Genomic DNA, 69,982 nt, shown 5'->3' on the forward strand with positions numbered 1-69,982 from the left:
AATCCTGCCCCAGCCCTTGGCCATCACCCATCCAGCTGCTGTGTGAGATTGGCCTCCTCTGCACATTTCACTTACATGGAGTCCTACAGTGTATGGTCTTTTCGACTGGCTTCTTTCACTTACTGTAATGTTTCCAAGGTTCTTACATGTTGTAGCATGTGTTAGTACTTCATTTCCTTTTATTGCCAAATAATGTTGCATTGTATAGATATGCTGTGTCTTATTTGCCCGTTCATCAGTTGATAGACTTGTGGGTGTCTCCACCTGTTGGCCACTATGATATGAATAATGCAGCTGAAAATGTTCACATGCGTGCTTTTGTGGGGACACATGTTTTCATCTCTCATATCCTTTTAAAGGCATTTTCACTTAACCTCTGGCACACCACTGTCTAAAGATCAGCTCCTGGCATTATGTTATGTTACGTTATGTTACGTTACATTATGTTATATTACTTATTTTTAAGATTTATTTATTTGAGAGAGAGTCTGTGCACGAGTGGGAGAGGCAGAGGAAGAGGAACAGAGAAACTCAAGCAGACTCCGTGCTGAGCGTGGAGCCAATGCAGGGCTCAATCTCACAACCCTGAGATCATGACCTGAGCTGAAACCATGAGTCAGACTCTCAATTAACCATGCCCCCCAGGTGCCCCTCAACTCCTGGTATTTTAAAATTGATTGCTTGCTCTTCTGAGAAGAGGACTAGGTCTGGGCTTTTAAGCTCTGGGAAGGATCTTGTTCTTTTCAAAATCAATGTTGGAATTTTGGTTTAAAAATATGTTAATTTGGGGGCACCTGGGTGGCTCAGTGGGTTAGGCCTCTGCCTTTGGCTCAGGTCATGATCTTGGGGTCCTAGGATCGAGCCCTACATCGGGCTCTCTGCTAAGCAGGGAGCCTGCTTCCCACTCTCTCTCTGCCTGCCTCTCTGCCTACTTGTGATCACTCTCTCTCTCTGTCAAATAAATAAATAAAACCTTTAAAAAATATGTTAATTTTGTGTTTCCCTGATAAAGGAGTATCCTTTTAACTGATCTACTAAGGAAATGAGTTTTAAGAACTTAGCACGTGCTTTTCTGAGAGGAACATGGCCAAGTTGCTTGGCCATTTCTTAGCCTCTTAGTTCATGGGACTGCAAATCAAGTGGTCGAATTTCACTTTAAATGAGCTGATAAGACAAATTGAAGGCTTTAAAATCCTTACCAGAACTTTTAAAGATGTGAAAGGTTGGTAGAGGTGAACTCAAAAAGTTCTGTATACTTTTGAATTTTGGACAATTTAAAACACATAGGAATATACTGAAAGTTTTCTGTGGAAAGCTGTATTGTGATCTTTTTTATAAAGGATCTTAGTCCCTCATTTGGCTGCTTGAGAAGTGAATTTTACCTTGTTGTTTTAGGTTTTTGTTTTGCTTCAGTATTGTTTGCTGAAAGTGGGGTATTTTAAGCAGCTCTTTGTATTTTCCGTTCTTCAGTGAATTGTGTCATGAAGCTATATGTTTAAGTAAAGTTCACAGTTTAAAGAGTATAGTGGGCTGAATGATGTCCTCCAGTAGGATGGCCCATGTTCCCCTCTGGAACCTGTGAAGGTGACCTTATTTGGAGAAGAGTTTACAGGTGTCATTAAGTGGAGGGTCTCAGGATAGGATCCTCCTGGATTATTCAGATGGTTTCTAAATCCGGTGATGAGTATTCTTCTAAGAGACCAAAGGGGAGAAGGAGGGGCAGGTCACATGCAGATGGAGGCAGAGATTGGAATCTTGTAGCCATAAGCAAAGGAGGCCTGGAGCCACCAGAAGCTGAAGGAGAGAAGGAAGGATTCTGTCCTAGAGCCTAGGGAAGGGCATGGCCATGCCAACACCTTGATTTCAGACTTCCAGCCTCCAGAACTGGGAGAGAATGAATTCCTCTTGTTGTAAGCCTCCAAATTTTAAGCCTTCCATTAATTTGTCACGGGCAGTACTAGGAACCTAATTAGAAAGAGGATGCTGATTCATGGTTTTGTAAAGGGAACACTTCTTGAGTGGCTGAGGGAGAAATGCTTTTGTTCTGTGAATTGCTTGAGGCCCCTGTTACTCCCCCACCCCAGCTGCTCTGCCCCCACTTCATTTCCCTCCGTCCCCTTGCCTCAGCTTCTTGGTTCTGCTCCTTCCAAGCTCTGCCCAGAAGTTCCTCGTTACTTCCTGTTAGAATATTTCCAATTTTCTGGACAATCTCTTCTTTTAGTGGGACTGTGGGTTTTGATTTCCATTGACATGGTACTTAACCTCTTTAGATGGCCAGGACAGGGGTCCCAAATTCAAAATGTACAAGCATTCTGGATGTATGAAAATCAAAACCAAAACCAACCATAATGATGCAAGAACAAAGCTGAATGTCTGGAAAGAGGTTTGACTGGTGACCAAATGCTGTGCCTCAAGGGGCTGTTTCTACTTAGCTCCAGGAAATTATTGCCACAATGTATTGAGGAACTAGTGTTGACAGATTTGATTTTTTAAAAGAAGCTGGAAATCTGGATTTTTCTGTAAATCCCCTGATTTTTAGATAAGGTAACTATTCATAGTAAGAAACAAAACCAAACCTCAAAACAGTTAGCAAAAAAAAAAAAAAAAAAAAAGTGCATGTGTGTGCAATTTTGTATGTGTGTACCAAACAAAAATATATCTCTAAGGTCCTACTGGCCCATATATTCCATTTTGCAAGGGGACCCTCTGTCTTAGGATGTAGAGGTGGTGGGTAGGATCATTGCATATATTTCTTGCATCTTTGGGGGCTTTTTAAAAATCTCCATCTCCAAAATGCTAAGCAACAGAAGTGTCCTCAAAGGTTTTATAGGTCGCTATCGCTTTCCTGAGCCTGCCTTGCCGAAATTAACAACACGGGGACACTTGAACATGTTAAATATTTTATTCACATTGTTTACAAACTATATCCACCTGGAAAACACATGAGTCCAAAAATAGATTATTTTACAGTAATTCACATTTTTTTAAAAACAAATTGCTACGAAGTGAAGCTCTAAGCACGGAGGTCCTCAGCCTGTCTCGTGGTTCAGTGCCTGGTTGCACAGAGCCCCCCAGCTCTACTGGGGTAGCAGTCCTCAGGGCAGACAGCCTCATTGCACGTCACCAGTGGCTTCCCTACCAGTGAGCGATGAGGAGATGTCAGTGCACACTTTAACCCGTGAACATTTACTGATAGCAATTCACCGTTCCTTCTTTTGTCAAGGAACTAGTTTTAGAGCTTGAGTACATGCCAGGAAGACAAAACAAAGGAGACTTTTCACGTAATCAGCCATTACAGAGTTATCAGGACCTGGCCCGTTCTATAAAGGTTGAACGTCTGGGCTGCAGACAGAATGAACCAGCTACAGTTTTGTGGTGTTGACGGCTTGGATCAGAAACAGTAGTGATTTGGAAATTGGTGCGAGGATCTGTGGACTAACTCAGCTACCCTCCCTTCCCACCACCACCAGGAGAAGAGGGGAAACAAACTCAGTAGGAATTAATAATGTGCCTAATTTTAAGTGTGTGGCCCTAGAAAGATAGCCGTGGGAGTTGGCTGAATGCCCCCAAAGATACCGTGGTTCAGAAGCTTATTATTTCCCTATGCTAAATCCAATCATGCCCTCCAGAATGGGGTCCAAAAAAAAAAAACAAAATCAAAATCAACAAAGCATGTCCCCTTTTCTTTTATTAATTAAGAAACTTTTCTATGGCATTTGGCTTTAATGATTTAAAATCTACAGTAGGTCTGTCTTACCCATATCTCACTCCCTCCTACCAAACTAACTACCAGAGAGTCACTTTTCCTGTTTTTCCTTTGCGAGCTGCCACAGTTAAATATGAGAAAACTTTTGAGCCTTTGGAAGGGGAGGCCCTGGTTGAGTTTCAAATGGCAGAAGTGGGTCCTTTTTCTCAGAGTAGCACCAACAGCACAGGCTATCGTGTTTCTGCAACTCTCGATTAGGGAAGGAATGTTTGATCAGGGAACCACAAAAGACGTTCCTTCCTTCCCTTGGATAAGAAAACACAGAATTCCTTAAAGGGTGGCTTCACCATGGGAGCAGACAACAATAACTCTGAATCCGAATGAAAGCTGAGAGGTGGAGAAATGTTAGCACATTTGCAGGTTAACACAACGACACAACAACAACAAACAACAACAACGAGACTTTCAAATGTCTATTGCGATGCGATTGTTTGAGAAGACAAGAAATCCGTAGAAGGAGCTCGATGATGGAGCAGATCATAGCTTGTCTTCCTGCCACCCGTGTGCATTTTTTCCAAACTTGTACACTAGCCTTCGGTCGACCCGTTCCAAAATTCCCGTTTTGTAGTAGTACCTGAGAAAGTCAGCAGAAGAGAAATGTGGGGAGACACGCACCCCGGGAAGACAACAGAACAGAAACACTCTCCTCATTCCTCTCGGGTGACCAGGCTGGTTTTTGGTAACCCTGGTATTTCCACACCCTGTTATCAGCTTACACTTAAACCTTTCCCAGACACCTTGAAGGCTAAGCCTCACCACACTCAGATCAAAACGCATTTTGTGTGTGTATGTGTGGGACGGCCGGCATTCAGAGTGATCCCCAGGGCCACTGCCAAGAATGAGAAGGATGGCGTGTCCGTTTACAAACTATAATCCCACCTGTAACTAAGAACCAGAGTGTTGTCTCATGACCTTTCGATTATCAAGGAAAAAGCTGCAAAAACAGTTTAATTTTCTATGGCTGGCAGTTTTGTATAACTCTGCCCGAAGGCTCGTGGTGTTTCACGCTATTAACTCACCTCAGAGCTCGGCTCAACTTTTCATACGTCATTCTGTCATTTTTCTTCCTTTGTCCCCACATCTTTGCCAGGGCTTCTGACTTTACTACCCGAAAAATACCTTGTTCCCTATCTTCCCATTCCAGAATACCGCAGTTTTCTTCAGGAGAGAGAAGCAGGTCTCGCACAAATTCCCATAGATGAGAACTTTGGAGGCCTTTTGAGAAAGAAAATAAGTTACTTAACAGTTCAAAAAAAAATTCTAAGAGTTGTACCATTTCTCCTTAACTCCGAGAATTGCTACTTTTTAAATGGGGATATTTTCCATATTATGACCAGGTGCTCTACTTGGACCTGCATTGGGCTATGAAATGTTTCTCTTCTATGAAAGCAATTGTAAGGGACACCTGGCTGGCTCAGTCAGTTAAGTGTCAGCCTTCAGCTCAGGTTATGATCCCAGGGTCCTGGGATGGAACCCCGCATTGGGCTCCCTGTTCAATGGAGAGTCTGCTTTCCTTTCTATTTCTACCGTCTCTCTCTCTCTCAAATAAATAGAATCTTTAAAAAAGTAAAGCAATCATAAAACACACATACAGGGACAGCAAATTTATACCAACTAGAAATACCATGGCTCCCAGCCTGTCCTTGCTCTGTGGAACTATGGAATAATTCTTAGGAATTAATAAAATGACAGTCATATGATCTTTCTGACAGACAGTATGATGGTACTAATATCCCACAGCCATGCCAGTCTGGCAGACTGATCCTACAATGAATTTTTTCATGAGAAGCTGGTGTTTCTCTTGGTCCATTAGAGTTGTCATTAAGACCGGTTCTAGTGTCCAACCACCTGGGTTTGGGGCCTGAATCCACTTCTTTGTAGCTCTGTAATCGTAATCTCTCCAGTTATCTGTAAAATGGGACCCGAGGGTTACCTACCTCATGGGAGAAGTTGGAGGATTATGGTTTAACAATAAAGTGACTGGCACCAAGTGGGGCAGACTTGATTCGGCCCTGGGTAGGTCTGTCTTAGGGCCAGGAAAGGCTATGAGAATTGCCAACACACGACATTTACTATCGTCCCTGAGGACTTAAGAGAGAAGGACCCTTGGGGCGCCTGGGTGGCTCAATGGGTTAAGCCTCTGCTTCGGCTCAGGTCATGATCTCAGGGTCATGGGATCGGCCCCGCATGGGGCTCTCTGCTCAAAACGGAGCCTGCTTCCCCCTCTCTCTGCCTGCCTCTCTGCCTACTCGTGATCTCTGTCTGTCAAATAAATAAATAGAGAGAGAAGGACCCTTAGCAGACCGGGAGAAATAAACCCTTATTCAGAAATTCACCATGGTTAGACAATTTCTTCGCTTCGCCATTTTAATTCTCACAACACCATGTCCAAGTGAAAAGAAATGTAATTCTGATAACAGTTTATCTGCTGTTTTCTTTGGGGAACCCCTGGTCCCCTTCAAATGTTCAGTGTCCAAACTTATTAGAGTGCTTTGTCTCCTGAACGGTTTTAGGAAATTAGAAATGAGGAAGGGCATCGCTACACTTACTTGTTCTACTATGACTGTGACAGTCTTGACTTTTGATGCCACTTGTTTTCAAGCAGTTAGAATCAGCATCTGCAATAGAATGAGTTACAGCAGTAGAACGAGTTCCGACCTCCAATCACACCAGAATGAGCCACTATGAACTGGACACCTTTGTGGTAGGAGATCCCACAGGAGGCGCTTTGGGGGTCATTAGGAAGTCGGAGGGGTTTGCCTTTGAAAGGGGCGTCATTTGCATTCAAATACAAGGGACCTGCCTGGTGCCAGGTTCTGGGCTCTGTGCTGGGAAAAAGCGAGAACGAGACAGTTCTGGTCCCCATGCACTTGGAATTCAAGGACTCGTGGGCAAGGTACAATACAAGTCAATCAAGTCACCCATAGTGAGTGTTATGAAAGCAGCAAGACATGGGGTAGAGAATGAAGGGTTGGTGGGGGCTGCCCGCTTAGAGTGTCCAAGGAGGGCCTCATGTGCAGGAGGCATCTACGCTGATGTGAGAGGGTGGGAGAGGCATCCAGAGGGAAGGAGCAGCACAGAGAACCAGTGAGGCATGTGATGTTCCCAGGGGTGGGGGGCAAGTGGTTAGATGATGGTGCTGGGGAAGCCAGCTGCCCAGAGAGCCCACGGGGCCTTCCTTGCCAGCCCACAGTAAGCACTTGGGATTTTGTTCAAAGAATAAAGTGAAGACTTGGGAGTTTGACAAGATACACATTTTAAGAGAACTCCTCTGACTAGTGTGTGGGGAACACACAAAAGGGACATGAGTAAAAGCAAAGAGACCAGAGCTTAGGAATAGCAGGAAGCAAGGCATCAACTCAATACAGAACTCCGTCTAAGTAACAATCTGAGACATGTGCACAGCATTATTTCAAAGGAGTATATGATTCCAAAAAAAAAAAAAAAAAAAAAGAGGTAGTGCCCAATCTCCCCAGCCTTGCCGCTCCCCTGGCTCACTTTGCTCTGGCCAACTGACCTCCTGCCTCTTTCTGAGACTCCCCCTCACCTTCTACCCCAGGGTCTTTGCACATGCCCTCCCTCTGCCCTAAGGCCCCTTTCTTTGGATATCCATGGGTTAGGCCCTCCTCTCAATCTTCACTCCAAGTCACCTTCTCAGTGGAATCACACACACTTACTCCTACCCAGCATTCTGTGTCTACTTCCCTTATTATTTTTTTGGCCACAATACTTATCATCATCGAACATAGGATATTGTGTGTTTATTTATTTAGTTCACTCTCTGTTCCCATCAGAAGTCAGGGATTGATGTTTCCAGAGGTATCCCCCAAACACGTAGCCCTGAGCACAGCACATAGTAGGTGCTCAGTAACATCCTGGGCAGCCGCTAGACCAGATGCTAGTCTATAGCAACCATATACATGGTATAGTCTAGTAGGTATATTATGTCATAATCTGGATGAAAGAATAAGTATGTTGTCAAGGAAGGGAATGGTGTCTCATGTACCACACTGCTGCCCAGGGCAATCTCAGTGCCACTGGCTCATGTCATTCCCTGGCTTACCGTCCTGCGGTTACTTCCCCATTGTCTCCCAGATGAAGGCCGCCATACTTGTTAGGACTTTCACAGACTGCTCCCCTTCTCTGCTGCTGCTGCCCAACTTCTTCCCTTCTGTTGGTTTAGAGGGTCCCAGTGCTGCTTGGCTTTCTCCTGCCTCAGGGCCTTTGCATGGCTCCCTGCTCCCTAGTTCCACTGAGCTAACTTGTACTCTCCGGACCTCTTCAGAAAGTCTTCTCTGAACTTTCCATCTGGGTTAGATTCCCCTCTCTGTTCCACACACTAGTGTGTTCCTTAGTATCACAGCACTAGTCCACACCAATAAGGACAGACCTCATCTCTTCTCTACTATAGAGCACTTTCTAAATGCCACGTGCCTGTAAAGTGCTTCACATACATTATCTGTTTCAGTCCCTGCAGCCACCCTATATGGGACTAGAACTACTTCTATTTTATGGAGGAGGAAATTGAAGCCCAGAGAGTCTAAGAATTTTATCCAGAGTCGTGGAGGCAGGGCTTGAACCAGAGCAGGTCTGTTCTCAGAATTACTACTCTATCTTGTCTTTCATAGTAGGTGTTCAGTGCATACTTGGTGAATAATTATTAGCCGTGTTTGGTGAGTGTTTAGCATCGCCAGGCACTCAATTTCACCTGTCCTTGTGATGAACTTCTATTTCTGTGCCCATTTTACAGAGAAGTAAATGAATGCACAGTGAGGCTCACCGCAGCTCATGCACTCATTCGCTTATCCATTCATGAGCGTTGAGCCACAGTGTGCTCACTGGTGCCGAGGCACAGGCCAAAGCAAGTCACTCTTCTTAGGGACTTACATGCAAGTGGGTACAAACATCTAATGAACAAGCAGTAACTGTGGAGAATACTGAAGCAGGGTTAGGGTAGGGAGACCTCGGGGGTAGGAGAAGGGGGGTAAGCAACCTTGCACTCTTAATTAGAGCCAGTGGACAAGATTCCTAACCAGGAGTGGGCAAGCAGCGAGCCCCGGGGAAGTTTGCAGGACACAGTTCTGGTCACGTGCCTGGCCAGGTGCAGAGCCTAACTTTGCACTCAGGCCCGCTGGCCTTAAGCCCTCGGCTCTAGTAGCCTCGGCGCAAGTCCGGTGGAACGAACAATGACAGGAACGCGGGCCTTCAGCTTTCAAGGTGCCCTCTGCACCTTTCACGGGCTATGGGCTGATAGCGCATCGATGGGGAACACCAGGTCCATGCACCCAGGCAGGGATGTGCAAAGCCCAAATGGAGGCCCCGGCGGAGTCCGCCGGGCGGAGGGGGTGCGAGCGCTTGCGCAGGGCCGGAGGGGGTGCAAGCACGTGGGCAGGGCCGGCAGGGCCGTGACCGGAAGCGAGCGGGCGGCCCTTCTGTCCGCGGAGCGCCGTGCTGCCTGGCGCCACCTGCAGGGCGCACCGAGCGCTGCTTCACCTTCGTCTTGGAAGAGCAGAGAACGCCAACAGAGGCACGGGATAAACCCAGGTGAATTCTGAAGCAGTGAAGAAGACCGAAAGCTTGCCCTCAAATGCCAAAATGGCAAGAAGAGGGAGGGAAACCTCGTCCTTTTCATGTGTGGGATTTCTCCTGTGTGCCGCGGATGAGGGATCTTTGGCTTGGCTGGCGAAGCCCAGGATAGGTAAGTGTGACGCGGAGTTGTGTGGCCCGTGGAGGGTTTCTCCTTGTGGGTCTTGTCAGAGATGTCCCTATGTTGTCGGCTCCCAGTTCCCAGTGGTGGCTTTGATGCTACTCCCGGGTCCAGCTCACTCTCCTGGGGGTGGCCGTGGGGGCAAAGGCATAGTAGCCGTCACCGGCACAGCAGGGCTGAGAGGGGTCACCAAGTCACAACCTCCATGGCAGCCCAGGGTCCCCACTGAACTCCCCTGCAGATGTCCCCTGCGCACTGGCGACAGTCCCCCTGACTCTGAACTATCTTCCTGTCAGAGGGGTCCCCGCAGCTGGGCGGTGCCTGGTGTGGGGCAACATAGCCTGGGCTCTCTGCTGTCTGTGTGACTTGGAGAGGTTCGGTGCCTTGAGACTGGAGACTGTTGAAAAGTGGCCACAGGATATATTCTTGGTCATTGACTGAAGTCCCGAAGCAGAGACGGGGGCTGGAGGGTCAGTTTCCAAAGCCAGCTCTTGATGTCCCCCAGGCCATGAGGGCAGCAAGAGAGCCCCCGCTCCGTGCCAGGAGGAGAAGACCTAAGCCTCAGAACAGAAGGCTCCTGGGGCAACCCGAGGCCTGCAGGCTTGGTTTTCTGGCATTTCGGCAGAGGGGGTGGGAAAAGGGTCCAGGGTTGGGGGGGAGCAGAGACAAGTGGCAAGTGGCTGGGGGTTATCACTTGGGCCAGCCTGATGGCTTCAGAGCTTGTCGGGGCTGGGCCCTTACCACAGGTACTGAGTTAAAAATCATCTTGTTCTCTGGGTCACTGCAGACCTGGGCGCAGACCCAGAAGAGTCTGGAGCCTTGGATCTCAGCTGAGGTGGGCAGTGGAATGACGGGAAGGGTTTGGAGGCATGTGCACCTGTGTGTGCGTATGTATGTGTGTACATATGTACATGTCTATGTGTCCATAAGTGCATATGTGTGTGCATGTGTACATGGGAGTGCATACGTGTGTGCATGTGTGTGCATATGGTGAATGGCCCAATGTATAGAAGCACAGACTTCGAGAAAATGAGTTGGAATCTCATCTGTACACTTCTTTGCAAGTTCCCGCTCTTCTGGTTTCCTCAGATGTAAATGGGGGCAAGCATCCTACCTCAAGGAGTTAGAATGAGGATTCAGTGAGTTAGAGCAGGTAAAACCCTCTGCCGGGCGGTACCCGGGGCACAGGGCTCCATAGGTGGTCAGGGTAGATGTTCATCTTTGTTGCAGACTGATGGGAACGCTGCTGCAGCCCTAGGATGTCAGCTGTCCGTGTTGGCCCGGCCTTGGCCTCTGGCCAGCACATCTCCTTTCTGCGTTGGGGGTGACCGAGATCACGAAACAACAGCCGGGCCATAGGCATCGTGATCATACATCCTGGATTTTCTAGAACAGGCTCATTGGATAATCTGTCAGTCCGTTGTCTTCATTCTTATTAGACCACATGTTGGGGGCTCTGCTTTGGGAGAGCTGTTGGGGAGCCAGAGATGGGCCTCAGGGGCCCCATGGGAAGACCACGGTTTCCTGGCTGTGGCAGTGGAGGCCACGATTTGGCAGAGCTGTGGTGCTGCTTTTTGGTGTGCTCACGGACCACTTAGCCCTGAATTTGGTCTAGAAAAGGTGCCTCTCTCCTTAATAAGCCTGGCAGGGCCTACGTGGGGCAGAGCCTGAGGCTCTGAAGGGTTTGTCTCCATAGAGATGCCAGTTCAGAGCCTGTGTCTTATCACCACCTTTATCTCCAGAAAATTCTCTCTGTCTCTCCCATCACCTGGTCTGGGCCTCCACCATCACTCTGCCTCTTGGATAGCAGCCTCCTGGCTGGGCTCCTTCCTGACCAGATACAGCAATCTGGAGGGAACCTCTTAAAATACAGATAAGGTTTTATTGTTTTCATGTTTCACTGGCTTCCAAGTCTGCTCAGAATGAAATCCAAACTCAAAAGCTGTATGTGACCTGCTCCTGCCCTGCTCTTGGCCTCAGCTTCCATCCTTCCTCCTCTTGTTATTGCTGGTGATCTACAGGGTGCTATCCAAGAGAACCATGAAGCTGGAAATCTGAGCAGTCCCAAATGGTAGCCACTAGCTGCCTGTGCTATTGAGCACTTGGAATGTGACTCAGCAGCTGAATTTTCACTTTATTTAATTTTAATTAAACGTCATGGCCGCCTGTGGCTACTGCTTACTGCATCGAGCCTCCTGGTATGAGTTTTTTGATTCTTCCTCAAGGACTCCAAACCCGTTCTTGCCTCAGGGCCTTTGCACTTGCTGCTCATACCCTGTACTCTTTTCTTCCCTCTTCCTGGCTAACTTTTGCTCATCCTTTAGGCTTAATTTAAATAGCTCTTCCTCCAGTTCTTCCCTTGTCCCCAGTTGAAATGTAATCTGTCCCCCATCACACAACACGTCACCCTGTCCTTTTCTTTTGTAGTATCATCATACTTGGCCATTGCAAACTTACGACAGGGATTATTTGTTTGATGTCTTTCTCTCTCTCTGCTTGCTTTATGAGGGAAAGACCAAGGTTGCACTCATTGGTGTGGTCGTGGCAGGTGCCTGGGCCTGGCTCGTGGTAAGTGTATACTACATGTTTGCTGAATGAATGAAAAGGGAAAGGCAGGGATGTATGAGGGGAAGAAGTGCTTCGGATTTAGCCTCACCTGGGTTATTGGTCACCTTCCTAACCTTGTCACCTTTAATCTCTAAGCCTTAGTTGCTCTGTGGTACAAGGACTTGTCTTACAGGGTTATGAGAAAGATTACCTGAACTTTACCAAGATTCTAGCATGGGGCCTGGCTCATTAGAAGCACTTGGTGAATGCTAGCTGCCATCATTATTATTACTGTTATATTATTTATTATTATTATTATTATTGCCATGACTCTAGTTGGGGTTAGGTCTATACTCAGGTAACAGCTTTTAAAGAACTTATGGGACACACTATCTCTGCAGAGCTGTGAGGGAGGCAGGCTGGCAAAAAGACACCCATTTATAGGCAGAGACACTGGTCAAACTCTCCGCTGCTCAGGAGTACGGCAGGTGCCTGCCCTGGGCTCGAGCCCCTAGACAGAATCAGTGATGGCCCCTGGGTCTCAGTGGGCTCCTTTCTTTCTGGGGGGGCTTTGCCTGGACTGGGCTGGGTAGTTCAGCAGGGTTTGTACGCCACAGACCACTGTGGATGGATGGGAAGGGGTTCCAGGCCGGGCCAGGAAACTCCATGGGAGCTTTGCTTACAGGCAGGAGGAGAGGCTCTGCCCTCTGGCCTGAGAGTGGGGAAACCTCACGTTGAAGGCAGAGCTGCTCCTGGGAGGGCTGTGAGGGTCTGTGGGGCATGGCGGGCCTCTCTAAGTCTGCAGCGTGGGCTTGATGGACCTAACTATTCCTGTGCTAAAACTCTGAATGAGATAACCTGCTTTAACCAGATAACCTGAATCCTCAGTTGATTGCTTGGGACTCTCAGGACAGGAAAAATAAGTCATAAGAAACCATCCTTCCATGTTGGTCCCTCTGAGGCCTCGGGAGTCCCCCCCCCACCCCAATACTCTGTCCTCCCTCTGCCGTTAAAGGGACTGAAGTCCACAGAGGGAAGGGGCCTGCCCAGGACCCACGTCTCCCAGTGACCCCGAGGCCAGGGCCATCGTGTGGCACTCAGGAACCAAAAGCAACAACATCATCCTGTTTAAAACAATGAAAGCCTAAACCTCCACCTGCAAAAGCGAGACAGTTTTAATTCTCAGAATCAACAGGCTGCTGGAGGGCCTCCATCACCTTAGAATTAAAAAGCTTGGTGAGCTCGTATGGAGACATTGTCCACTGCAGAGCCCCCTGGGGTTAGTCATTATGGTAATTGTTGTTCACAGAGAGCTGTACTTGGAGCGTCTGGGTCACGGACACTTCATATGTACTGTTTCTCTAACTCACCACAACCGGGGAGGGTCGCTCCGTTTTACAGACGGGAAACAGTCTAGGGGAGGACGAGGAATCCGTACACCCAGACCCCACGCTCTGCCCTCCACATTTCCCCTGCTGTCTTCTCCTGGTCTGTGACTGTTTTAGGTCATCAACTTCTTGGTTGTGGTCAAAAAAGAACCGTCAAGCCCATGCGCCCACCGGCGGCCTTGGGCACCGCCTTGGGCCGCGTGAACCTAGTTACTTACAGTCTTTGATGGCAGCCTTGGTCTCTTCAGTGTCAGTAAAGAAGGAGTAACCTGGGAAGGAAAAAGAAGTCCACAAACTGTACCAGACAATCCTGGTTTCCCTGCCTGGAGAGGGGCTGCCTGGGAGAAGGGGAACACTTAACTATCCCCTCTGCTGGGTAGTTTTATTTCAGAAAGAACCTTCGAGAACACCTGGCTCTTACTAGGTCATGTTGAAGGCACCTTTGAGAGAGGACAATCTCCTAGTTTTTAAAGGGCTCCCGCAGCAGGGCCCGGGGCCAGGCAATCCAGCAGGGGGACCTGGGCCCTGCTGAAGTGGGCTGTGTCACTGTCCGCAGTGTGACCTCACTCAGTCTCCGGGCAGCATGTGACAAGACTCCCACTGAGTGAGTTCCCCTTCCGCTTCAGCTCACAGGGTCTGTGGTCTTCGATGGGGCTTCCGATCCCTTGGGGGTTTGAATGCCATTATTATCCGTCAGAGGGGCAGACGGACATAGGAGGCTTAAAGGTGTGCAAGAATCACTGAGAGGCTATAATAAGAATTTGGGAGATTATGTTGGGGCCTTGGTTTGCTCCTCTGAAGAATGGGGTGGGTTGGGTGGGGGGATTAAGAGTCTCACATCAAGTTACCACAAGGAGGCACAGGCCAAGGGACACGTCTTTTAGCTTGGTATCCAATAGGAGTAACTTCCACTGACTGAGGAAATATATATATATATATACTGTTTTATTCAGAAAATGTGCCATTTTCTGATGGGTTCTGGTCAGCCAGGGCTCCTGGGTGCACTCTGCCTGGAGGGCTGCCCAAGAACAGGTTGGAGGACTGACTGATGAGGGACCCATTCCACTCCCACTGTGGAAGCCACCCACGGTCCCCTGTGCTCCCTGCTGGCCTCACCCTCCAGTGACCAGTGTCCCCTCGTTTCTGGGCCCTCGAATTCTATTGAGATGCCTCCTGAGCCAGATATCACACTGGGCCCTACCCCCGTGTAACTCCTTCTGCTGTCTGAACTGCTGGAGTCCTAATCCAGGTAGTAAAAAAAGGCCTAGGTAATAATCAGATTACCATCTAATTTATTGTACAAATGCAGATGCTTTTGAGAATGAAGCGCTGGTAATAATTAGTCTGTGGTAACAGGTGAGACAGCGTGTCCCAGGAACACTGAGATGCTGTAAACTCTGGTCTCAACACATGTATTATGATCGCGATACACAGTGTACATTCCTGCTTGAGGAACATTGAAGGAGGAATTTCCGCGTGGAGCGGAGTGGTGTGTAGGCAGATCTACTCCACACGGTAAGGACCCTGGCCTGAAATTCCTCCCCTGGAGTTGGCCTAGTGACCCCAGGGATGCCTCAGAATAAGAAGAGGCAAAATACGGCCTGTTGGAAAAACAATTGTGTTTGGCTTATTTTGTGTGGGTCCTGAGGTGACGGTGCCCAGAATAGGGATTCGGGCATGTAACAGTGTCAGGGAAGGGAGGCGCCCAGGCTGAGAGACCCCAGCACAGGGGCTGCAGGGGTCTGGAGACAAACTTGTTTGGCAAAGGCTGGCGATGCCAAGCTGCATCCCCTTTCAAGATAGAACACGTCCCTCTCTGTGGCCCGGGGATTCTCCGGCAAAGCGGTTCCTTCAGAAGGTTCTGAGTGGAGCCCCTCCCTGAGCTGCTGTGATTTATTCAGACTTTCTCCTTTTTGCGGAGGGCCCACTCTATGCTCTGGGCCACTGCTCCTGGCAGGGCACTGTCACTGGCTGTAACAAAGCCAAGACTGGACAACGATGGACAGCAGGTCTGTTGGTCCCTTCCTCACCCCTGGTGGGTCATGGTTCCCAGGTCAGAAGCTGAGAAGTAAGTGGCCCAGGGCCAACATCTATAGCTTTCCTGCCCTTGGGCACCCGTGATGGGGGAGAGCAAAGGGAAAGCAAAGAATTTTAGAGTTGGAAGATTCTCTGTGCTTTTCTGGCCAAACAGGAATCCCTGCCTCAGCATGCCATCAATCGGGGCTATTAGTCTGCTTGATTATCTCTAGTGATGGGGAGCTTCTTATCTTTAGTATCTTCCTGAAGCAATCTTTAAAAAAAAAAAAAAAAAAGAGGCTAACTTTTAGAAAAGTCTTTCTTAAAATTGAACTGAGATGTATTTCCTTTATTTTTTAAAATATCTTTCCCCTTGGTTATATTCATAATGACAAAAACAGCTGCCATTTACTACATTTGCATCTTTATGTGCTGCTTCGGGTCCTGTTTGACAGAGTCCTGTCACCTGTGAAGGTGTGTGTCATTATCCCACTGTCCAGACGAGACAGAGGACCTGTGACTTCAGAGAGCTGGAGTCAGGGTTACAACCCAGATCCTTCCAAACTGAAAGCCCTTCCTTTGTGTTGACTTTCCATAAAGCAGCTGTGTGTGCTGTGTGACCTTGAAGAAGTCACCTGATCGCCTGGGGCCTTAGTTCCTTTATCTGTGACATGGGGACACAGAATTACATGTTCTCAAAGAAACCCTTCCAGTCTGAAAACACCTGTTCATCCACATTCTGGTCTTGTGGGGCCTGATGAAATATTAACTAATCCCAGTGGCGCCACCTTCCGGCCATTTGATCCTTGACCATTAGGCAAGCGCCGATGAAATGTCAATTAATGGTCTCTTCTGGAAACGGAAAGAGAAAGGGTCTAGTTCATTTTCTTCTCCTCCTGCCTAATGAAAAGTCAAGCAGGAACCCCCTGTCCCCCCATGTCTTCTGGTGGCAAATCTTAACAGAATACATTTTTTTGTTGTATCTGCCTGGTTCCTGAATGTCTCTTTAGGTTTTCTTTTCTTGCTAAGAAAGTACTCAACTTGCTTCCTTGTAACTTGCTCCCTCTGACCTACAGTCTCTAATTCTAGCAAACAAGCACTCCAGGGATTGAGAGATGTGGGTTGAGGGGCTTTCCAGTTCCTGAGATCCCCGGTGTGAGTGTCAAGGTGGGGAAGGGCCTCCTGCGATCACGTGGCCCCACCCCCACCCCTCTCCCCCCGAGACCCAGTCCCCGGTCCCCGGACACTGACCTTGCGAGCGGATGTTCTGGAGGATGAAGTAGAGGTACTCCCCGCAGACGCCGGCTGCCTCGATGAACTCGTCCTGTGTCATGCTGCACAGCTGCGGGCCACTGACGTTGAAGTGGCAAAAGGAGATGCAGTTGGCATCCAGCTTGTACTGGTCGCAGCAGAACTGGAGCCATTCCCAGACATGGCGCTTGGTCCAGTACTCGGGGTGGACGGACGTCCAGTAGGAGTCACAGGCTATGGCAGGAAAGAGAGACAAGTGAGGGATTGCGGTCCCCAGGAAAGTGTCCGGGGGCCCCCTGAAGGAGGCTCCCGTTAGGTTACCATCCACATCCTTGCCTGTGAGTTAAAAGGGCCTCTGGCTTCGGGGTGTTCTTCGGGGGCCCAGGTTTATCTACTCTACTGCAAAACCCAGAAGAGTCTGGATCTTCTGGGTGCGCCTTGGGCCAGTAGAGAGACGGACCCGTGAGAAAACCTGTCATGGCTTGGGAGTGCTGGGGCCTAGTTTTGGTACTTGGAAAGGGGGACTAGAGGAGAAAGGGAAGAACGAGGCCCTTCAGTGTGGTTGGGTTTCAAACAAGCCTGGGTTCCAACCCAAGCTGGGCTGCTTTTGATCTGGGCAAGGCCATAGACAGTCAAGCCTCAGTTTCCTCATCTGTGCAATGGGTATAATATGCCCAACTCACAGGGCTGTTACACAGTTTGGAGTGGACGTGTGTAGGCTGTGTAGTGCCCAGAAAACGATCAACCAGTTTGAGAGTTACTAAATGCCTACTGTGTGCCAGGCACAATTTGAAGCCGATTTGATTCCCTCGGCTCTTAGGCACAGTTGCCAACACCAGCTGCCGGTTTGTGCACTGCCTCTGGTCCTCTTGGGCCGAGGGCCTCAAGCTGGTGAGACGTTGCCCAGAGGCCCAGGGAGCTGTGGTTGTATCATTGCTTTTGTGGTTTTGATGATGTTTTGAGGAATTTCCATCCCAAAGCTGAGACACTTTACTCCTTCAAGGGAGCCCCATACAAACCCAAACAGAGGTGGGCACCATTTTGTCTGGGAGGCTGAGAAGTGGCCATGGGCCTGGCTTGGAACAGAGATTGGGTGTACCACGGTTCTGTCCCAATGCAAGGAGAAACAGAAAGGGTGGCATACAAGGGGTGTGGAGGAAGTGAGATACCAGGCACTTGGTTAGGCCCTTTGACACACAAGTCTTGTGGCTGCCATGGTGCTCATTCCTTTATTCATTCATTCGTTCATTCAATAAATGAGCTTTAGTCTCCTCATTGGCAAGATGGGATAATGATAGCACCTATGTCATAGAGTTGTTCTGTGGATTAAATGAGCTACTATATGCGGAAGTATTTAGAACAGAGCATGGAATATTCTAATGCTATTACTAAGATTGTCACTGAACACCTGTTACGTGTGAAGCAACAAATTGTGAGCTAAAGATTCATGGTAAGAAGTTTGGTCCTTGTCCCCTGGAAGATAACAGATTATGAACCTGAGTGTCACAGAGGACTTGCCCTAAAACCCACAGCTAGTGTGTGGCAGAGCTGGGATTTAAACCCTAGTCAGAACTTGAAAGCCATCGCTCTTCCCATTCTGTCATTACTGGTCCTCAGAGCATCAGGGCAGAGAAGAGATAAAACATGGAGAGGCAGGGGCAGACAGAGAACTAGAGAGAGTGAGAAGGCATGAGGAGAATGGTGGAGAGGAGAGTGTGGCTCAGGCTATGTGAATGACAGAAAAGGTCACTCATGAGCTAGACACCACAGCAAATATCAACCAGGCTATTCTGATTCTCCCATAATGTTGCACGTACTGCCACTGTCCCCAGTGAGTCTGTGGCACTTCCAGTCCCAGGGAAGAGAGATGTTCTCTGCTCTGTTCTCACCTCTTTCCTTTGAAGCTCACTCTGTCAGGGGTATTGCTCCCTTGGGAGCAACTCCTGTGTGTCAGCTGCTTAAGTTCCTGAAATCCTCCCAAACAGGTATGATTTCACAAAGGAGGAAACTGAGGCTCGCCCTAAAACTCAGAGCCCTCCTGGAAATCTCCTTTCCCACCGTGGAGTGGATTGAGGGGTTATCAACTTAAACAACAGATTTGTTTTAATTTATCTTACTTTCTAATCAGAATTTTATATGCATGTGAGTAAAGATTTGGTACTCTGCCAGGATGGTTGAGGTCAATGTTGTTCCCTGTCCCTGGTGGGTAAGAAAATTAGGCGGCTGGCTCTCTCTTTACTTGCTGGTTGCTGCCTAGCGCTGGCCTAGTAGCCTGCGGGGGGCCCCTTGCGGCCAATAGGGTCTCCTGAGAAAATAGGGCAGCCATTCTCCAGTCTGGTCTGCACTTTCATCTACTGATTTCTGGCTTGAGTAAACCTAGGGGGCCTTTGACATTCCTGGTATTCTGATGAGGGATGTTTATGAGCCTTGAAATTCTACCGTCCTCGGTCCTGAGCTGAGCCCCCAACAGAGATGGCTATCGGTGTGCAGCACTTGGAGGACACACTTTATTTCTTTTCATGGAAAGATTTCGCCAAGTCTCCATTTCCTCCTCTCTCTACTTCCACCCTCTTGTTATTTTCTTTGGCACGTGAAGAGGGCCATGTTGTTTCTGGAAGCCAATGGGCCTAGAGGATTCGGAGAAACGCCCGGGTGGGGGTGGGCACTGCCATGAGGAGGTGTTGCTGGCAGGCTCACCTTCCCTTCAGCTCTTTCCTTTGAAGCTCACCCACAGAGCAGGCTTTGTGTGTGGCTCCTTCTGGAAGAAAGCCAGAGCCAGAGCCAAGCATGGCGGGCTCTCCTCACCAGGAAAGGCCTTCCACCAGCCTTGGGAGCTGAGAGGAAAATGGTTGTTCTCACTACATGGAGGGGAAAGAGAGCCAGCATCATGGGGTGCTTTCTGGTTGTGGTGTGTTTCTATGGTCCTGTCCTCACTAGAGGGGTGCAGAGGTGAGACCAACAGAGGTGAGCAAAGCCTGCTTCATCTGGCCTCTGCTTCATCTGGCCCCATCATTCCCTCAGGATTGCTCCTGGCCCAGAACAAGGGCTCCATCTACCTTCTCCTAACTGGTTCCTACTCATCCTCAAGACCACAGCTCACGCCTCCATCTCAGAGAGACCTCCCATGCCCACACAGCCTCCTCAGGTGTCCTTCTCAGAAGGATTCATGTCTCACCGCCCCCGTACCCACCCCCCACCCCCCTGCCAGCCATGAACTCCACACAGCTGGCCAGATCTGCTTTGCTCACCCTGAGTCAGCAATGCTTGGGGACGGGTCTGCCCTGCTGTGGGTGCCCAGTGAGTGTAACTGACTGGCCGAATGACAAAGGCTCATTATCCCCACTTTATAGGTGAGGAAGAGGAGGTTCTGGGGGATTATGTGACTCGACGAGGGCCATATGGCTAGTCAGAAAGGAAGTTAGGTCTAACACAATTCTTATCTCTTTAAATGTGAGAATTTTGTGTCATATCATGGCCTCACTATTCTTGGTTGAGGAGGACCAAGTTGGACATACATCTCCAAGAATGACTAAAAAAGATTTGGACAAGGCATATGTACACATTACATATATATATTAATATATATGTAAATTAATATATATGTAACATATATGTATATATATTACACATTACATATATATATAATAAATATATATAAATGTAGAAGAGATATATATATATATATCTTTTACATATATATAAATTTAGGTTACAAGAGGTTTAAAAAATCAGAAAAAGGATGAGACACTGATAATGACAAGGTTTGCAACCTCTGTGGTGATATGAAGACCCTATTGCCACTTGGAAGAGATAAACTCAGGGTAAATAAAAGAAGCGTTATGCGCCCACAGGATATGTTATCTTTAACGAATTGTGTTGTCTGGAAATACAAAGTGTTTTTCTCAGTGCATCTAGCATTTATAAAATAACCAAAACCCTTTGGAGAAGCTGAGCATTGAAACCTTTCTGCCTGTGTGGACGGGGTTGGGGATGAACCACTTCCCCTACCTGGTGCCCTTAATCTAAATGTCCACAGGCCACTATTAAGCATGGTCTCAGTCAGCTCCTTTGAAGCTGGAAGTAGGTCAGGACATTTGTTCAAGGGCCAGCTACACTGGGAGGAAGAACTGAGCCGCTAAGGGGGTTTTCAGCAATTCCGGGGGAGGGGGTGGAATTCTCACAAGTGATGCTATAACTTGGGATGTGTTTAAATTCAGAGGGAGCACTTAAGCCGGTAGAGCATGCGAGGCACACCCAAATGCCCACACAGTCAGCAGGGAATGTCCCCAGAAGGTGCTTAGAACAGAGGCAGGCATGTAGTAAGTGCTCATTAAATACCATTCATGTATGCTTGTTAATATTGGGGCTAGCCATATAACTACTTTATACTTTCTCAAATACTTCTAATATGTTGTGTGTGTGTGTGTGTGTGTGTGTGTGTGTGTGTGTCTGTGTAGGTCAGCCACTTTGTTCCTTTCTAGAGATTTGGGTTTATTTTCTTTACAAAAACTGAGGAAGTTATATTATAAACGAAGCTAATTTGTCCTTGAATGGCCAGCGTGAGTGAGGTGGCCAATGCTGCTCAAAATGTGGGGATACTGGCCAGTCTGTGTGATTGTGTAAAATGCTTGATGCTCAGGTCACACATGAGACCCATGCTTCTGACACTGGGGTGAAGGGGCAGGGGCTAATTCCCATCCCCCTCACCTACAGTGGACAGAGGGTGACAAGGGTAACTGTACCCACATGATTAATGCCTGTGCATCTCCCGTGGAAATGCCAGAGAGTAGGTCCAGTAATCCACGACTTTCATTCTTTGTTACAGACACCTGTGGTCTTCTGAAAGTGCTCTTAAAAAAATTCTAGATCAGTCCCTTTGCCATCTCTTCCAAATGGATTGCTGCCCCTGAGCCCTTTCTACATTGACCAGCACTGTTCATTTTGGGGGAGCCTCCCTTGAAGCAAAAATGTGGGGGAGAGTTTGACTTTTCTTCTTACAACAAAATAGATATGCAGCAGAATGCAAAATCGGTGGGACTGGAGATTGTGAGAGTTGTTTGAGCTTAGAGCTCTGAGTTAGGTCCCCAGACCTTCTGCAGGAGAACTCGGTTTTTCTCCTCTGCTGATCGGGGAGCCTCAGTGAGAAGCTCTGTGAAGCCCAATGAACTTGCCAGCTCCCGGAATTCAATCAGATTCTCATTCCCATCCTCCATTCCATGGTTCCATCAGATGACCTGAAGAGGAAGGGACCCAGGGAGGAGCCTGGAAGAGAGCTGAGGATTGTGTGGATTAAACTGAGTGTGGGCTGGAGGCTGGACCTCCCTGATTTGCAGTTCTGCCTCCTCCTCATATTAGCTGTGAAATCCTAAAGGAGTTTCTTAACCTCCCTGGACCTCAGCTTCCATCTACAAGACAAGAACAGTAGTGCATACCTTGTAGGAAGTTTGTTGTGAAAAGGAAAAGAAATGGTACATGTGAAGAACATAGCCCAGTTATCTGGAGGACAGTAAGCCTTCAATACAAGTCACCTGTAATTCATTACTATTTTGGGACTGCGTTTGTTCTCCAGGGAAATGAGGCCTTCCTCCCTCTGAAGCCTTGGTCTAGCTGAGGGACAAGCAGAACAAAGCAAGCCCAGGGCTCGGCGTGGGGAGGCAGACAGTCTGGGTCAGAGGAGGCCCGAGTTAGACAGCCTGGACCATAATTAGTATGATTTATTAGCATAGGGAGTTGGGAAAGTTTTCTGCCTGGGGCCGCACTGGAGAGAGCCAGCGAGTGGACTGGGTAGCACGGGACATCATCAATTGTGGCTTTGTCACCGAAAGGAAGGAATTTATGGGCAAGGGGAGCCTGAAATGAAAAATTGCTTCCAGGTTTCCTCCCAGAGATGGTTGAGCTCCATCCAATAGCCTTCTTGGCATTCATTCCAAGCCTGTGGAATGATTTAGACCATGAGATGGTGGAATGGGAGGGAAGTCCAGAGTAGCTTAAGGAACTGGATGGAGAAGAGACTAGAAGGGCAGGTGGGGGTCAGCACAGAGCTATGGCCTGGGGCATGTGGGGTTCGGAAGGCACAGGGGTTGGGAAGAGCACCACGCCCTGGGTGGTCCCGAAGCCCCAGCTGCCCAGAAGGCTCAGGCGTGTGGAGGGTGGGTTGCTGGTGGCGAGTGCTGAGGTCTTTCTCGGGGGCTGCTCCCAGGACAGGATCATGACCATGGGCCCACCTCACGTTCTTCAGTGATTTTGTTGATTGTCTGGTTTTGATTTAGAAATTCTTAGACTCTTGCATGAGCTTTCGGACTTCTATACCCAGCACATGAATCTTGCTGAGAAAAGCCCATGTAGCACCCAAATGCCTTGTCCCCTGATCTTCTGGATGTTAATACCCGGAAGGCTTTGCACCTTTTCAAATAAAATTCCTTCTTTAAATAAAATTTCCCAAGGTATAGCAACAGCTGACACATTTTTCGAGCACCTAGGATGCAGCAGTTAGCATGCTGTCCTCTGTGCTCATGTGAACCCTACCCCCCACATGCCACCAAGTCCTCTGAGGAAGTGGCAGGGCCGGAAGTAGGTCATGTAAGTGTTCTCCAGCTCCTGCTGCTGGAACTTAGTGCCTTTGAGGTGCAAGAGCTTTGCTTGACGGCGGGGATGGAGAGCGGGAGCTAGAGCCCGGCCTCCTGAACCATCACCCAGGGCCCTGAGGGACCTCTCAGGAACCCCTGGAATGGCCCTAATCTAGAAAGTTCTGCTACAGACAAAGTGGAAACCAGAATCCAAAGCAGAGGGGCACCGCATGTCGGCGTGGTCACCTCAGCAAACAGGGGAAGGGTGGGTGGGTGTGTGGAGGTTCACGGCGGAGAGCCAGACACGAGGTGTGAGGCCAGGGTACCCCATGACTTGTCAGAACTTCAGCGGAGAAATCATCTTTAAAAAGTATCATACGCTTGTCAAGGTCAGACAGCCGGCCCTGCACACTTCGATCAACTTTTCCTGTATCACTAGTTCTTTATTTTAAGAGAGCAGAAGGGAAGCCCCGAGGGCGTTAATGAAATTCTAGAGTATTTTGCAATCTGTGATGGTCCACTCCAGGGTCTTGCAGGGAGGCCAGGCAGAAGGCCTGCTTCAAAGAGCAGGTCTGATCCTTTGTGGTTAGCGCATGGCAGGCCCGGAATCGGCTGCTGTCTGCTAAAGCCATTGGAAAGGTTGTGAAGACATCTGGTTTTCCGGACTAAGCTGATTATTCCTCCCTGTCCTCCTGTAGACATTGTTCTTCTAGTGGACACATCATTCCGTTCTCCCTTTCTTTTCCCTTTGGTCTCGAAGTACCTAAGCTGTCACATCCTGAATTGGAAAAGATGAGACCGGGCCCTTTGCTACTTTGGTTCAGTAGGAAAAATGAAGATGGGAGAGAGACCCAGCTGTTTTTCCACTAGCGGGGGGAGTCGTGAGATGTTCCTGGCAATGGTGGGCACCTACTGAGTGCCTGGCATGTCATGAAACACTTCATCTGTGACATAGCAGGCCTCACAGCCCAAGGCGGCCGATGTTTTTCCAGTTGGGAAAGTATATCTCCAAGTCATTAGGAAAAACCTGCCAAGGTCATGGCGTCAGTGGTTCGTGGCCTTGTCGGCCTGGGGAGCCTGGACGTGGACAGAAAGCTGCCAAGGGGACAACTGTGAATTCAAGATGGGATCTCCTATGGGGCTGGGGGATGTCTCACTGGCCACAGACCATGGGGAGTTTGCAGAGCAGTGTACAGAGGCGAGTCTGCTGTCCCCTGCTGCCTCCCTCTCAGAGAGGACTCGGACGGAGGGGTCATCTCTCTCGGAAGGAAAACACAGAGGCCAGACCAGATATTCTTTCCCATGGGGCGTGTTGGCTCTGAGGACAGCCACGGCCTACAGGGCCCACCCAGTGTCCAGGCAGCTCTCAACTATCCTGTCACATCCAACTTCTCTCCAACTTTAGGAGGTCAGAGACAGTCAGCTCCTTCGGGAATCCAGAGAGCCATATGGCCATTCAAAAGCTGGGTCCCCCCCCGCCCCCAGGGAGGGTGACTCCTGCGGGATATTCATGCCTTGGTGGGACTTAGTCTTCTCTCAATGGGTGGTGGGAGAAGAGGGCTACAGCTGTGATGCAGGAATCAGAGAAGCTTCTGGAAGGGGTCTTAGCAATGACCAAGTTCAACTTCTCATTAGACTGTTGGAAATGCAGAGGCCTCACACAGGAGAAGGCTGTGTCTTTATGTCTGAGACTGTCAGGTATCAGCTCCATTGGCAAGCCTACTGGTGATCACTTCTGTTAACCCTTCATTTTTGTTGTTGTTGTTTTACTGTGGTAAAATAGATCTAGAACTTACCATTTTAACTCTTTTTTAAGTGTAGAGTTTGGTGGCATTAAATCAATTCACAAGATTGGGCCAACCATCACCTCTGTCTGTCTCCGTGACCTTTTCATCTTCCCAAACTGAAACGAGTCCTTCATTTTTAAACGCCCGTGTGTGCTTGTCCTACACCTGACTGTGGCCCAAACACCTCCCACATATTAACAAACACCCTGGTAACAATTCTATGAGGTAGGCGTTCTTGCTGTCTCCTTTCACAGATGAGAAAACGAAGGCACGAGAAGCTGCGGTGCTACAGTTAACAAATCTCAAAGCCAGACTTTGCCTTTAGGCGGCCCGGCTCCGAAGTCTGAGCTCTGGATGACTATAGAAACTGCTCCAAGGCCTGGAACTCCTCCCTGGGGCAGGCAGTCCACCCCCTCCCGCCACCTCTCCAGCTGGCAGAATGGGCAGGAAGAGAGGGCCCCCGGGATGGCAAGTCCCTGCTATGCACGTGTGGACAGAAGGACCTTCTCCCTGGACCCCGCCATCATGGGACCCAGGGGAGACAATGGGGACACAAAAGCTTTCGTTTTCCTCCTTCAAACTTAGCCTCAGCCCAATATTGAGGGTCAGAAATAGAAGACATTCTTCATTATCTTTCTGGGGATCAAAGAGTTTCTTAGGCCTAAAGGAGATTTGGACTGTGTATCTGGCTGACTCAGAACCCTTCAGAGAGGGTGAGAGACACACTGTGCGTGTGCGTGCCCCTGCATTGGTGGTGTGAGCAGGAGTGGGGCTGGATTATGGAGGGAAGCACCCCAAGTGTGTCTGTGATGCCCTAGCCTCTGGTCGGAGGCAGGGGCTTCCTTCTGATGGGGGCCTTTGCACAGCATCCTCAGAGGCTTGGTCTCTCCTGGACCCAACTGCCTCCTGCCCCCGAGTGTGGGCCATGCTGAGCCAGAATGCCCAGGGTTAAGTCCTGGGAGGACTGACAACTCAGTGAGGACTTACCTCACAAACCTTGGGCCATGCACCTGCCAGGTTTGCTGGGTTGTGCAGTCACCTGAGCACCGGGGGACAGAGGCCCTCAGGGAGATGCTGGGGCCAAGTCAGCAGGCCCTCCTCTGGCACGGGATCTGCACAAGGCCCCATGCTTCCTTTGTAGGCGGAGGAGACCCGCCAAGAGAAGAGGAAAGGTGGGAAGGCAGGCCTGGTGGACGGCATGGGGATTCATGTCTACCGAGCGCATGCTTTGGGCCGAGCCGTATATTTTACGCAGTTAGGCTCCCTTACTTCTCACAGTGATTCTCGTCATCCCTGCTTGAGGGATAAGGAAACAGAAGCTCCGAGAAAAACTGTCATATTCATATCAATAGCCGCAGGGTAACGTGGTTAGAAGATGATTTAGAAGATGACTGTGTAGGATAGTTGAGAGTCCAGGTACTCAAGTCAACTTACATGAAACCTAAAGAGCTGTAACACCTTGGATACGTCATTGACCTCTCTGTGCCTCCGTGTCTTCACTCATAAAATGGAAATAATAACCGTTCATTTCTCATAGGGCTGCGGTAAGGATGAGATGGGTGCTTGGCACAGGGCCTGAACCACAGCTACTGTTCTGCAAATGTTAGCTAAATCCATGATATCAAGAAATCACAGTGTACTTGGCTCTAGGCTAAGGTTTTTGCTTAAATATAAGAACTCCAAGAAATTGATTCAAAAGCGCTTGTAGAGTCCCCCAAAGGCCACAGAGCTGGGAAGAGGTTGGAGGATTCTGGTGCTTTTCTCCCTGCAGAAGCTTCCTCTCCTGCTGCCCACATCTCTTCCAGTCCTCTGCCCTGAACACCGGTGAGAGCTGGCACGTTCCAGCCCCCAGCATGGCCTTGCCACCTCCTAGAGGTCAGTGTCACCTCCCGCCCCGGGTCTTCCCAGCTCAGATGGGCTTCTCTGGGTTTACGCACCTGTCTGATGCTCAAAGGCCGGGTAGTACTCTTCATTGCTGAACAGATCAGTCCACGACATCAGAGGGTCGCAGAAGGACGTGTTGGGCAGGAAGGTACTGTGTGTCACCGAGTCCAACATCACCCTACAAAGGCAGGAGAGGGCTGAGAGGAGGCAGACAAGGGCTGCACAAGAACCCCCCCCCCCCGCCTTGGTTTTTATTAACAAACATGCAGCCATCTAGGAACCGGGCAGCCCTTTAAGTGCTTGCCACAACGACGTTACTCAATCCTTGCCCCATCCTGTGAGGTTTGTACATCTGCCCCCATCTTATATACAAGAAAATCTAGATAGTGGGGTTGCAGCAGTTGCCCACGTAACATGGCCCGTAAATGGTTAAGTTCAGGGTTTGACATGGAGATTCTTAGGACGCAATGCTGCCTCTTTCTTTACTTTTCCTATTGGCTCACATGTGACCCCTGAACGCCGGGTTATAAGGTTCAGCCATATGCTTCTGAAGGCTGGGCAAGTGTGGCTATATGTTAATACACCCCAAAACCCTTACCCCCAATTCTGAAATCCACAAGCTCTGAAAAGGAAAGTATGTGTGTGTGTGTTTACAGACTCATTTCCCACAAAACACAAAACAAAACGAAAACCAGTCCTAAATTAGTTATTTAGTTTTATATACTGTTACATATATATTACATCCATAAATCTATTAGTACACACACACACACACACACACGTATATGTATATAAGCAACATATTGTAACTGTGTACATTATACATATGCGATATAGTTTTGTAATTGTAGTTATAATTTTGTTTATTCTACTAGATGAATATTCATAAGATACATAAAATACATATGCTTCCTGGAAGGAATACCCTGACAAGAGGATTCTGTATCCTGCAGCATATACATACTGTATAACCTTCCTAGTACCTGAGGAATCCTAAACTCTGCAGCACATCTAGTCCCAGGGTTTGGGTTCAGAGAGCAAGAACCTGTGATAGTTGGAATATACACTTACTACGCTTTGGGCTCTGTTCTGAGCACTTTACATCTGTGTATTGATGACTCATGGTCTCCTCGGAACACACTCTGAGACAGGTTCTTTCTCGGTGATGAGGACAGATGCGCTAAGATTTTAGGTCATATACCGCAAACCATCCAGTGGGCATATGGTAGAGTTTGGGTAACAACTCAGGTTTATCCACTTAAGAAGTCCCTCCTTTTTTTTTTTTAAAGATTTTATTTATTTATTTGACAGAGATCACAAGTAGGCAGAGAGGCAGGCAGAGAGAGGGAAAAGACTCCCTGCTGAGCAGAGAGCCTGATACGGGGCTCAATCCCAGGACCCTGAGATCATGACCTGAGCCAACAGCAGAGGCTTTAACCCATGAGCCACCCAGGCGCCCCAAAAAGTCACTCTCTTTATCGTAGGGCTCTCCCACCTGCATACACTGGCGAGGAGGAAGATTTGGGAGAAGGTGTCTGGTTGAGGCTGAAAAGATGGCAGAATGGAATGGCCAAGGCTGCTTTCATCTTTCAAGTTTGCTTTTTCCCATATTCTCACAATTCAGGGAAAAAAATGAATTCATATTTGGTAGATTAGAAAAATTGGTTTGCCCAAATTCTCTCTTCTGATCATCACAATCATGTTGATGAGATAGGGTGTTTCTACCCCCATTTTGCGAAGGGGAGCCTACAGCTCAAGGTCACACAGCTGGTAGGTTAAATGTCAGAACAAAGATTGGATTCTGGATCTTGAGATATTAAGCATAAAGAATTTTCAGATGGCCGGGGTCTTAGTAATCACCTAGTTCAGTGTTTTGCAAACTTGATAATCATTTGCCTACCATCCCGATAATTTACTTAACATGCTAAAAAAAAAAAAAAAATCCACTTTTTTTTTTTTAAACACAACTACATTTATTTAAAAGGAAGACTTTTTATCACCACTATAGATGGAAAGTCTGTCTCCTTTCAACATGCAGAAAAATAAAGACGGGATTTAAATAAAAACTGTTGGTCCATGCATCACCTAAATCAGAGGTTAGCAGACTACAACTCACAGGCCCAATCCAGCCCACCACCTATGTTTGAAATGGGCCGCAACTGAAAATGATTTTACATTCGTAAATAGTTACATAGGAAATGGTTATATATGTACCCACTTACTATAATCAGTTTTGCTTTTTGGTCTGTATATCCTAAAATACTAACTACCTGGCCCTTGAAATAAAAGTTTGCCTACCCTTGACCTGATCTATTTCCTGTATCACACGAGTGGTGTGAGTGCCACGTGTTGGTGTGAGTGCCAGAGTTAGTCCAGTCTTTCCCTTCACTCCATTGTTGTATAGCTGAGACAAGTAAGGCCCAGAGACTTTGTGCAACTCACTCAAGGTCACACAGCCAATGGATGTCAACATTATGTTGTAGCAAGTTCTTAAGGTTTCTGAATTTTGGATCATCTGCATCCTTTTCTAGAAACACTCACAGTCACTGGGTGTGGTGCAAAAACAATGAATACTGTTACGCTGAAAATAAATTTAAAAATTAAAAAAAAAAAAAACCACTCACAGTCACATCTGCCTACAGACTTTTCCCTAACACACTTACATATTAAATGGAACCCCAGTACTGAGAAAGGCAGGGGTTGTGTGATTCCAGAATCAAAGGGCAATTTTTTGAGGGTGCTTATAAATCTACCATCATTAGCTTCCTCAACTGTGCATGAGAACTGCTCTCCTGTGATAGAGAAATAACCAAGTTCAGATTCTCATACTCTGGTACCCTTTCTGGGCCGTCACTGGAGAGTCACCAGACTTACTGGGAAGCCTCCTTTCTGGTGCCCAGAGAGGGTTAACCAGCCCAGTGGATTATCATGTTCATGGATCTCCCCCTGGGAGCCGTATCAAACAGAAGTCAAGGCTGCCTGAGTTTAGACTCTGATTTTCCCACGGATTGGCTGGTTTTATATCCTGAGCGGGAGGTAGGATGAAGAGGAATGGGGGTGGGAGTTTTTGAGGGAGGGAAGGGCCCCTGGAGCCCAAAGCCCCTCTTCTGCATTTTGGACTTGACCTCAGAAAAGCTCCCGTAAGTGAGGGCTAAAGGTAAAATCTCAGAAAACTGAGGGAGAAGAGGTCTGAACTCTGACATGACCTTCCTGGGGGTGTTTGGAGAAAGGAGGGGTGTAGTCCACATGGAAGGAAACAGAACTGTTTCCAGGTCTTCCCCTTCATTTAGAAATCCTCCAGGTAAAAAAACACTATAGTAGGAGTGGGCACTTTCTTGCTTAACACCTGACATGAATAGTTCTCAAAAGTCATTTGGTAACTTGAATTTGATCACCAAACATTAGGAGTATTTCTGATCAATAGACTGTTTACCTCTTTTAAGGATTTCTCTTCCTCTTTACACCAACCTGCTCACTTGACCTGCAAGCTCCCTACTGCTGTACACAGCGTCCGATCTGATTCCCCTTGGTAATCTCTTCTATGAGGAATTATATCCATTGAGTTTTTTTAAAGGACTCTCTCAGGTGTACCAAGGGCTATTTTTTTTCCCCTGTAATTATTTCTTGCTTCTTGGAAGAAATTTTTTTAATAAAAGCTGCAGATTTCTTTTTTATTTTATGCTGTTACAGTAGGAGAGCGTATTATTAACTCTGGGCTTTCCACAAAAGCCCTTGGCCACTTAGCCAGCATGCGCTAGGTGTGAGTTCAGGAATAATGGCTGCTTTGTCTTCACTTAGCTTCCTGGGCCCTTGAAAGTCCTTGCAATAATTGAACATTTTAGCTCTTAAGAGTTCCTTAATGTAGGTGGAACAGGGTGAGGGTGATGGGGGGAGGGGGGGAAGAACCAGCTGTTTGGGGCCCATTTCTCAGCTAGTACATTGAGGTCCAGGAATATGTAGACCCAGGCTCAAAGTTTGACTGGCATTCCCAGGTAGGTGACGTGGACCTTAGAGGGGAAAAAATTGGTTCTTGGGAGTCAAAATATCTTAGCCATTATTATGTCTCAAGACCCTCTAAAGGGCCACCGTGCATAAATGGTAGGGGGTAGTGACTATGATAAAGTTATTTAAAAAGCCTCCTTAGTTGGGAACGACAATGAAAAAATGGTTGAGAAGCACTGGATTAGACCTAGAGTCAGCAGCAGGACAAGAAGGGAGATTCGGCGTGTGTGTGTGTGTGTGTGTGTGTGTGTGTCCCAGGCCTGCTATCCTAGGCCTATGTTTTGGGGTTTTGAGGGGCACCTGGTTTGTCATCCTATAAAGAGCACTGGCTGGGAGTTATGATTCTGCCTCATGTGCCTCTGCTCTTGACCACACTGGTGAGGGGGACTCTGAGACATGCCCTGGCTCCATGATTTTCTCCAGACGTCCACCTGAATGGCCCAGCACATCCAAACACGGGCGCGCACTCATACGCATATATGTCGGTTATACTGGATATTGTGGTCGAGCAAGCTATCTAAATTGGAGTCAAATCCAGCCACTACAAACGGAGATTTAACTTTAGTTCTCCAAAGTCCCCTGATTTCCTCTTCCCCTTTCCCTCCCATGTCCACTACTTGCAGCAGTGGGCCCCGGGCATTCTTTGCCTGGGCTAGCCCGGTCTCTTAGGTGCTTCAAACCCTCACTCACCCCCTGCCCATCCACACACCCACCGCTGTTAGAATCAGTTTCCCCCAAACACCACCATAGCTGCTTAGTGAGCAGGGAAGTTTCAAGCACAATCCACACAAGGGAAAGGAAGCCGGTGGGTTCCGTTCCACGTGCAAGAAAGCCTGACTGCAGGGACCTGTTGGAATGAGACAGTGATGGTGGAGAAGCTTGGGTCCCCCATGGCTCCACTGGCTTCCTAACCCCTCTGGGAGCCGGCTCACTCACCAGGTGTGCACAGGGAAGCGTCCACACAGTCAGAGGGACAGGCCTGTGGGCTTCTTGTCCCTACACGAGTCAGAGGCAGCAATCACAGGTGTGGTGCCCATGGCCTGATTAACCAGGCACCTCTGCTCAGCCTTCCAGAGAGAGGGGAAGGAGCAAACCAGCCAGGCTTGGCCAGTTTGCCAGAGAAGGAAAATTCCTTCCTGACCCTGGCAGAGATCATCAGCTTCACTCTGGGCATGTGACCAAAAATCCACCCAATTAAGCATCTACACATTGGCTGTTTATGCACTAAAACATCACCAGACAGAACAAGGCCATGAGGGTAGAAACCATGGAATGGGAGGCTAAGAAGGGCCTTTCCTGATCCCGCCATCTGGGCAGTCCCATGGGGAAGAAGTTTTTCCTCTTCCAAAGCCTCAGCGAAATCTAAGTGTCCACAGGGTCCTGATTCCTGGGAGCAAAGCAGGGTCAATTTCCTACGCTTTGGACCTCCCGAAGGAAGGACACATGGGGGGAAGTCTCGGTGGGTTATTTTGACACTTGCAGTTAAAGAATTGGGGTGCTTGCATATTTGTTCTTCTGAGAGAAAGCAGAACAGCTGCGAGAATGGACTTGCTCTTGTCTTACTGAGGGGACTCCTCATCTTCCTCTAGCTTGTGTAGGGAGCTTGCTAGTTTGTCCTTAGTTGTTTCTCCAAAGGTGTGGCAAAGATCCACAGAAGGTAAGCCACACGGTTTACCGGGGGTTCTGATGCAGAGCTCATCAGCTTTGGATGAAATCCTTGAGGGGTTAAATCTTACCTCTGCCACCCACCCACAAGGGCAAGGGACATGGGAACATCTAGATGTTTTATTAGTCAGCCTGTCAGAATTCTTTATTTTTGTTTCACACAAGGGGCGATCTATAAAAACCCATGCTCTTCTCTGAGCTCATCTTTAAAATGGGATTTTAACATGCCATCCTCAGGATGTCCTGCGGATTTATTAAAATCAGATCATATATGCAAGAGGGTGTAATATCTTGATGTCTGAGCCAAGGCAGGGGAGAATCAACTGTCATCAGTATATCAAAAAGGTTCTTATTCTGGTGACTTCTGAGAAAGAAAGACAACCAAACTCTGAAAGTGCCTGCCTAGAACACCTTGAGTCACGAAAACCATTCTCAGTGACAACATGAGGACAAAGAATTACATCTTCACTCAGAGGAACAAACGATCCCTCTCCCAGGATCTTTAAACTAGACTAAAACACAAAGCTGTCTCCCTAAATCACTTGACCTTAATGACCTCTGACATCCTTTCTTGTTTGTAAAAGTTTTAGTCCATCCCTGGGTCCCCTTCTATCAGGTGGAGAAGGGGGCATGTGCTACCGGTGGCGGCCAGCAGGGGGCAGGTGCCCACAAACCCCACGTCCTGCAGAGTCTTTGAGAAGATCTGAGAATACAGTGGAAAAACCCTAACCATTGCTTTTCTGGAAGCCGTCTACACTGAGGTGGTGTAGGAGGGCAAAAAAAAAAAAAAAAAAAAAGGTTTCTTTTAAGCTATTATGTATGGACAAATTCCTGAAAAAGGCCCCAAACTGTAACAAGGCAGCTCTCTTCTCTGTATCAAGGGGGAGCCGTGGGCAGGGCCAACGGCAGAAGTGGGAGTTTCAGCCAGGGGGCTGGTGGGCTTTCCTTGAAGCTGACTATTTTGGGTGCAAAATCGAGCTCCCCTTCCTACAGACAGGTTTAGGAACGGGTAGAGAATTGAGTACCTGTACATATTCTCTGCGAGTTGCCCTTGGTTTAGCGCATGGGGGTTCCGGGGAAGGGGTGGCTAGACAGCCTGAGGAGGAAAAATGACTGTCCCAGGCGAGCACTTAAATCCCCGTCAAAGAGCTCCCAGGAGGCGTTGTGACTGATGAAACTGGCATTTGGGGGGGTGGGTGGTGATCTGGAGGTGCAGACCAGATGAACAGACCCAGGCCCCAGCCCGGGGCTCTAAGCCCTGACGCCCCCTACAATTCATCGAAAAGAGCAAAGAAAAGGTGCTTACTTGAGGACAGCGGTGGGTGACTAGGTCCAAAGAGGAGGCTCTCAAGGCAAGAGAAGGCGGGCGCTCCCAGCACCAGCGTACGGTGGAAATAAAGGCACCTGTAGCTTTGTGATATAAGTAACACCTACAGACAGGTCCGTTTGGTTTTTCAGGTTTACGCACAGCCCCTTTGATGACGGTGTCATACAGTGTGACAGGGCTCCTTGGAGGGGGGGAATGGTTCTCACATGCAGAAAGTTTACCTTTATCCTGTTTTTGTACCCAGCTCACCCTCCCTGCCCCCCGCCCCCCCACCTCCGTCGGCCCCCGCCCACCCTCCCCCACTTTCCAGTGGACTCAGTAAACAAGATGAGAATTCTTGCCTCTGGGAGCTTTGCTGGAAATGCCCTGCGTTTGCTGGGAACTCTCGTTGGTGCAAGCTGGAGAGGAAAGCAATCCAGCCCTGTTGCCTGTCTCTGCCGCCTCCCTCCTGGGCTGGCGGAGTCCTGCGGTTGTGGAAATCATGTCATTCTCTCAGTTTCCCCTCCGCGAGGCAAAGAGCAGGGGCAGGCTGGGGCAGGGGTTAAGCACACAGGCTCGGCTGCTAGGTGGTTGGTTTGGGATTCAAATTCTAGGTCTGTCATTTTCTAACTTGTCACCTTGAATAACTTAACCAGCTAGCTAATAACTTAACCAGCTCTAATGCCAACAAGAGTGCCTACCCACTGGGCTGCTGCGGGTGGGGGGGTCACATGAGTTCATACGAGGGCAGCCCCTTGTGAGCTGTTTTCCTCGAGGGAGCACATCAATAAGAAACCCCCTTCTCTACCACTCCTCCAGCCTGTGCCTTGCTACTTGATGAAGGTGACAGCCAGCTTGTAGGGACAATGTGGGGCCTTTCTTCTCCTTTGTCTCTCAAAGCCATCATTTACCTGTTTAACTTCTAACATTAACTTGTTTAACTTCTAGCATCTTCAGATGCAATGAGCCACGGGAAGGCTTTCTCCCTTCCCCTCCCTATGGATGGAGACACAGAAAAGTTTAGTGGCCCAGGCAGGTGTCTGCAGCCACGAGGCTGGGGGCCTGACTTGCTGTGAACTACCTGCTTTGTAGTATCCACGCGCCCCCCTCCTGCCCCAGAGCAGAAACTCAACCTAATTTAGGCTGTGAAATGCAGTGTCCCCGGTTGCCTGCGGACAGCTGTTTATAGCACTGTGCCTCTTCGCAATGTGCTTCCAGCTCTCTTGAGCAGCCAAGACACTGTGTCCAAATGGCAGACTCCAAGCTTTAAAGTGAGAGCAGGGACTTGTTTGTTGGGTTTTCTTGGGAACTCTGGGCACAGCTACAAACACACAAATACAAACCACATGGTCTGCAGAAACAAAAGGCAGTTCATTGGAGGACTCGGGGTGTCATGGAAAAGTTGCTGAAGGAAGATAAGGCCACCCTAACTTGCTGTGTAACCTCAGGCAAGTCCAGCAGCCTCTCTGGGTGTATTTCCTCTCCGGTTGAAAGGTGGAGTTTGGATTAGAAGCACGATCTTCAAATTCACAGGGACAAATCCTGGAAAACTCCAGGGGGTTCTGGGAGTCCCCAGGGGGCATGCTGGGGATGGAAGGCCAGGAGCCCAGGAGGTCAAGCTCTAGACCTTTCCTCCCTCATTCAATAAGATCACCTCAGCTTTTATATAAATCTCCAGGGTAGGATTTCCTTGGAACAAAAGAATCTGCGATGAAAGGGAGTCTGCACAGAACTGGATTAGATGGTCTTTGCGATCCTTTAAGCTCTAAAATTCTGTGGTTTGCCTCTTGCTCCTTGGTGTCTAGGGAACCAACCCGGTTCTATACATCACATCCCCTGTGCTGGGCACTTCCCATCTTGTCACTGGTTTCTAAAATGATTCTTATGTTTGGATCTGCACATACGCTCCTCTTGGTAGAGAGGTTTGTGAGGAAAGCATCGTATTCTGCTATTGTATTTGGAAAACAGTCTTGGAGAGATGACACCTTTTCCCCCTTATGCTGTCTCAGCCCAACTACTTCAGAGTGAAAACTTTTCTGGCAGTCAGTGCGTGTGACAACAAACTCTGTTTGTCTCCTGGTCCTGAATGCATAATATGGCATCTCTGAGGGCCTATGCGGGAAATTACAGGCTTCTGGACCGGTGGATAAAAGGGGTGATTAAGATAAAACCAAAATAAAAGAGGAATTTGACTCTAATTAAGTCTAACTATCACATTGAACCTAAATTTGATTGGAGTGGAGATCTTCGACAACATCAAACACTTAGTTTATAATGACCATATTATGAATGTTGATAGGAGGCAAGAGATGGGGTGGGGGATGGGGGAGAGGAAGGCCGAAGAAGGTAGGGAGCATTTTAGAATTTCCAGCCTGTCCTCCTGATGTCTCAACTGCACAGTAATAACAGGCAACGCTTAATTAGGCTCATCAGAGCAACGTAGTGACTAAGACTAGATTCTGGAAGGATCTGGTCTCCTGTTCGAATCCCTACTTGGCCACCTGCCAGCAAGGTGAGCCTGGGAAGCTTATTGGACGTCCTTACCTCCTAGTTCCCTCATCTGTAAAGTGGGGAAGAAGGGTACATCTCTTACGGGGTTGTGGGGGGAACTAAATGGAGTAAAACATGGAGGGAGTGAGGGGAGCGCTACGTAAGTGGGAAGCGTGAGCTCTGTTACCCACGTGCTGTTAGATTCGTCTTTACACGAGGAGGCCACTAGACTTTGGTCGCTTTAATGTCTTGGGAGCCTGCACACACAAGCCACAACCCAGGCCAGACTCCATCATGAATGCATTGATATTTCAAAAAATGAAATTTAAAAGCCACAATCACGAACTGCCAAGTAGCCTTTCCCAAATAAGGCAAGAGCCTAAGCTCTAGCCTATCAAATAATTCCCTTACTTTGCTTCTGTGCTTCCATTCTGCTCTGTAAAAGGCCTTCCCTTAGCTCTTGTCAGTGGAGGGCCACTAACCCCTTTCAGTCTGGCGACGCCCAGCTGGGGATGATGTTTGCTCAAATAAACACTTAAAAATCTTTACAAATGCCTCAGCTTATCTTTTAATATATTTGTGCTATTAAATTCTCACAACTCTTTGATGAGGGAGTTACTTATTATCTCTGTTTTACAGATAAAGGAACTGAGGCACAGAGAGGTTAGGTAACTTGCCCATGGTCACACAGCTCATAAATGGGAGAACAAGGGTGTTAGTCCAGGCTGCCTGCCTCCAGAGCCTGTCCTCTTAACTACCATGATAACCAATCTGTGATTGCTCCTGGGGTCGTTGTGTGTGGTCAGCGAAGAAACAATCGTATACACACGGGGCGTCTACCATGTACCAAGCATTGTGCTAGAATGCTCTTCTGGCTCACCTTGGTTATTTTTCACAATAACCCTGGGAATTAGCTATCACTACCTTCTTTTTTGCTTGAAGAAACAGAGGCTCCAGTCCTGTTGGGTGTCACCCAACTGGGTGGTGGCCAAACCTGGGCTCAAGTCAGGCCTGCCTAGTGTTAACAACACTGCAGACACAGGAGCTCAGGTTGCCCCGAGCCTCTGTCCTTTGGCTCTGGCCTCAGCACTGCCTTCTGAGGGGATCCTTCCCTCTCTTGGTTCAAGATCTCTAGGTCTTATCGTTATTGAAGGCATAGTCTGTCTCTCACTGTGGAGTGGAAATTCTGGTACCTCATTGATCCCCAGTCTCCAGGGTGTCCCATGGTTCTTGGGACAAAGAAGACACTCAACACATATATGTACCATAGAGTACCCTGCCCTCTTTAACCTGGGCCAATGTTTCTGGAGTCATATCTTCTCCCCTTCTATGTGCCACTCTCACCACCAGCCCAACCAGCAGCAGAGGCTGAAAACACAAGGAGGTTAAAAAACCACATTTAGGTAAATTCACAGATGATGTCATTAGCATCAGGGTGATGGTGGAATGCATGAGTTTGGGATCAGGATCCCTGTCTGTATTATCTTGATGCCATTTTTAGAAAAGAATCTGCTGGAGAAATTCTACTTTTTAATGCTCTCTTGGCTCCAACATTGAAGAATGAAAAGTATTTGGGGCGCCTGGGTGGCTCAGTGGGTTAAAGCCTCTGCCTTCGGCTCAGGTCATGATCCCAGGGTCCTGGGATTGAGCCCCACATCGGGCTCTGTGCTTGGCAGGGAGCCTGCTTTCTCCTCTCTCTCTCTGCCCGCCTCTCTGCCTACTTGTGGTCTCTGTCTGTCAAATAAATAAATAAAATCTTAAAAAAAAAAAATGAAAAGTGTTCTGTCAGTGAGTGTGTATGACAATGAACTCCGGGGATCTGCCACCTTGAGAACATTCAGTGAGGCACAAACTTTTCGTTCCTCAGTGAGACCTCATTGAGGCCTCGGGTTCCTCATCTGGAAGTACTTACTGTGATTTCTGGAACATAGTCAGTTCTCGCCAAATGGCGGCCATTGTGGTCTCTGGAGAGAAGTGCGGATGGTGGTCGAGATTGCTGACCTTTGAGCATTACCATACAGAGAAGGATACTGTTGCCCTTCTGCAGTGAATAATGGTAATCACTTCTATTTCTCAGCCCTTAACTAGGTGCCAGGAAGTGTCTAGGCATGCTACAGGTATTAAACCATTGGATTCGTACATCATTCTTCCAACACAGGTGCCATTATTATTATTATCCAAACATTTCTAATGAGGAGACAGGATTTGGTACCTTTGGAGGAGGCAGAATCGAAGTTGAAGAGATACCAGTTTTCTTAGGCATCCTGTTTTGCTGGAAGGATTCTTGAAAGGAAGGACAAGAATTGTAAACCCATTGTCCCCTAAAACACCCAGCATGGACTTAACCACAAGAAGGTGCTCAAGAAGTTCTGGTTGGTTGATTATGTATTTGCTTTACTTCCTCTTGAAGTATCTTTCCCCAGCCCCTTATATCCATCTCATCCTTCAGCTCTTCATGCTGGCCTGACCAGGAGCTGGTCAGTAGATGGAAACAGTGAGGTAGCTCCCCTGACAGTCCCTCCTTGGCTATGAGCCTCATGAAGGCAACGGATCTTTGTGTGATTTCTAGCACTGAAGGCATTAGGGAGGTTAAACAGTGGCAAAGTCAATGGTTGGCAGATGCGTAATGAAAATGAAGATAAGAATACTGATTTTGGAGCAGCTCTTTCTGCCCACGGGTCCCATACCTATGCTTTAATAAACTACCATTTGCACCAAAAAAAAAAAAAAAAAAAAAAAAAAAAAAAAAAGAAAGAAAAGAAAAGAAAAAAATACTGATTTTGTTTTCATTAGGTTGAATTATTATGATAATTTTTATGAAACAGCTATCACACCTGCATGACTGTATTTCTAGTCTCCCTTTGTGCTAGAAGGACACTAGATAGTCAAACTAATCAAAATTGCCATGTTTTGGGTCAGCTTGAATATATCTGAGGCAATAACAACTTTTTAAGGCTCAGATCTGAGAGGTCCAGCCAGGGGAAGCCTTCTCAAAGGCAGGGCTCATAAAGACAGACTTTTCTTTCATTGTCTTCCTACCAAACATCAGTTCCCTGGTAGGTAGGATGGCTTGATTTCTGAAAGAGTTATTGAGGGTGACAATTTGAGAAATGGCTTCATCCATTTCTCAAATTGTTCTCCATGCTGTTGCTTGGAGGACATAGTGCTGATGGTACTGCCATTGAAATCTTGGCAGAATGGACCAGTGCCTCCAGCAATGGCTAAATAGTTTGGTTAATCCAGGCACCCCATTAATGAAGTTCAACTTTCAGTAGAAAATCAAGCAGTTCCATCTTTAAGGACTTACTCTTCCCACAGTGAGCTGACAGCAGATTTCCCGGATAAAGTTAACTATTTGAACCTCAGTTTCCTTGCCTGTTAAGTGGGAGTGATCACACATGTAGTTTGATAACGTGTGGGACCACGCTGTCTTGCATGTCTCCAGACTGAACTCCCTCATGCCGGTTGTCATCCAAAGGCATGTCTTTGGTCAAGGAATGGGGGCTGGAAAGGGTGTGAGGATGGAGAGTGGAGGGTAAGGAGCGTTGCTAGGGGAAATCTGTGGCCAGACTCATGCTGATCTATCCTCATCAATCAGCCGAGTCTTACTTCTAAGACACTGTTGATTATAGTGTACATCATTGATTTAGATCATCATCTTGGGGAAAAAAGCATTGTGTTAAAGGTGCAGATAGATTCTAAAGCCTATCCTGATTTCAGAAATATTAAAATGTGAATGTGATAAACATAGTAATTAAATGTATATGTATTTATATTTATTCAATATCTATTCAAAAATATATATTTGTGTATTTAATATATATACTTATAAATATATATAAAAATACTCTATTTACTCTCTCTCTCTATATATATATATATTTATTTGTTTTAAATGGGCTAGTATGCTGAGGATTATTAAAAAGAAACTAAGACCCAGTTGTGTCACTAACAGAGAATTCATGAGGAAACACTTAGAGGAAGTACATAATTCCAAGCCAAACTTTGAATTTGGGACTGTAGGATTTCAGAGAGAGTGTGGTCAGCAAGGGCTGCCGCCATCAGAAAAGGCTTCCTGTGGGTTGTGACATTTGAGTTGGGCCATGAAAATTGGAATGACTAGCTAAAAATGGTTGCTTATTATGTGCCAAGCACAACAACTGAAGGAGTAGGGCTGTTATTATCCTCATTTTTACAGAACGGCAAACTGAGGCTCAAAGATCTTCAGTAATTTGCCCAAGGTCATAGAGCTAACAAGTAGCAGAGCCAGGATTCAATCCTTGCATGGCCTGGCCACTGGGGTCTGGGATGTGTGGGATGACCAGAAGGAGAGGGTCTTTCTGATAAGAGGAAGCCTGCAGGTGAGTAGGAAGAGAGCACGAGGCAGGGATCCCCCAACACTGCTCGTGCAAGGTTGGCCCGGATTTTGAATCCTGGCTATGAATGAGGGGAGTCTCTGGCCAGTTGCTGAGGACTTTGAATTTGAGGAGGCTCCCCAGATCCTGACTGCTCTTCTGGGGCAATTTTGTGCAGGTCGGCAATGAGACCTTGTCAAAAGCCTTGATTTTTCTCCTGCTCATTGTCCATGTATTTTTTCTAGGATTACACTGTTATTTCTTAAAGGATTCTGTTGCTGGGTTTTCTCCTTCCATCAAATGTGAACTAATATTGTTTCCACATAGCTGTTTCCTTGCAATCCTTTACAACTTTCTACAGTTCAATTTGCCATTAAAAAGTACAGTGGTCTGAATTATACTGATATTTCCTGAGTTTGGTTTTTTCCAGGAGCTCATTTAGAGATACAGTCTCAGTTATAAACAGAGAATGTATAAGAATTTTGGCATTATGCTTTTTCTAAAATTTCAGTCTATCAATCGTATAAATTTTCCTGATTTATCCCTTTATCAGAATATGTCATCATACCGTAACAGAAATCCAGTGATTCTCAGTACCTATAAATTGGAGGGGAGAGCCCTCAAATTTAAGAAGACGCCCAGGCTCACCAAGAGGCTCATATCAGCACTAACTCCCCTGAACCTTGACCTTGTAAATCTGGGGAGGTTCCAATTGGAAACTTGTCGTTCCCCAGGGCGCACATCCGGGAAGCACATTACTGGGGAGGAAATGAAGAAGGGTTTCTTCTTTGGTTCTTACCCACATCTCTTTTCATGAAACAATGTTTCTATTTCTTTTCCATGTGTGGGAAGACCCCACAGGTAGGATTCAGTTTCATTTTGAGTCAACAGTTGTCCCTTTTGTTCTAAAGAGCCAGTGAGATATGGCACACGGCTGAACATTTTCAGGTGATATAGCAACTAAATGTGGTGTTGCTTGAAGCAAAAACCAAATGAGAAAGCAGCAAAGGAAAAACCAGCACTAGAAGAAGTGGGTAGATGTGGGTTGAAATCTCAGAGCTACCACTTGGTAGCCAGTAACATATCTCCTTGAGCCACGATTTCCTTATCTAAAAGCCTGGGTGAATAAACTGTTACTTTCTAGAGTTTGGGTGAGGAATAAATGATATAATGTAAGTAATACTTCTCTCAATGTCTGGCATATATTAAATAATAACTTACGGCTATACTACTACTACTATAGATTATTATTACTTTTACTATTAAACTTATCAAAGCCTCAGTTTCCTGATCAGCCAAATGAGAATAATATTAGCTACTCACTAGATTAATTGAAATAATACGGGTGGGTGCATCTGGCTCACAGCAGATATTCATCCATCCATCCATTTTCAGTCCTTTATCTGGTATCCATCAAAAGTTTATGGGGCACCTGGGTGGCTCAGTGGGTTAAAGCCTCTGCCTTCAGCTCAGGTCATGATCCCACGGTCCTGGGATTGAGCCCCACATCGGGCTCTCTGCTCAGCAGTGAGCCTGCTTCCCTTCCTCTCTCTCTGCCTGCCTCTCTGCCTACTTGTGATCTCTGTCTTCAAATAAATAAATAAAATCTTTAAAAAAGAAAAAAAAAGTTTATCAACCTTGGGAGTTAGGAGAAGGCTACGGTATTTGGCAAGAGTTCTTAATTATCTTAAATACTGCAGTACTTTTTAGAAGATGTTTATTTCCTCATCCAAACCTTGTTTCCTGAGCTCCAATAGGCCTCTCTGGGTCTCTAATGCTGCAAACAGAGTGGAGCGAAGGGTGGAGAGGGCCAGGTTGGCCCTCTGTGGTCAGTGGCTCTCCCTCGTAGACGGGGAACCAGGCCTGGGAGTGTTACCTGACACACTCCTGGCTGCTGACTGTTTAACCAAGTTTAAACCAGAACGGAGACTGTATGCGGCACCAAGGAGGTCATTTCTCCCGCCCTGAGGTGGGTGGAGTTGACTTCAGGTCAGGCCAAGCAATATTCAGGAGGAGCCCGGCTCTTTGGGGATCTTTTGCAATTGACAAACTGGTTTGAGGTAATGGACATTAAAGGCATGCCAAGATAGGTCTGGAGATAAGATTTGAAAACGGCTGACAATTAGGAGCTAAAGAGGGCACGTGCCGGTGGAATCTCATTGGGGGAACTCTATAGACAAGTGCAAATAAGGAAAAGCCTGTTTTTTGGGGAGAACGGAGTTCTGGCCAATGCAAGGTATAGTAGAGGAACAGACACAATTTCAAGTCCAGTTGTGTGAACCTGAGCAAACACGGAAACACGCAGACACACACACACACACAGGCCATTAATCCTACCACATGTACTCCCATCCTTCATGTAGAGAGCACACATAACACTGAGATGCCACTTCTAGCCACACGCCCCAAATCCACCATGCCTCCCCGACATCCTGTCCTCCCCATAGACCAACCCCACGCAGCACAGAACACCCCCCAAAGCCATGCACACATTACACACACAGCCATCAGATAAACATAGTCTCCTTAGGAAGCTGATTAATAAAACTATGTTATCTTTAATTACACTTGACTGATAATAATGTCCTCAGAGCTGCACGGTTAGATTGGCTCAGATCGTAACATCCAGATTAGGGCTGAACTCCCTTTGAACTCTCGCCACTCTGCTGGGCTCTCTACCTCAGAGATTATAAATGGCTTCAGCTGGATTCGCCCCATGGCACTAGGAGGGTAAGTAGAATTCCAGCTCTCCTTGGTTCTCTTTTCTTTCCGACACTGGACAGATGATATCTCTAAAAAAAACCCCACATGGCCAAGACTGGGAGGAAGGCCCAATTCAAATGGCCGCCTCCTGTTCACCACTGTGAGACCTGGTGGGTCTACTTTCAAATCCAAGTCCGTCTTCCCCAGAAGAATTCACTGTGAATGCTGTCTTGAGGACTGACACTTGAAAGCAAACAGTGTAATTCCTGGATCTTGGGCTCTTGGGGACAGGCTCTCGTGAGCCATAATTAACTCTTTAAAGTCTTCACTGTGTCCTGCAAATAGTAAAGTATCTGGTTCTTTATGATGTAACTCTGAATGGAGGCAGCAGGGAGTCCTCTTAGGCTAATTACACGTTGGAATGAGGTTAACGACATGCCAGAGATTCTTTGCACGGCTCCCCTGACATTGACAAGTCACTTGGTAACACGCTAGGGCTAAAGACTGTGATGACTTTTAAAGAGGGTGGGGGCTGGAAACTGAACCAGACGGGCTGCTGACGTCATTCCCCAATCTTGTTTCTCCCCTGAGATGAACCTGCTTTCCCCACACCCCCATTTCCAGGAGCTAAGAGATCTGGATTTTAAACTGGCATTCAGCACCCTGTGCCCAGAGAGGTGCCGTGACTTCTGCAAATGTCTCAGCTCTCTCTCACCCATTTTATAGCAGCTGAATTTAGCCAGGGATGAAAGCTAAAGCCCACCATCTGATGGGATGTTTGGGGCTGAGTAGAAGGTACGTCGGTACAAATAAGGTATACATCAAAAAGAACAGCTGGATGCCAGGAAAATGCCCAATTCACAGGAATGAGAGTTGGTGCCAGCCACGGAAAGATCTTCACGTTATTATGATCCCATTCTTCCGGTGAGCACACAGGCAATTCAAAGTCATACAGGGACCACCTGGCAACTGCTCTTTCTCCATCCTTCTACTCAGGGCCAGCCATTGTTTTAGTTACCTGCAGGGCTGTCCCAGCAGTCTCCAGTCTGGATCTGAGGGTGCCACATCCTGCACTGCCCATTCCCCAGCATTCCGTAGCTGGATGAAATGGACTAAAAACGAGTCCTCTCTGTAGACCCGAGAGGGAGACAGAGCTATAAAATACCATCGCGCTTCATAAGGAGACTTGTCCTATCCCTTAGCAGTGGTGGTGAGGGGCTGGTTCACGGGTTAGAATGGATGGAGAGGAGCCTCAAAGTTTCCTTGAAACTTGAGAGAAGACACTCTCTTTTCCTCCCTGGAAAAGGAGCCATTCCCTTTTCCTCCGGGTGGAAGCACTGGGGCAAGGCTAGCTCTGCCCACTGCACCCCCCCCCCACACACACACACCTTTCCTCTCTCCCTGCACACGCGGACACGCAGCACCCACCTCAGATCACTCGTCCCGCCCGGCTGGGCTGGGCTCGGGTCCTCCAACGTTGTCATCACCTGGTCCCGAGAGGGCCCCAGTGGGGTGGGCCCCTCTTCAGCGAGGACATCGCATGGCTGCCTCCAGGCAGGGGCTGCCTCCGCTGGGTCTCCCAGCCCCACGCAGCCTCCCAGGTGCAGCAGGGTCCCGGAATGGTGGGTAGGTTGTCTACCTCCGCCAAGCGCAGGTGTTAGCAGGGGGGTAGGCAGGTCTCTCGTGTTGACGGAAGCTACAAACACAGGGAGACCGGCCCCAGCAGAGAGGCACCTGCTCACGTGCAGAGCGCCGTTGAGGTCTGGGCACGGCTGCGGGGGGCTGTCCACGGCCGTGGTCTCCAGGGGAGGCGACGTGTGGTGACCGGAGGAGCCAAGGAGAAATGTGTCAGACGGAGTTTGTCAGCACCTCAGCACCCTGCCAAATGGTAATTACTGGAGCCTCGTGCCACCCAGGAGAGGGAGGGCCGTACTTTATCCCCAGTTTATGGAAGGGTAAGTGGAGGCCCAGGGAGGTCAGGCAACCACTTTAGCCAGTCAGTCAGAGGCTAAACTTGGCCCTGAGGGGGGCTGACTCAGAGGTTACCAGGGGAGCTTGGGTGAAGCCAGGCCTGGGGGAACAGTCATAGGCAGGTCTGCCTCATGGCCACCATGGGCCCCAACAGTTCTGTCTTCTTCTGTCCTGCTGGGGGCTCCCTTATCTCTGGCAGCTCTGCTTCCTCTTCAGCTCTCATCTGACCCTGCTCTCTCTGCTGGCCCATTTAGCATTTGTATAGAACACAAGGGAAAATGCTAGTCTCCTAAAACACTGTATGAAGAAAAATATCCCCAGCCAGCTCAGTTAGGTCAGGCACGTGAGCCTCTTAAAGCTCTGAGAAGTCTTCCAGAAAAGAAACCTGTTTAATTTTTCTTAACCCAGCATTTCCCAAACTGATTTGAACAACTTTTTCTAGTAACACCCATTAACATATCACCCAGCTAGTGTTTCACCAGATGCACGTTGGGAAATCCTAATGGAGCCCGTCAGCTCCCCAGGAGAAGGGACTGTGTCTCTTTCTCTGGGGTGTTCCCTGCACCACCCACTGGTGGCAGGCTCAGGAAATTGGGCAGAATTGAGCGGTACAGTCATTTCCCTAGTTCCTCAGACATGAAAGTCTGAGGTCATCATTCCTCAGAGCCTCTGTGTGAAGCCAGCCACCATGTCATGTTGAGTCGACCGCTCTGCGCCCCTACCATGATACTTCTGCATGGTTCCCTCTTATGATCAGTCCCCATGATCTACCACCTCCACAGTGAGGCCTTTCCTGACCACCCTTTCTAAAATGTGGCACTTCCTCTCGGGGCGGCCATGTTGCTCAATCCCAAGGGGTGCGCTTTCTAGTAGACCATCACACCGGTGGTACCTGATGGAATTATGCAATATGACATCCCCCGATTCTCAGTTGCCTTATTCATGTTCATTTTCTTCCCAGTACTTTGTACTATTTAACATGTATTCACTTATATATATATATTTTTTTAATTTTTAATTTTTATTAACATATAATGTATTATTAACCCCAGGGATACAGGTCTCTGAATCACCAGGTTTACACACTTCACAGCACTCACCATAGCACATACCTTCCCCAATGTCCATATACTTATATATTGATTTACTTAATGATCATCCTGAGGAAATCAACTAATTGTACAGGTTGCTCGCTGCATGAGGGGATTGGGCCAGGCATTGTCCTTTGTATTATTCCCAAGTCCACACCGAGATAGCAAACTCCTGCATACAATAAGGGAGAAGAGGCTGCATCCTCCCCTGAAAATTGCCTTGAATCATTTGTATGAGAGGGATATCTGTTTGTCCAGATGTGTACCTGGGCGCTATGTCCACTCAGCTGGGGACCCTTTGTCTCATTTACACAAAGGTGTAAGGCGGGTCTCATGGTCTATGAGGGTAGGGTAGTCTCATGGTCTATTCCATGTAACCTCCATGACCACTGGGTGACCTTTTTTTTTTTTTTTTAAATTATCCAAACCAGGGCAATTTTGAGGAGAAATATGGCACCATTTAATCTTTACTTGGGGACAACAGACAAAAATTAGGACTATCCTGGACAAATCAGAACATAGGGTCACCCTGATTGTGTGGAGCAGATTTTATCCTTATTGTCTATAGAGTATAAGGCACATCATGTTTGTGGAAAAATGATTGAGAATGACTCCTGCTGTACTCCCCAAACTGGGCTCCTTGCTTCAAGTCTCTCCCTCTTCTGATCCATCCTGCCAGATTAATTCTCCTAAAATACCACTGCATGTGCACATGTCTTCCACTTCAGCAGCGCCAAAGCTTCTGCAGCTCTGTTTCCCAAAGTGTTCTCAGAGAAGCACTGAATCTGGTTACGTGACTGACTCATCCCATGGAGCACGTGACTCTTGATCTCAAGGTTGTAAGTTTGAGCCCCATGTTGGGCATAGAGCCTACTTTAAAAAAAGAAACACTACATCTAGTGAGATGTGTTTAAAAAAAAAAAAAAAAGAAACAAAAAAACAAGAGGGCTAAGAGTTAATACGTTAGTACTTGGGAACATTAGGATATCCACGATGACATGATAATGGTGAAATAAAGAATTATAGAAAGGAAACTTGCTGACCTTTGTTTAGCTCAGTGATCCCAAAATGCATTTGAACCTGGAATTTCTGTTAATGACTTACTGCATCCAGTGGACTTGGATGGGAAATTCTGGAATACTTTTCAATAGGCCAAAACCCTTGGTTGGATATTCAAAGACAATCACATCTGAGCCCATATATTTTTCACATGGAGCTCCTGCAAATTCTCCTACAGGAAACCTTGGTCCATTCATTCATCTAGTAAATGTTTCCTGAACACCTGCAATGTGCCAGGCCCGTTCTAGTTGCTGGGAACGCAGAGTTGAACAAAGCAACCAAGGTCCCTGTCCTAGAGCTCATAGTCCAGATGACAATGAAGGAAATTAGGGAAGGCCTATCCAAGGAGGTGACAGTTGAGCTGAATGTCAGTTGAATGACTTTAGTGTTAGCTACATTGGTTTGCTCTCGGTTCCCTGAAGACTTCCAGTACATCTTGTGTGACTCTGAGTGTTGGATCATACTCTCCTTTAAAGTTGGACTCTTCCTCTCTATTCTCTACTTTTCTTGAGTGGAGGATTATTTTTCCTTGAGTGGTTCCCTGTAGTAAAACTTCCTCCAGGAGTCTTGGAGACATCTGAATTCCCCCAACATGTTGACCTGTCCCACATTTCACCCTTAGCACAGGCTACCTGGTGTTGCCTTGTATCTCTTTTTTGTGTTTTCCCGAGTCGGTGACCTAGACTGTAAACCTTCGTATACATTAGGAGCTCAGTAAATGTTTGTTGATGATGAAGATATATTCTCTAACACAGGCTAGGTAAGAAATGGGTGGTGACTTTTATGTCCCAAGTCAAATTGGACTAATGGCAATGACTGCCCTTGGAACTGTTTGGAAGGGTCCCGATGCTATGTGTAAAGAGTGCCATAATCTGTTAGAGATGTTTTCCATGTGTGTGCATATGTGCATGTGGCAGGCAGAGCATAGGCACACCTATTTGCTATTCCTGAACTAGACGTTGCAGAGGTTCAATGTTATCAGCTCAAAGGATACTCAGTGAGTGTAAGACTGAAGGAATTCTTAGGTAGAAGTCTCCGTAAGATAGCCAACTCTCAGCCCAGCCTCTGGGTGTGGTTCTTTTTTTTTTTTTTTTTTTTTCTGGATGTGGTTCTTGCCAATGTTCTCTGTGCCAGAAGAAAGAAGGGAAACTGATAGGACAGTCATTATGATTATTATTATTGTTATTATTATTATTATTTTTAGAGAGGGAGAGAGAGAGAGAGAGAATCTCATGCAGGCTCCATGACCAGGGCAGAGTCCAATGTGAGGCTCAATCTCACGACCCTGACATTGCAACCTGAGCTGAAATCATGAGCCTGATGCTCAACCAAGTGACTGACACAGGTGTCCCACATATGTTCTTATAAGAGAAACACGCCATTTAGAGGCAGGTGCACAGAAGAGGCGAGGTAATGTGGAGATGGGAGCGGAGACCAGATGATGCGGACTCAAGCCAGAGACTGCTGTCAGCCAGCTGAAGCTGAAAGAGGCTGTGCTTGGAACCCCTCAGAGCCCTTGGGGGGAGCACGGCCCCACTCACTCCTGATTTCAGACTTCTGACCTTCAGAGCTGCGAGAGAAGAAATCTGTGTTGTTGTAAGCCACTAAGTTTGTGGCAATTTATTAAGGCTGCCCTAGGAGTGCAATATACAAAGTCCTATATACTCTCTGCAGAAAATGCAGGCAAAATCCCAAAAGAAGAAAGGTCCCAGCAATTCCACAGTTAAGTAATTCTGTGGTTAAGGAATACACACACACTATAGGATTATTCTAAACAACTTTCCATGTCTTATTGTTCGTTAGTATGATGTTAATGACTTCCATCCTATTCGTTCTTCTCCAGTGGTATAACCAAACCGATAATCCTCCTGTTTGATGTTTTGGTTGTCTCTGCTGCCAACACCATTGCAGATCTTTCTGATGGTAGCAGCTGGGGCTAGGGCAGGGTAGGCACCTTTCCAGTGGCTCGAGTGTCCTGAGCTTCCCAAAGCTGTGCCAGGGAACCTGCAAGTGGCAGGAGCCTGGGCGGGGTGGGGGCAGGGAGGGGAGGGTGCACAGGATGGGCCAAGATTACTAGCAGGAGGGAGTGGCTTCAAACCCACAACAATACTTTTTTTTTTTTTTTTTAATGAATAGGATTAAGAAAAGATTTATGACCCTAGTGAGAAGAGCAGAAGGGTGTTTTCAACTTTGGATTCAGAGAAATGAATGTAGATTGTAGATTTATGGGCAAATATAGATTTATGGCTATGCCATAAATATTGGTTAGAGGCTGCCTGTTGCTTCAGCCCTGCTCTCACCCCATGGGATGCAAAGCTTCACAAAGCCATTTCCTGCATGAAACACACCCCTGCCTGAAAGGGCAATGGGTGGCCATGGGGCCTTCAGAAGAATCTGGAGCTATCACAAAACATTTACTGGGAAGAATACTCATTACACTTGTAATTGGGAAAAAAAAACCAAAACAGTTTGTGTTTCTTCAGTATGTAGTCACAGTCTCATGCATTATCATGTCTCCCTATCTCCATTTGGGAGGAGTGTGACCTAAATTGGTGGTGGAAACAAGGAACGAGCTTAGAAGGAAGTGGTCCGAGAGGGAAGTTCTGACCCATGGTACCGCCATGAGACTTAAAGTGAAGCCTGAGGACATTATGCTAGGTGAAATAAGCCAGTCACAAAAGGACAAATACTGTTTGAGTCCACTTGGATGGGATAGTCAGGTTTATAGAGAGAGAGAGCAGAATGGGGGTGGTGGGAGAGGCGGAAGGAGGAGTTCTTAACTAATGAGAATTTCAGTGTGGGAAGATAAAGTCTGGTGATGGGTGGTGGTGATGGTGGCGCAACATTGGGAACATGTTTAATGTCATTCAACTGTATACCTAAAAATCGTCCAGGTGGGAAATTTTATTAGATATATGACCAAAAAAAAAAAAAAAAAAGCTCTTGTAGGAGTCCTAGACAAGAAGGTGCAAAATACCCAGAGGGTCACAGGAAGACAAAGGGCCCCGTATACTGGGGAACAACTCCCTGAATTTACACATCAAGGCTATACCAAGCACTTTATGTACCCATCTCATGAATTATCTAGGAGGTAGGGGATGATTTTCCCCATTTTACAGATGTGGGGACTGTGAGGTTTAGTGGCTTCCCAAGGGGGTTCTCGGATAGACCAGCTTTTAAATTCCCAAAGGAATTTGAACCCAGGCCTGACATGTGCAGAGCCCACTTTCATTTTATGTATGGAGTCTTGACCTCCACAAGACGTGCTTTGCATATTTGTTTCACTGAATTCACAAAGCAACAGGGCCAATTTGTTATGCTCGTCTTGTTTTATAGATGAAGAAACCAAAGACTTGGATGTTAAGAGGTTTGCCAAATTTTGCAACGAGGGAATAGCAGGGCCTGGATTTGAACCCAGGTCTGCTGGGATTTGGTACCCATGTGAGGTTTTTCTATGGCTTGCTGGTTTAGACCAAGCTCCAGGGTAGACTTTCTTCTCCGTTCTCCTTTCAGTCTGGCTGTCTGGTGCCGCAGGAGTAGGGAAGTTTCTTTGCTTAGATTAAAGATGGTCCCTGGTTTATAGGGTCTTTTCTCCAGCTACAAAAGTTGGGCAAGTCCTAACTGGACTGTCTTCATTATTTTTCTACAAACTCCTGATACCAACATGCTTGACTCTGAGACAGTGTATTACAACGAGGTATTGACTCATCTGTCTCGTATACCAGGTTAGAGGCTCTAAGGGACTAGGGGATCTGACTTCTGCTTCCTTGGTGCCCAGTACTGTACTCTAAGCGTAGGAAGGACTCATGAAATGTTTGTTGAAAGAATGAACAAATTAAACCAGGGGGCCGATGAACGATTTTTATGAACTCTCCACCATAAGCCTGATCTGGTCCATACATAAAATAATCTATGAAGAATGCTAGTCTCCTTTTGCCCCTGACCTTGGTGTTCACTTCTATTTATCCGAGAGATACTGACTGAACCCTTGCTAGGTGGGCTGGGAAAACAGAAATTAATATGATAAACCCCTGCTTTTAAGAAGCTTAGAGTCTAGAAGAGTGGTGCAAAGTTACATACAAATCCTTAGAATAGTCACAAGGTAAACAGTGTTGAGTGTCCCAAAGAGAGATGGGATTTCTGGAGAAGAACAAGAATGGGGACGAAATGAAGTTGTTAAGATTCCAGGCCTTTGCATTCAGGCAGGTTACAAGCTGCGTGACTCTGGCAAATTATATAAATTCCCTCAGGTTCAGTTTTCTCCTGTAAAAAAAAAAAAAAAAAAAAAAGGTGGGGGGAGATGGGCAGTTAATCAGTCGAATTGTGTTTCTCCACAAAATGTTGAAGTCCTAGCCCCCAGTACCTGTGAATGTGACTCTATCTGGATATAAGGCATTTGTTGATGATCAACTTAAGATGACATCATTGGGCTGGGTCCTAATCCAATATGACCCGTGTCCTTATAAAAACGGTAAGTTTAGGGACGCCTGAGTGGCTGGGTCAGTTAAGTGTCTGCCTTTGGCTGAGGTCATGATCTCAGGGTCCTGGAATCATGTCCTTCACTGGGCTCCTTGCTCAGCGAGGAGCCTGCTTCTCCCTCTGCCTGGTGCTCCCCCTGCTTGTGCTTTCTCCCTCTTTCCCTCTTTCTGACACATAAATAAATAAAATCTACAAAAAAAAAAATTAAGTGTATGTTTAGACTCAGAGACAGACACATACAGAGGGAAGAGGATATGAAGACACAAGGAGAATGCCACCTACAAGCCAAGGGAGGCCTGGGGCTACCCGAAGTTAGAACAGATTCTCACTAAGCATTTCAACATCTTGATTTCAAACTTCTAGCCTCCAGAGCCATAAGATAATAAATTTCTGTCATTTAAGCCACCCAATCTGCAGCACCTTGTTATGGCAACTCTAGCAAACTAATACAGGGCCGATGCTTATCTCACGGAGATGTGGGGATTAGATGAGATAATATGACAAAGTGCTTAGCACAGTTCTCAGTATAGTAAGGGCTGGATAACTGTGGGTAAGATGAAGGTCCTGGGGGTGGGGGAATCAGGCAAGGCCTCCCAGGGGCGGGGGGACTCAGATCAGGGCTGAAGGGCTGCACAGACTGTGGGCATTGAGAAAGTGTAGGAGGTGGGATTCATGGGACTGTCATTTGCAATGAAATCTTGCTCCCAGTAAGAACGGAGGCTGAGCTCTGAGGTACTTGCCTTCTGGCCCACGAGCAAGTAGCCATTGGGGAAGGGGGAGGATTCCTGTTATTTTTGCATTCCTTTTGATAACGACCATTCCAGTTTTCCTTTTGAAAAGTCACCCCTCCCCAGCTCTAGTCATGGCTCTGTCCCTCCTTGGACTGGCCAGATGGCCTCGTGATGAGTACAGGAGGTGGCAAGTGCCCCAGACAGGGCCAGTCAGAGTTCCCATTGATAGGACTGAACACTGAGAGAGGGAGAATTTCTGTTCTTCTGGCATGGGGAACATGCTGAACATGTTCTAAGGACAACGAATCTGGTGCATCTTGGGGCTGTGTTTCCTGACTGCGTGGAAGAAGCTGTCTTGGGATGAGGGATGCAGGCTTCTGTGCAAATGGAAGTAAATCTGAGAGTTGGAAAATGGTGGAGTTGGATGGATAGAGTGAGTGAGAGAGAGAGAAAGAGAGAGATCTGAAGACAGTGAGATAGTGTTTGTGGCCCAGGATCCAGCATTCCTGAATCCATGTGTTCATGAAACTTTAAGTTTGTTTGTTTTTCTACTTACAGTAATTTGTGTTGGTGTTGATCGCATGTGTCTGGGAGAATCCTGACATAGTCATGTTTTTAGGGGCTGAACTTTCCCCTGGGGAAGCAGCTCCTGGGTGTGAACTTCTAAGAGGGTGGTGAAGGTGGTCATGGTGGTGATGGTGGTGACAGTGGTAATGGTGGTCATGGTGGTAATGGTGGTGAAGGTGGTCATTGTGTGAAGGTGGTGTTGGTGGTGATGGTGGTGACAGTGGTAATGGTGGTCATGGTGGTAATGGTGGTGAAGGTGGTCATTGTGTGAAGGTGGTGTTGGTGGTGACGGTGGTGACGGTGGTCATGGTGGTCATGGTGGTGAATGTGATCATGGTGGTGACAGTCGTAATGTTGCTCATGGTGGTAATGGTGGTGAAGGTAGTCATTGTGAAGGTGGTCATGGTGGTGATGGTGATGATGGTGATGGTGGTGATGGTGGTGAAGGTGATGGTGGTGATGATGGTGAAGGTGGTGATGGTAGTAATGGTGGTGACGGTGGTGATGGTGGTGAAGGTTGTCAGGGTGGTGAAGGTTGTTAGGGTGGTGATGGTGGTGAAGGTGGTCAGAGTGGTGATGATGGTGAGGGTAATGAAAGTGGTTATGGCAGTGATGGTGGTCTGTCACAGCCTGGTAGATCACAGAGGACAGAACAAGCCTCCCCTGCAATTTCACGCTGGGATTGGTGTCTGTCTGTGACTTTCCCTCACATGTCCTCATCATGCTTTGACAGGTATTTGTGTCTTTCTTTTTGGACCCAACTCCTCTGTGGAGAATAAGACCAGTCCTGTGAAGAATTCAGAGGGTTTAGGAAGGCAGGGTCCTTATTTCTCACATTGAATGGAGACTTCAAGGGGTCTGAGTTGAGAGACCTTTGGGCCCCTCAGAATGTCTCTGGAGAGGCATTTCTTTTCTCTTGAGGTGTCAGGGAGCTAGATCTGCTTGGCATTTCCACTCAAGCTTTACGTCTAGTGCCCTTCATGTGTCTACCTCCGTGCTGATTGAGTTGTTTTCCTCATCCAAAGGGATCACAAGAAGCCCTAATGTCCAGATTTCAGTCTGTTGACCTTCGCTTGATCATGCACAAGAACTCCTATGCAGATAGAACTTAAGTTACACTTACATTGATCAATTCCGTGCCAGGAGGCTTGAGGGAATGAGGAGAACACTGTGGCTGCATTTCTTTCTTTCTTTCTTTTTTTTTTTTTAAAGATATTATTTATTTGACAGAGGAACTTGTGGGGGGGGAGGTAGAAGTGGTTGTTGTACAATTTAACGAGAAAGTGACAGGTGAGCAGGTAACTCCCACTCCTCCTTCAGGTCCTCCCTGAGTTCTAGACTGGGTGAGCACCCCCCCCCCCATTTCAGGTTCCCAGATTATCTTTGTCATTACAGTCTTCCTAGCTGCAATGATTTTATGGAAATGTTTCCCTGCTGTATTGAGCTTTACAAAATTAGGGCCCATGTTGTCTTATTTACCACTCTGTTCCTGCTGCCTGGGACTGCCTTGCCCTCGACAGACATTCTGTGAATGTTTACTGGGTGAACAGACAAATGAAAATGGGACATCATTTAGAAAACATCCTATGTTTTCCTATTCACTATGTATTCCATATAAATGATGTATTGACTCTTTGATTGTTGTACATATTAGGAACTTTGGAAAGCAAAGTATCAAATAAGTAGTGAGCCTAATATTAGTGTAGTGCAGGGCTTCTTAAACTTGAATGTGCATACGAGTCACCTGCAGACCATACTGTCTAGAGATGGCTGCCCAGAGATCCCAGCCCAGGTGCTCCTCTTATGGTAACTTCTTATGGTAACATTGACTTTCTGCCATTGAGAACTGGGGTCTCTCTCTCTCTCCTTTCCAGTCTTGGTGGAACCATGACCAGTCGAAGTGACCCTATGAGACTTTTTGAAATGTTTCCTTTTGGAAATCAGCCACCAGGCTGTGAAGAGACTTAATGTCAGGATCTTTCTTGGAGCTATTGAAAATAATTTCTTTTTCTTATGGATTTGTAAGCCTGGAACTGCTGCTGAGGGTCCATGATGTGGGAGGAAACTGCCCAAGAGTGAGACCCATATGTAGGGAAGCAGAGCTGACACAGAGAGACCAAATCCTGATGACTGTTTGAGCTACATGATCCAGCCATGCCTGAAGTCCCCTTAGAGTTTTCAGTTAGAAATGTCAATGATCTCCTTCCCCTCCCTTCATTAAAAACCACTTCAAGTTGGGTTTCTGTCACCTGCATCAGAAGATTCATGATGGATATGAATGTGTGCCAATCTTCTTGGCAGCACAGAGTCTATAAACCTAGTTTTCAAGAACTATTTAATGCTATAAAAAAACAAGGCTATTGCTAATCCTCCTTCCCTAAGAATATCCTCGAGGAGCCTTATCCATCAATTAGTATTAATGAGCACATCCCCAATGCCAGCCCTTTGATGATCTAGGCACCCTTGTTTAGATATTTCCGCCTTCTTGCCTTCATGACCCCGACGTTTCCCAGGCTATCCCGACTCAAGAATAATCTACAACTGATCTCAGCATTCCCTGCTGAGGGCAGGACTGGTTCAACTTAGGCAAACCTCTTGGAGCTCCTGAGTGACTCATCCTGAACAGAGCCCCAGGTTTGCCTGGGGACTTTCAGGGCAGTTGTGTGAGAAACTCTAGAATACACATGAGTTGAATACATGGGGACTCAGTGCCAATTTGGAGCGATTAAAGGATCCCGTGAAAGCTGAACCTCTGGAGAGAGGTATATGCTTCTGTTGTATAATCCCCTAAATGCAAAGGGGCAGAGGTGTATCCTCTTTTGATCGAGCACCTGTTCACACCCACTCTTGTCCCTTGGGTTCTTGGCACCAGCAAAACTCCCGTCATCATGGCGGCCAGCCCCAGGCTCTGCCCTATCACCCTGGGAGTGCCTTCTAAAGAATTCGTCCAGAAATGTGGTTCCAGGCTGTGCTGATTACTCTTCGTAGGTTTAGACCTGGCCTCTGGGTCTTAACAGCAGGAATGAGTTGCCAGAAGGATCACATTCTTCCTTCGAAGCAGTTCGTTCTTCTTCATTTCTAGCAGGAAGTGGTGATGCGTTCTTCCCTACATGCCTGTCCTCTCTTTCTAAATCCCCATCTCCTTCAAGACTGTCAAATGCCGCCTTATCTGGGAACCCATCCATGACCCTTCTTTCTCACTAAGGCCTGTCTAGTTTCTACAGTCTTAGAGTTTCCAAGACTCGTTATACAGGCTTTGTTAATGAAGTTTTTGGCACAGTAAGTGTCTGGTGGTGATGATCTAGGATTCAGAACACCTTCTCCGACTCCCATTTTTTTGTGAGAGCCTTTCACGACTGCCCGGTGGTCTATGTTGTAACCCTCAGGGCTTCAGCCAGTGGATTCCCCCTCCTCCCTTCTGGAGAGCCGGGCAGCTGAACTCCGGAGACCAGAGACCCACTCTGGCCCCTTCTGGCTCTGTGAGCTTTGGGACTTCTAGCTCAACTTCTCCCTCGCTTACTTTCCTTATCTGGACAGCAAGGATAATGACGAATCCTACTCCTCAACATTGCTGGCTATAGCACTTTGTACAGTGTGGGGCATGTAAGAGCTCAGTCTTGCTATCATGACCATTATTAATCAATACAAATCAGTTGAATATCAAATAGAGGACAGGGAAGAGTTTTAGTTTCCAGCCTCTGAGCCTCACATGGAATTGACTTCTTGGTGACTTGAGACAATGTCCAGACCTTGTTGTGATCCGCTGGGCTTTCTCATCATTGACTCATTTCTCATCATTTGCTCAAAATCTCTTCCCTGCCTGCTTCCTAGGGGTCTGCTGTATACAAGCGACAGCTCCCATTATTGTGTTGCGGGAATCGGGATTAAGGCCAGGAAAATATTTTGCAGTTTTGGCTGAAGGATGGATTAGCATTCTACACTGTTTATTTCTTCACTAGAATTTACTTTGCCAGCTCCCAGCCCTGTGGTCAGGGACAGGAGATCCCTGCTTTACTTTAAAGGAGAGCCGAGGGGGAAAATAATACTGATTCTGCTGTTTCTGAAACAGGAACCATAAAGGAACCTTCAGTGAAAAGTGTGTGGGTTCAGACAATGCTTTCTGGCTGGTAAGGAATGAAACCCCGAGGATTAGGAGGCACACTTCACTTGCTTCATTTTTTTTTTTTTTAATACAGGAACAAGCAAGGGACTTAACTCTTTACGTGCTGGGGTGAAGTTCAGTATTCATAATCCAGTCTTTGGCTAGCAGTAGTATCATGTTCTGGAAATATTTATATATATTTAGCATGTATGGTGTTCAGAATGTAGAACCCTTTGCCTGACCCTAGATGGAAGAGCATTTGTTATATGTAGTGCTTTGACTGTAGAGTAGGATTCTGTAAACAAAACTTTCTCCCTTAAATTCATTCTGCCCAAACAGTCAATGATCAACATCATATAAAACTCTGGCCGGCTGGGGAGGCTGGCTGGCTCAGTCAGGGGCACACGCAACTCTTGATCTTGGGGTCATGGGTTTGAGCCCCATGTGGGGCAGAGAGAACAGCAACAATTCGGGCAGGCTGTGGTTCAACATGCAGACCATTCTGTCTGATGACAGGAGTTCAATGTTGATTGCTTATAATTCTTTAGCAAATCTGAGCGCTATTACCACTTTGGGTATTATTCTTATTTTTGCTGGACTCTCCATTGCATTCCCACTAAAAGCCAGTCACCTCTTCCAGTTATTACAATTGAAAATGCCCCTGCACCCCAGTTTCCAAAAGCTCCGTAGGGGGACGGCAGCACCCCCTTTTGAGAACGACTATATGAGGCAGTATAGTCTCTAACAGATTGTCTTGTTTGATGATGGTGCAAGGTTGAGTTCAGAACGTCCCCCACTGGACTAGAAACTCCACGAACCCTGCACAGACCCACATCAGGTTTTAGTCTCTGTTATTTTTTGGTGCTTGGAACAGGACTTAACCCTTAGTGGATCCTTGATAGATGCTGTGCTGGGGTTGTTGGAAAATAATATAGTACAGTATTAATTTCGCATCACTTAGTCAAGCTGAACTGTGGACCTTTTGGTAAGTAAGGGGGATATTCAAAATATTTAACAAATAATATTGCACAAGTCCTGACCAATAAGAACTCATTTTGGAGAGTCTGGAGGCCCCCTTGCTGGCCCAGGAACCTTTAGCTGTGGGCTCATGGGAAGGTCCACAGGGTCCCCGAAATAGGAGATGTGAAATTAGGGGACTGGGAGGGGACAGTATCAACCAAATTTTAACAGCCAGCAAGGCAATATGAGAAGCTGCTTCTGACTCTCATCAGCGAGAGAGATGGCGACTGCATCGAGTGCAGCACATAGAACATTTTCAGGGCACCCCAGGAGCTATTCATTCATTGACCAAATATCCTGAAATATCTGCACCAAAGGTTCTCTTCCAGCTTCCAGGCTTTCTCCACTTCTTTTTTTTTCCCTGGAAATTTCTCTGACCCTTGTTAAGTCAATTTTAGTTCAGATTGTTCAGGAAAGAGTGAGAAAGAATATGGGGATACCTCCTGGATGTCACAGATGTAACCCACAGACAAATGTCTGTTCCTCGGGAGCCTGGCAAGGTTCCCCACCCTAGCCAAACCTTCTCACCCACCTCGTTCCTGCTGCTGAGACCCTAAGGCTTTTTTCCAAGTGAGCCTTGTAGTCTTCTAAGTCTCTACAATTTGGCTTAGCAGCTAACTGGGTAGGAAAGGAGAGATAGTGACAAAAGTTTGGATTCCAGGAGACCTGGATTTTAGTCCTGCCTCTTACCTTACCAGATGCGTGATTGTAGGCAAAAACACAATAAGCGCACACTCGAATGGAGTGCCTGTGGACAAATCACTTAGCCCTTCTGTCCCATCTGCTGGAAAATGAGGGATCTGTAGAGGCTGCTCCCTAGGACTCTCCCTGCTGCGTCCTTAGGTGGAAGGCATGTCCCTGTTTGGGTCCCACACCCACTGCTCTGGACTCACCTGTGTGGCAAGTGCCTTGGCACCCGTCCATGGGATCCAGGCTCTAACTGCTCTCTTTGGCTTGGTCCCAAGGGCCTCCGGCCCTAGACCTCAGCTCAGAGGCTCTCCCACTGGAGATGATGGCCAAGCCTGCTTCCTCCTCATGCCCTCCCCTTCACTCCTCTCTCTTCCTCTCTCACTTGTTCAAAGCTCTTGCTCTTTCTCTGTTCTCTCTCTTCTTCCCCATCTCCTTTCCTTCTTCAGCACTTGGGGGACCTCATCCCCTCGCCAGCAACCCAGACATTAAGTCTTCCCTCCCAGTAGTCAGACTGCTGCTTTCTTATTCTTAGTCCCTGGGAAGTTCCTGCATCCCTGCCTGCCTGGGTTTCCTCAACCCAACTTGTGATATTCCTTCCCCACCTCATCGAGTTGGTGGGACAGTTCAGTGGGATTCTCCCTGTAAAGGACTCCAGCCGTGTCTGGCAAATGGGAATCCAGCCATGTTAGTTGGTATTTCTCTTTCCTCTGTAGCAAGCTGATTTGGCTCATTGAAAACATACGGGTGTGATAGGATTCATCTGCCCTGGAAAGTTTGTGTTTTCTTTCCTTCAGGAATTTAACATATAGGAGGAACCTACTCTTTGAGTTTTCTTTTCTCATTCCGTGGCCTGCCATTCCTATTCCTTTTTACAAGCACATATTCCACAGCTTGACTGAACTGTTTGGAGTTTGAAGACTCATTAGATATTCTCATTTTTCCTGATCTTTGTATTTGGCCAGAATGTTCTTTCCCCAGTCTATCTTCTTTATCTTTGGTGGTGGGGGAACAAATTGACCTCTTATTAATAGATACTTCAGGAATTGGGTCACATGCTGCCTCCTCCAGGAAGACTTCCTTGGTTGCTGCCAATCCCCAAGGCAGAGTTAAGTGTTTTGTTTTTGTTTTCTTTTTAGATACTCTTGTCACATTGCTGACACCATGGCAGTACCATTATTTCTATTTACTTGTCTCTCTTTTTAGACTGGCAAATCCTTGAAGATAGGAATTTGGCTTTGTCTATCTTTATGTCCTCAGCACCTACCTTTTTTTTTTTTTAATCTATTATGTGCTTAATAAATGTTAAATGAATGAGGATGATGGGAAAAGATGTCCTAAGATCTCCCTAGAAAAGTTGCAGTCATTGTACAAAAGGACATTCATTTTACTAAGAGGAGCACTTCTCTCTGTTCCTGGTTGTTTTTTTTTTTTTTTTTTTTTTCTGGGTATATGTGTCTACTTGAAGCACGATTATAAAAACTTCAATTTTTAGAAAATCTGTAGCCATTGGAAAGAACAGATTAGAAGGGGTGGGGAGATGCTGTTAGAGCTAAGGATACGGAACATAGAAATGATACTGATGGGGATAGAAAAAATGCAAAACACACAGCTGGGTGCCGAGCACGAGGAAAGAGCTTTCCGGAGCACAGGATATTTCTACACAGTCTCTCGGGTGACCTTCACAAGGAAGGGCCCGAGTCACTGAAAGGTTAAATAATACTGAATACTCTGCTTGAAAAAACAAAGCTTTAAAGCCTATTGCGCTTTTCATGGAGTAAGTTTCAGTCCCCGGGAAGCAGCGTGGGGGCTACTCAGTCATTAGGATGCCGTTTGGACAGTGTAAGACGGAAACTATGTTGTGGGTCTAGAGAAGATCCTGTCTGTCATCTAGTAAGCACTTTTGGATATCGAGGGCATCTTGGCGATAAACAACAGAACGGTAAATGGAAGATACCTTAGGACATTGCCTTTTTAACTCATCTCTTTGGAGCCCTGGGGGTTCCTTGGCATCCTCTTGAATATTGCTGAATGTGTAATGCTGAGAATGGGGAGCAGGGAGCTGCGTTCTCTCTGTTGCCCTCTTCTGCTTCCTATTTTCTATGCAACAGGCTGGGAGTAGGGTTTTGTTTGAAGGAGAGTCCTCCACTAACAAACGCGGCAACTGTGTTCTTGGAGCGGGTAAAATGGATGTCCAGATATAGGTTCTTCGAAGGCAGCAATGATGAGCATCGTCTGAATGAGTTCAAGTCCCAGCGTCTGGGCCTCGCCTCTCTGTACCTCAGTTTACCCATTTGTAAAATGGGGATAATTATAGTCCCTGTCTCACTGACCTGTTGTGAGAACTGCATTAGTTAACATAGGTTAAGGCACTTAAAAAATTGCTTGGCATAGAAGAAATCCGTCCTAGTGTTTGGTATTTCCTATTTAAGCGGCGCCTTGACCAAGCCTGCTTTATTGTAACGAGCGAGGCAAAGCTTTGGATGCCGGTGCTATCCGAGCCTTGAAGAATGTAGGGAGGGGCAGGGCATTTGAGTGAAAGAGCAAAGCGAGGAGGGGTAAGGTCCCAGGTTCAGGCCTCAGGTCAAGACGCAGGAGAGGCACAGTCAATGGCAGATATGTTATTACTAAGCAGAGTCTCGGGCCAGCCAGCGTGGTCGGGATGTGGGGGTGAGAGGGAGGGGACAGAGCACAGCTGGAGGGAGCAGGAAGTGGCTCGTGCCCTGGCGTGAGCGCCCAGTCTTCTCCACCTTGCTCAGGAGCCAGAACTTTATTCCAAGCAACATCTTCAGTTTTAGAAAGACACCGTGGCGGTGTGGAAGATGGAGAAATCAGAGGAAGAAAAAGGAGTACCAAGTCCGCGGCTTTTTCAGAGATTAAAAACGTACAGGGTGGGGTGGGAGGCAGGGCAGAGGTCGAAGATGATTCCAGAACTTCCTGGTTTGGGCAACTGGGTGGATATGTGATGCTGTTCATCAAGATAGGGAAGGCAGGAGGAGGAGCAGGTTTGGGTGGGGAAGGCAATGAGTTCATTTCTGGGACAGGTTGAATTTGAGGTGCCTAAGGGAAATGAAGGTGGAGATCCCCAGTAGGCATTTGGAAGGCTGAGTTTGGAGCTTGGAATGGAAGGGCAAGGCCAGAGGTACTGATGCCAAGTTGCCAACTTATAAATAAGAGTCTGAACTTTGGGAGTGGTTGGGTTCACCGAGGGAATGAGTGCAGAGTGATAGAAGAAGGAGAATGGAATCCCGAGGACACGGAGGGCTGAGGAGGGCTGGGTGTGAGAGACCAGGAGGGGCTGCCTGGCTAAGCTAAGTCCTTGGCTTGAGCAGGTGGGATGCAGAGTGGCCTTCAGAAGGGCCCTTTCCACATCTTTACTGCCCTGATAATTTAACCAAAAAACATTATTGCTCTCAAAGGGCAAGAAGAGATTTATGGTCTTGGAATTAGTGTGCCTTGGAGCTGGAAAGAATCTCAGAGATTTTATGGGTTTTGTGTGTGGTATGTGTGCAAGTATTTTTTGTTACGTGTTTTGCGTAGACAACTTAAAAAAAAAAAAAAAAAGCAACCTTGTTCCAAATCCCAATAGACTATGATAGCTTGATTGACAGAGGTGCTGTCCCCAAAGCTGGGGCTGGGTGGCTTATCCTGAATGTCTCAGAGCAGCACTTACCCATTCGTCCCACAAACATTTGCTGGGTGCCAAGTGTCTGGCAGGCCCTGTGCTCAGCTCTGGGTATAGCTGTGGACAACAGTTTCTGCCCCTGGGGCTCCCTGGTTCTCAATATTGACCCAATCTTAAAATCATATGGGGAGGGGCCCCTGAGTGGCTCACTGGGTAAAAGCCTCTGCCTTCAGCTCAGATCATGATCCCAGGGTCCTGGAATCAAGCCTCACATTGGGGGGGGGGGGGGTCTCTGCTCAGTAGGGAGCCTGATTTCTTTCCTCTCTCTCTATCTGCCTCTCTGCCTACCTGTGATCTCTGTCTGTCAGATAAATAAATAAATAAAATCTTAAAAAAAAAAAAAAAAAGAAAATCGTATGGGGAGTGTTGAAAAATTCCCGATGTCCAAATAAATAAAATCTTAAAAAAAAAAAAAAAAAGAAAATCGTATGGGGAGTGTTGAAAAATTCCCGATGTCATACCAAAGAAATCAATATCCTTGGCAGTGGAACCAAGTTCAAGTAGCTGTCAGACTTCTCCGGGTGACTTCAATGTGCAGCTACATCCGAGAACCAGTGTCGTGTAGACGATCTAGCCCTGGGAAGTATTTCCCCTGAACCCAAATGGCAGGCTCTTGAGTCAATCCATTCTTGATTTCTTCACGAGGGGCCAAAAGGTAGTTGGCCAAGGTGGCCACAAAGGAGCTGGGCCTAGAGCCTCAGATAAGAAGGAGGCTTGCACAGTGGTGTGGCCTCAGCCCAATCCATGCGGTGGCCCTTAGCCTGGTTGGTCACCCAGCTTTGATGCTTAAGTGAAAATCTGCTGAATGATTTGCATTGTTCTCTCTTTTCTCTGGGGCTGTCTTCTTTCTCTGTGAAAAACCAGTGGAATTCTTTGTCTAAATGGGGTATTCATTCCGAGGACACACAATGAGCCTCTTTCACTGGGAATTCAATCTCTAGTAACAGAGACTGTGGGGCCTGCCAGGAACCTGCTTGTGCAACTGACCTGCACCAGACTTCTGAAAATGAACTGTGGGCACAGACGCCTGGAAGAAAGGGGGACCTCATACTGTGTGTGTGTTGGGAGGGGGTCCCTGAGAGCCGGGGATGGCTCTGACGCTGCAGGCAGGGCTCTGAGCTCATGACCAAGCCCTTTTCTCTAGAGGACTGACCGACAGTATGAGTCTGGTGACTGCTGTCTAAGCCAGGAAGGGTAGCTGTGTGACATTGGGTCAGTGGCGTGAGCTCTCTGAGCCTTAGTTTCAGGCTGAGATACTGGGGATAGAGAATTACTGGGAGGATCAAATGACATGTTATATACAATGTGTGGGGCACCGACCCTCACCTGCCAAGTGCTAAATGAAGGCCCTTCTATATCTAATCCCTAATCGAACCCAAAGAACTAACTCAGCAAACTAGGTGTTGTGGGTTGTTATCCCTTGTTTCTAAATGAGGATACTGAAGCCCAGAGAGTGGAAGAAACATGCCCCATGTGGCACAGTCATGGGAGAAGCTGGACTTGGATCTCAGGCCTCCCACAGCGAAAGGGCAACAGTGGGTCAGGGATCACTATTCTCTGGATCTTGTTTAGAATTCAGACAGGAGGAGAGAGGATGGTATGGGAAGTGGGGAAGACTTTTCTTATTATTTTGGGGGTTGTATTCAGAACCCTGATATTTAACCCGACAGCTGCAGAGTCTCATCCTGGGAACAGGAAAAGGACCCCATTTTTGCTGGGACCAACTAAGTGCCAGGCAGCCTGCAAATCCCTTTTGGTGTGTGCTCCTGCATTATTTGATCTACAGGAATAAACCTGCCAGGAGTGTGTTACGGATTTTTCACCCTAATTTGGGAGGGAACATTCAGAAGCTCAGAGATGTTACACAACACGCCCAATGTCACAGCGTAAGGCCTGAAGCCAGACTTTGAACTAAAGTCTGTCCGGCCTGAGATGCATCTGCTGTCTTGCTTTTGCCAAATGTGCCCTGTTGACCCTGAAAAATGATGTCGCCCCCATGTTTTTGGCTCACTCTTTCACTTTCTATGGATCTCATGTCTATTTCCTAGGTCCTAAACGATCAGAGAGGTCAGTTTCCTAGGCTGTTTTCTCGGTAGCCACATTGGGAGGAGAGTAGCAGTGATACTAATACTAATAATAACAATAATTACAACGTTGAACACTGTGTTTCCAAGTGCTCAATCTGTTCTAGACACTGTGGCAAGACCTCAGCCGACTTAACCTCATTTAATCCTTACAACACTGCTGTAGGGCTGGCATTTTTACTCTCCCTATTTTTGCAAATGGGAAATGGGCACAGATCAGTTCTGCGACTTGCCTAAGGTCACACAACTAGCCACCATGGACCTAGGATTAGAACCACAAGGTACGTTTCAGAAGCTACTTGGCAGACCGTGCTGGAGGCAGTGTTGTGGTCTTTGTGCCTCCCGACCTGGCTTCCGATTAGCAGTTGCCATGAGACATGTTCCACGGGGGAACGTTTGCTGGTGGAGAGAGGGGTGGGTGATGATTCTCCTCTCACTTCATGAAGGGTAGTTACCAGTATGTGCGGTTTCAGAGTGGTGTTGAGAGGGCTCCTACTCTTTCTGCCCATAGGTCTCCATGGCTCCTACTCTTTTTGCCCATAGGTCTCCACGGACGTGGTCTTCTTTTCTCTTGGCTCTCCATGCTCCCTCAGTGGGGCACTCAGGCCCACCAAGTCCTTCACTGACCTCCTTTAAGAAGGAGGGAGGCTCCCTTTGCAAAAGGTCAGTCTCCTGTGCCTTCTTGCCTTGTTCTCAGGCTACATGGTCCTCTACAGGCTGCCTCTGTGTCCCTAGACCTTAGATCCAGGAGCCAGACCCAAATCCCATCTTGGATGTGGTTGGAGAACCTGGCCACAGTGGCGCTGGCTCATGTCTATAACCTTGCACCTGGGGCTGATATTTCAGGCAAGGGAGGTTCCGGTTTCCCCCAAAAGGGCTTTCGTTCAGTAACCTCACTTTCAAGAGGGTGCCAATCCAGTACATTCTCTACTTGCATTCTGCCCTTTGTAGCTTAATAACATGAGCAGCAGTGATTTATTGAGCACCTACTATGTGCCCAGCATTTCACAAACATCACCCCGTTTTGATCTTCTTAATGTTCTGTGGGGAAGGCCTTGGTTATCCTGTTTTTATGGTGGAACTGACTGAGTGTGGAGAGATTCATTTGCTCAAAGCCACACCATAAGCAGTGGCCCAGCTGGGATCTCAGTCCAGATCGGTCTGACACCAGTGCTCTTAAGCACACTCCAGACTAGATTGCACGTTTCTCCTCACCCGCCCTCCCTCTGCCTGGAAGTCCAAAGTATCACATGGATGGGTGGTGAACTTGGACGATCTGGGTGACAAGAGGAGCCATTCTAGTTGCTGTTTGCTCTCTGCCCACGCTGTGTGCCTGTGGTTTCTTCAATCTGGGACTAGGGGAGCCGGGGGCGGGGCACCTCGTACAGTCTGTCTGGGGCAGAATATCAATAAGTCATTTGTCTTTCTCAGCTGGATGGGAACAACTTGGTCATGTGTGAATCTGCTTGTGCATGCGCGGGTTCCACCCTTACCTGCCCTTCCTGACAGATCGCTGGTCCTGTGCCTGAGTTTGATTCATTTCCAGTGAAAAACAACTCCAACCTGAAGATAAGAATTCACTCAAGCAAGATTAGAGGGTGAGATAATGTGGAGCTTGCCATGAGTTTGTTTTCACTGGTGACTTAGTCCACTTGAGAGTTCTCATGCGTCAGGAGGGAGCCCGGGTCCGGGGAGGTATGCAGGCAGACATGGCAAGGCAGCTAAGTTCTGCAGGAGGGTCTAGGCCTTCTGACTGCAAATGGCTTAGGAGCCCAGACCCTGGGCCGAGAGCAGAGGGCACAGCATGGCGGCTGGTGCAGGCTAGGGAGCTGCCATTTTCCATGATGGTGGCACCTAACTTTGGGGGATGGTTTTCTCAGGTTTGTCTCTGCACAATGAGTCTTGATTCCCCAAATGGAGGAGCTAGATGCCTGCTTTCTGTACACTGAGTAGGCAGTCGTGACTTAGGTTCCTTCAAACGCTCCTCTGCCCCCCCAACTGTCTTTGATCGCAAGGAGGATGGTGCTGTGAAGGATCCGGGTCAGCCACGGTTGGGGTTCTGATGGAGTCCGAGGGGCCTGGGCAGGTGGTGGTGGCAGGGACATGAAGGTGGTGGTGATCGAGTGGTATTCTTATCGTTCTTGGTGGCAGAGCTTCCATGTCTGACCCTCTGACCCCTACAGGAGATTTGTGGGCTACCCCCAAACCCTTGACATTTGTTGAAGTTTGCTTAATGGCCCAGGATATGGTCTCTTTTCATGTATGTTTCATGAATGCTTTAATATTTATTCTGTTGCTGCTGGGTGGCGTGTTCTCTGAATGTTGATTGGATTCCATTGGTTGCTGGTGTTGGTAAGTTCTATATTCTTGTTGATATTCTGTCTAGTATTCTATCGGTTACTGAGAGGGGGTGTTGAAATTTCCACCTATGATTGTGGACTTAACTAGTTTTCCTTCCAAGTTCTAGTGAGAATTTTGCTTCACAGAATTTGTAGCTCCACTGTTTGGTGCATGGATTCTTGAGGATTGATGGTTTTAAAAACATTATGTCATGTCCTTCTCTGTCTCCAATAATTTTCTTTGCTCTGAAATTTACTTTATCAGATATTAATATAGCCAACTGCTTTTTTTTTGACTAAAGTTGGCATGACATATCTCCTACCATCCTTTTAATTTTCAGCCTACTATATATCATTATGTTGGAAGTGGGAGAGCATAAAACAAAGCTCTGTTTTTAAATCCACTCTAAGGATTTTTTGAGTTTAATTTCATCTCAGAATGTCTGATTTCTCTTTTTTTTTTTCCTGCTGGATGCTGAGTTGACAGGGTGGGTTTGTTTTGTCTTGTTTTTTCTTCAGCATTTTAATAATGTTGTACTGTTCCCTTCTGGCTTCCACAGTTTCTGATGAGAAATACACTTTAAGTTAAATTGTTTTTCCTTTATAGGTAAGGCATTGTTTCTCTTTAACTGCTTTAAAGATGTTTTTATTTGCCTTTTCTTTTCAGAAGTTTGACCATGATGTGTCCTGGAATGGATCCCCCCCCACCCCCGTTTTATCTTGTTTGGGGCTTGCCATTCCGCTCTTTAAATCTCAGGTTTTGTCTTTACCAAATTTGGGAAGTTTCAGCCATTAGTTCTTTGAATGCTTTTCTAGCCCTGCCCTTTTTCTCCTCTCCTACTTGAACTCAGATGACATGAATGTTAGATGTTTCATCCCACAGGCCCCTGAGGCTCTGTTGAGCTTTTCTTTCTGGTCTATTTTCTCTCTGTTGTTCGCACTGGGTTATTTCTACCATTCTACCAATTCTTTTGTTTGTTCCCTCCGTTCCACTGTTGAGCCCATCCACTGAGGTTTTTTTTTTTTTTTTTTTCATTTTAGTCATTTTATTTTTCAGCTCTTAAATTCCATTTGTCTTTTATGTCTTCTATTTATTCACCAAAATGTTCTGTTTCTTTTTTTTTAAGATTTTATTTATTTGACAGACAGAGATCACAAGTAGGAAGAGCAGCAGGCAGAGAGAGAGGGGAAAGCAGGCTCCCTGCTAAGCAGAGAGCCTGATGTGGGGCTTGATCCCAGGGCCCTGGGATCATGACCTGAGCCAAAGGCAGAGGCTTAACGCACTGAGCCACCCAGGTGCCCCTAAAATGATCTATTTCTTTGATGGAATGTTCATTTTTTTTTTTCAGTTATTTCAAGCATGGTCATCATTGTGTCTTGAAGCATTCGTATGATATCTATTCAAAAATCCTTGTTGGATGATTCTAATGTTTCTGTCATCTCTGGTTTGGTCTCTATCAATTACCTCTTTTATATTCAAGTTGAAATTTTTCTTGATTCTTGGCATGAAGAGTTATTTTCTATGAAAACTGGACATTTTGATTATTATGGTTATGAGACTCTGAAGCCTGTTTATACTTTCTGCTTCGACAGACTGATTTTTTGACCCTGCTCTGTCAGGGGAAGCCACAAGTGTTGCCCTATTACCACCAGGTCAGGTTGACATCTAAGTTGGGGAGGGAGTCCTCATTCCTAGGGTGGAGGTGGGAGTTCTGGCTCCCCAGTCGGCCTTCACTGATACCTACCCTGGCTGGGAGGGGTAGGAATGTCTTGTTCCTACTCAAATGTGTCTTCCACTGGACACTACAGTAAAGGGAGGTGGTCTCATTGCCTCTGGGTGGTGATGGAGTCCTCCCTCGCCCTCCTCTAACACCAGAGGGGAGGGAAAAATCATCTCATATTCCTCGGTGGGGGTGGAAGTACAGATTCCCACGAGAGCTCCACAGACATCATGGTGGGGCAGATGTTGTTACCATCTGGGGGAGGAAATTTCCAGCTCCTTACTTGGCCTTCTCTGAAACCACACTGGCAGGAGGGTTGGGGAGCCTCATCACAGTCTGTAAGGGTAAAATCTAGGTTCTTCTCTCTGCCTCACTCTGTGGGCCTGGGTGAGGGGAGGCACATTGTTTTTCTGTGATGTTTGTCTGGAGTAGAGCAGTTGTTGTCTGTGAATTTTCTGTCTTCATACCCTTTCCTAGCTAGAGAGAAGAGGCTTTCGTTGGGGCTTTCTCATATCTGGGTTCATTGGTGTTTCTGGGCTGCAAGTTTCTTTAGCTCCATGTCTGGGATATATGGGACAAAGAGAAAACCCAGAAAACTCATTTCCATGTCATTCCTTGGGTCCAATCCCTTACCTGTCTGCCTTCCTCCCCGACCTTTCAGAATTTTCTTTTTTTTTTTTTTTAAGATTGATTTATTTGACAGACGGAGATCACAAGTAGGTAGAGAGCAGACAGAGAGAGCAGGGGAAGCAGGCTCGCTGCAGAGCAGAGAGCCCGACACAGGGCTCAAACACAGGACCCTGGTTCCATGACCTGAGCCGAAGGCAGAGGCTTTAACCAGCTGAGCCACCCAGGCACCCCCAGAATTTTCTTATGATTGCTTTACAGCTTTATACCTCATGTTTATGGGTTTTAGGAGTACTTGGTGGGAGGAATAGAAAGAAGTATGTCTACTCCATCTTCCCAGAAACCAAAGTCCCAGCATCCTTTAATGGATTGCTTTTCTGCTGAAA

General features: G+C 47.2%; 1 protein-coding gene across 2 annotated transcripts; it reads right to left on the minus strand.

The window, feature by feature from the left end:
• Positions 1-2,887: 2,887 nt before the first annotated feature.
• ELF5 (E74 like ETS transcription factor 5) lies at positions 2,888-34,058 on the minus strand. 2 transcript variants are annotated; one of them, XM_059139527.1, is made up of 7 exons: positions 33,886-34,058; positions 26,966-27,090; positions 16,676-16,909; positions 13,627-13,677; positions 6,316-6,384; positions 4,786-4,981; positions 2,888-4,340 (listed from the first exon to the last, which is right to left on the minus strand). In XM_059139527.1, the coding sequence occupies exons 2-7, from the start codon at positions 27,084-27,086 to the stop codon at positions 4,244-4,246; spliced, it is 768 nt and encodes a 255-aa protein (XP_058995510.1). In that variant the 5' UTR covers positions 27,087-27,090; positions 33,886-34,058; the 3' UTR covers positions 2,888-4,243. The 2 variants fall into 2 exon arrangements, with proteins under 2 accessions (XP_058995510.1, XP_058995499.1); XM_059139516.1 differs by lacking the exon at positions 33,886-34,058 and adding an exon at positions 31,851-32,016.
• Positions 34,059-69,982: the final 35,924 nt, after the last annotated feature.

The sequence above is a fragment of the Mustela lutreola genome, chromosome 1, assembly GCF_030435805.1.
Source record: "Mustela lutreola isolate mMusLut2 chromosome 1, mMusLut2.pri, whole genome shotgun sequence".
Lineage (NCBI taxonomy): Eukaryota > Metazoa > Chordata > Mammalia > Carnivora > Mustelidae > Mustela > Mustela lutreola.

Coding starts and splice junctions, on each gene's coding strand:
- ELF5 (XM_059139527.1), bottom strand. CDS start 27,086: ATGTTGGACTCGGTGACACACAGTACCTTCCTGCCCAACACGTCCTTC. Junction 16,910..26,965: donor GGCCTTTGAGCATCAGACAG/GTGCGTAAACCC, acceptor TTCCTGCCATAG/CCTGTGACTCCTACTGGACG. Junction 6,385..13,626: donor CAAGGCTGCCATCAAAGACT/GTAAGTAACTAG, acceptor ATTCTATTGCAG/ATGCTGATTCTAACTGCTTG.